At 39.4% G+C, this 61,674-nt stretch overlaps 6 protein-coding genes and 1 pseudogene across 7 annotated transcripts in view; 3 read left to right on the forward strand and 4 right to left on the reverse strand.

Annotated features, from left to right (window-relative positions):
* Positions 1-2,712, forward strand: part of LOC117966015 (CMRF35-like molecule 1) — a 7,787-nt gene extending 5,075 nt beyond the window's left edge. The window contains exons 6-7 of the mRNA XM_059004254.1: positions 1,288-1,325; positions 1,872-2,712. Of these exons, the coding sequence (XP_058860237.1) occupies positions 1,288-1,325; positions 1,872-2,021 (188 nt within the window). The 3' untranslated portion in view covers positions 2,022-2,712. The remainder of the gene's footprint in view (positions 1-1,287; positions 1,326-1,871) is intronic.
* Positions 2,713-7,319: 4,607 nt separating this feature from the next.
* Positions 7,320-11,582, reverse strand: LOC131702098 (pepsin A-like). Its single transcript, XM_059003951.1, has 9 exons — positions 11,446-11,582; positions 10,974-11,124; positions 10,193-10,310; positions 9,886-10,004; positions 9,431-9,630; positions 9,204-9,326; positions 8,736-8,880; positions 8,152-8,250; positions 7,320-7,746 (listed from the first exon to the last, which is right to left on the reverse strand). The coding sequence occupies exons 1-9, from the start codon at positions 11,499-11,501 to the stop codon at positions 7,603-7,605; spliced, it is 1,155 nt and encodes a 384-aa protein (XP_058859934.1). The 5' UTR covers positions 11,502-11,582; the 3' UTR covers positions 7,320-7,602.
* Positions 11,583-14,723: 3,141 nt separating this feature from the next.
* LOC117426738 (pepsin A-like) lies at positions 14,724-21,489 on the reverse strand. Its single transcript, XM_059003952.1, has 9 exons — positions 21,437-21,489; positions 20,892-21,042; positions 20,432-20,549; positions 19,815-19,933; positions 19,273-19,472; positions 18,432-18,548; positions 17,979-18,105; positions 17,536-17,634; positions 14,724-14,885 (listed from the first exon to the last, which is right to left on the reverse strand). Exons 1-9 carry the CDS (start codon positions 21,487-21,489, stop codon positions 14,724-14,726), a joined length of 1,146 nt encoding a protein of 381 aa, XP_058859935.1.
* Positions 21,490-24,250: 2,761 nt separating this feature from the next.
* On the forward strand, positions 24,251-31,566 carry LOC117435817 (pepsin A-like; annotated as a pseudogene).
* Positions 31,567-32,572: 1,006 nt separating this feature from the next.
* On the reverse strand, positions 32,573-36,829 carry LOC117426729 (pepsin A-like). The gene is made up of 9 exons (XM_034044643.2): positions 36,786-36,829; positions 36,156-36,330; positions 35,892-36,009; positions 35,664-35,782; positions 34,714-34,913; positions 34,428-34,544; positions 34,001-34,145; positions 33,437-33,535; positions 32,573-32,870 (listed from the first exon to the last, which is right to left on the reverse strand). Exons 1-9 carry the CDS (start codon positions 36,827-36,829, stop codon positions 32,727-32,729), a joined length of 1,161 nt encoding a protein of 386 aa, XP_033900534.1. The 3' UTR covers positions 32,573-32,726.
* Positions 36,830-39,328: 2,499 nt separating this feature from the next.
* Positions 39,329-43,538, reverse strand: LOC117966027 (pepsin A-like). Its single transcript, XM_034911349.2, has 9 exons — positions 43,437-43,538; positions 42,851-43,001; positions 42,292-42,409; positions 41,878-41,996; positions 41,243-41,442; positions 40,740-40,856; positions 40,105-40,246; positions 39,853-39,951; positions 39,329-39,610 (listed from the first exon to the last, which is right to left on the reverse strand). The coding sequence occupies exons 1-9, from the start codon at positions 43,490-43,492 to the stop codon at positions 39,461-39,463; spliced, it is 1,152 nt and encodes a 383-aa protein (XP_034767240.2). The 5' UTR covers positions 43,493-43,538; the 3' UTR covers positions 39,329-39,460.
* Positions 43,539-46,201: 2,663 nt separating this feature from the next.
* Positions 46,202-50,618, forward strand: LOC117966007 (pleckstrin homology-like domain family A member 3). Of its 2 annotated transcripts, none has more exons than XM_034911265.2 (2): positions 46,202-47,043; positions 48,072-50,618. In XM_034911265.2, the coding sequence occupies exon 1, from the start codon at positions 46,536-46,538 to the stop codon at positions 47,007-47,009; it is 474 nt and encodes a 157-aa protein (XP_034767156.1). In that variant the 5' UTR covers positions 46,202-46,535; the 3' UTR covers positions 47,010-47,043; positions 48,072-50,618. The 2 variants fall into 2 exon arrangements, with proteins under 2 accessions (XP_034767156.1, XP_034767155.1); XM_034911264.2 differs by having other exon boundaries at positions 46,202-47,033.
* Positions 50,619-61,674: the final 11,056 nt, after the last annotated feature.

The following is a 61,674-nucleotide window of genomic DNA, read 5'->3' on the forward strand; positions in this document are numbered from 1 at the left end:
GATAGAGAAGTGTTACTAACACTGTGGCAACATGTATTACAGCAATGCATTTCTGAGAAAAAAACATGTGTCCTCATGAGTAAACAGGAAGATATCTTGTATTTGTCTGACCACATCTCCAAGTTTAGACCTCTCTACGCTGGCTTTACTGTACGCTTTAGAGCTGGATTTAAAGAGTAAGTAGCAGGGTTCGGAAAAATATAGAGTTACACGTCCCCACGTGTCGCTACAACTGTTTAAATAACATACCTGTCGTTTTCCTTTTTATTGTTAACATCCTGACAACTTCATACACTTATACCTTTAAAGTCTGTTTTAAAGCTCTTTTCAGAATGGCCGCTCTAGTGCACTGATAGCGTAAGGGTTATTGCCCACATTGTCAAACAGGTAACACAGCAATACCGATGCATGATGTGGTACGTAAATAAAATGTGATTTAGATGACAGATCTCAAACCCCATTGCACTAGAGCGGTCATTTTGAAAAGAGCTTTGAAACAGACTTTAAAGTTCTAAGTATAAAAAGTTGTTTCAGTTGTTTAGCAACATGTGGGGACGTATAACGATATGTTTTTCGGAACCCTGCAACTTCCTCTTTAAGATCCTGCTGTTCACCTGGCGCTTAGTGGTCCTCATGGAGAATTGTTAACTCTGTATGCCCCTTCTCGGGTCACAATGATGCAGGTTTGTTGGGATCTCCGAGGTTCAAATGAGTAGTAGGGGTGAAAGCACATTCTCCTACCCCTGCACCTAGTCTTTGGAATTGATTACAACCATTGGTCAGACAATCCCACTGTTTAAAATCCAACCTAAAAACCCTTTTATTAGCTGATTAACAAATGAATAGTTTTTAATAATGCTAAACTACTAGCCTTATTGTGTGCAGTGTTTTAATTTGGTCACCACTTTGCAAGGACACATTGCATGACCATGTAACAGGCGGTGTTGTGTGACACACTGCAGTTAAAAGCTCTAAAACCACTAATGCAGATGAGCCTGGCTCTTTTGCATTGTGTTAAGATGCTCGCTTGCTGTGCGCAGGGTAGCCAGTTCGCACCCAGCCTCCGCCCTGTTACAAAAACAAAAAACATAGTTTTAATTGTTACTACTTACAAGCTCCCAAATTAAATGTCTGACTTGTTTATTTCTGGTTTTGTTAATTATTTTGGATGGGTTTTTCCTGCAGGCTAATGACCTTCTGAAATACAAAGCTTTACAAATCCAGCACAGTATATAAACTGCTTTAAAGTAAAATACTTCATAACACTTTATGTATTTTTTATTTCAGGGGATAAACAAAAAGGGGCCATAAGGAGCAGCACACCAGTAAGACCCCCTCAATATTAACCTATTTTAAAATGTCAGTAGATGTTTATTGTACCAGATAAGTATTTAATTGATTAAATATTGAATAACAAATGTACTGGTATATACAAAGTGTTACCTTATAAATTATAGTACAAAATTCATATCCCATTATTAAATATGAGTAAATCTAAAATATATAGAGCAGTGTGGAGTAGTGGTTAGGGCTCTGGACTCTTGACCGGAGGGTTGTGGGTTCAATCCCCAGTGGGGGACACTGCTGTTGTACCCTTGAGCAAGGTACTTTACCTAGATTGCTCCAGTAAAAACCCAACTGTAAAAATGGGTAATTGTATGTAAAATAATGTGATATCTGTATAATGTGAAATAATGTATAATGTGATATCTTGTAACAATTGTAAGTCGCCCTAGATAAGGGCGTCTGCTAAGAAAATAATAAAGATAAATAAAATATTTATTTAGCAGTACAATTTCAAAAAACACATACTATAGCAATTCAAACTAATAATAATAATAATAATAAATAAAGCATGTTTCTTCCTTTAGCCTTCCGTAACATATACTACAGTAAGATTTCAGAACAATGCACAGACGCCAGCAGGTGACGGAATCTATGCAAATGTGAACCCTTCCCAGAGGCAAACCGAAGCACCGCAGAGGTCTGAGTCTGTGGAGTATTCCGTCCTTGCATTCTGATTCTGAGGACTGTTCCATTGATATTGACTTGACCAGCAGTCACACAGAGGCGCAGTTTGGAAAACACCAAGAGTCCAGTGGGGTTACTGTCATGGGGGAATGTCCCCAGAGTGCCTGGATGTAAATCCAGTCCTGGGACCCCTGCATGAAGTGCTTGAGTCACAGAAACTATACCTCCTTGTGTGAATAGCTGGGTATCAGGAAATGAACACGTTATCGTTAAGTGCACTGTAAATGGCATATAGCTGTTGCATTCAATATTATTTTCAATTAGTTAATAAATACAACACAGTAAATAGTGTGCCTTTTTAGATTTGTTTTCAGAGATACTCACCTCAGTCACCATGACAAAGTGGGTTATCAACTAAATGCTTTATTTCGGCAGTGGGTTCATTTTTCAGGATTTGGTTTGTATTGATGATTAATTCAATTGCTTTTTTATAGTTTATTTGTGTATGATATCTTAATCATTATTCAAGAATTGTATGACTTTTCTGACAATTCTATCGCCTGTGTAGCATTGATTTGGTTTAATCTGTTCATATCTCTGATCTATTGTATCTGTGTAGCTGTGCTACCAGGCCTAGTTGAAGATTACTGCTTTCACTATGCTAGTAACGCTTTTGTATCTCTGTCTTGATATACAACTTTTGTACATGCTGTTGAAATAAAATATATAAATACATAATAATTAGGTGTCATGGTTGTTGGTAAATTCTCAAACTGTATCAGTGATATAGATCCTGACTGTGAATTGGGTCACATTCAGTAATATTAAATATACTGCAGCCGGATGTCCTGTTGCTCTGCACATGCATATGGCCTATGATCAGTTTTTACTCTTTGGAGATTTCTAAACAATAACAGAGTTTAACCACATGTAAAATCATAATCTATTTATCTTTGGTTTCTGTGGAAACGGATCACAAGCAGCCATTGAACTTCCTCTTTCCTCTATGTGAAAAATAACATCTTCCAATCATGGTCTGATTGAGAGCACTGAACACTGATGACCTTACCCCCCCTCCCCCCGCCCTGCTCCCCTAGCTACACCACTGCTGCTGACCTTCAGCACATGTCCTCAGAATCCACTGACCAGGAAGTAGATTGAGAGACCGCCATGCTGGTTAAATGCTTTGACCACAGAAGGCTGTCCCAACACGCCAAAGCTTTATCGGGTTTCCTGACAGTAACTGAAATCTAAAAAGGAGAAGTACCCACATAGCACTGCTCTGTTACTGAATGCAGATTTTCAACTTGAACAGAACAATGATTGGGCGATGGGCTTTCCTGCTTTTTCTTCTGATTTTAGGTAAGAGATTGAGTTTAGTTTACAAGAAGGAACTACAGAGATCGAGTCATTAATCAAGCACCTCTTGTAAGAGTTAAATGGGTACATGTTACATGTGAGAGTGTGTGTGTGTGCTTGCGTGTGTATGTGTGTGTGCTTGCATGTGTTTTGTATCTTTTGATACAAAACACATGCAAAATGAACAGTAAAATTTTGGTATTTCCTTACAGATTCTTATTGTGTAACTGGGCAGAAACCATTTACATTAAAGGAAGGAGAATCAGTGACAATATTCTATCCTTTGGACCGTTTGTTTTATAATCAAGTGATGTTCTGTTGTAAAGTTATCAATCCTGCTGGAGACTGTGCCAACATTGCTATTTCACATGGTTTTGTGCATGAGGCATACCGTGGAAGAGTATCAATCACACAACATTTGGGAAGAATGTATGTAACAATCCATAACTTCAATAGTCAAGATGCTGGAATTTACAGATGTGGTCTGAACGAGAACGTGTATTTTTCTGTTGCCCTTTCTTTATTACCAGGTAAAGTATATTTATGTATTTATTTAGAAGGGGTTGATAGCACTGACTATGGTTATAAACTGGAGGCTTGACAACTCAGTTTAGATCATGTTAGGTTCCTGAGCAGCAAACAATGGCAGCAGTGAGGAACTTGATAATCTTGAGTAATGCATTGTTCTATGTTTCACTTCTTGATAATATTGCAACATCTGGACATTGGTTATTTTCTAAGAATGGAAACAATTAGCAGCAGCAAACGCTCGTTACCCTGTGTTTCACTGACAAGATAACACAATCAATATATACAATACAATAACAAGACAATACATGCATGTGTGTTTGCTGGTTCTGTTAATTGATTAGGCTCCAAACATATCTCTCTTTACTTTTCTTCCCATTTTATAATGCAGAGAATGTTCTTGATGTTAAAGATACTGTTCTTTTTATAAACCTTGCACCCTGTAGCCACGCAACTCAATACACTGATAACACTAATAACTTGGTGGTGATAGCTGGGTTAAATACTGTGGGCTCTAATTATGAAAAATGTAAAAGAATCTGTTTTTAAAGATTCTCTGTGGTTTGTAAAGTGAAAATGAACTTTTAACCCTCTCTCACTGTCCTTAAAATGCTATGAATGGGGCTGAATGTACAGCAGGAATTGTGTTTTCTGGTGAGCTTGTTTCACAGTCAGGGGTGTCTTGGTGAGGGAGCATTGTATTTAATTGTTGCTGTTTTTGAAATTCTCAGCACTGTTGAAATGAAATGGATCATACCCCTCAGTGCTGTGCTGGGATTGCTGGCCATCGTGCTGATTTCTACTGCATTCGTTATTGTAACGTTTAAGAAACAGAAGCAGAAGAGTAAGTCTTTTTTCAAGCGGGGAAATACAAGCTGTGCAAGCTAACCTTTTAAATCCACATGTCATCAGCAATGTGGTAGCCTGAGCCAAATGAGTATGGTCTCACATTAACTGTTTATAGCATGCATTGATTATTATCACTTTTTTTTCTAACCTAGCTTAACTGTGTATTGAATTAGCTCCACTATAGACTGATTTCAGGACACTTTTGTGTTGTTAATTTTTCTCCAACTCTGTTTTAACTAAAATGCTTATCATTGCTTGTATATTGAAATATTAAAATAATTGCAAATTCAACTAACACAAGAAACCAATGACCTTTCTTTTTCTTTTTAATATAGCAGTGCCGAGGAGTTCTGAAGATATCCCTCCTGTATGTAATGTATGTTCATTTATTCTTAGAATTATAATGTGAACTGAAATGTCATTTCTTTACATGATCACCATTATTCCAATCCTTATTCATATACAAAAAATATGTTCCTATTTGAAAAAATAGATACAAAAATAGGGCTTGCAATTATAAAGAATTATTTTTTTTAACACAAAGGTGTTAAATGAAAGAACACAGCAATCACAGTTTGTTGTACAGCAGCTGTGACAGCTGAAGTTATTTTGTTGTTGCAGATAATAATAATAATAATAATAATAATAATAATAATAATAATAATAATAATAATAATAATAATAATAATAATCTTTCCCAAAGCCTTGTATCACTTTTTTTCTATATTTGCATCTCCATTATAGTCCCCACTAATTATATTTGCTTCTTGTCTTGCAGCAGCCCAGTGTACCCATTACCTACTCCTCCATAGCATTCCACTCAGGACCACCCGAAGACCCCTCAATGCTCTACGCTAACCTGCGGGGTGTGGATCATCCGGAGTTCCATTCTGGATCAGTTCCAGTATCCGCAGGAACAGTGGAATATTCCACAGTCGCAATCAAATTCAAATAACCAACCAGAGAGTTTATTTATATGGGCATGTCTGTGACTACTAGTTTATTGTTTGCTAGTTTGTAGTCTATGCGTGCCACACTCTGTACACAGTCTGTAGTCTATGCGTGCCACACTCTGTACACAGTTTGTAGTCTATGAGTGCCGCACTCTGTACACAGTTTGTAGTCTATGCGTGCCACACTCTGTACACAGTTTGTAGTCTATGAGTGCCGCACTCTGTACACAGTTTGTAGTCTATGCGTGCCACACTCTGTACACAGTTTGTAGTCTATGAGTGCCACACTCTGTACACAGTTTGTAGTCTATGAGTGCCACACTCTGTACACAGTTTGTAGTCTATGCGTGCCGCACTCTGTACACTGTTTGTAGTCTATGCGTGCCACACTCTGTACACAGTTTGTAGTCTATGCGTGCCACACTCTGTACACAGTCTGTAGTCTATGCGTGCCACACTCTGTACACAGTTTGTAGTCTATGCGTGCCACACTCTGTACACAGTTTGTAGTCTATGCGTGCCACACTCTGTACACAGTCTGTAGTCTATGCGTGCCACACTCTGTACACAGTTTGTAGTCTATGCGTGCCACACTCTGTACACAGTTTGTAGTCTATGCGTGCCACACTCTGTACACAGTTTGTAGTCTATGCGTGCCACACTCTGTACACAGTCTGTAGTCTATGCGTGCCGCACTCTGTACACAGTCTGTAGTCTATGCGTGCCGCACTCTGTACACAGGAGTTGGGCAAAAACACAATTTCGATATAGGAACGATGGATTTCTAATGGAAGCTGAATAAATGACATGCATTATGTGATATATAAAATCTGCTTCTTCCTCTTGAAAATTAGGTTCAGCCTGATAGGCATGACACACTGATGGACGGCAGGTGCTTCCATATTCAAGACATAATTACACATGTTTCATATATTCCTAAATTGCTGATGCATTTCTGGCAGCTTTGTTCATAGGAGATATTGACAGTCCAGTCTTAGTTCACCTGAAACCTGTTTTTGGATCTAGGCTGATCAGGAAACTAGTGGTGCTCAGTGATATTATCTAACCTAGAATGTAAATCATATGAACATGTTAGTAGTAATAAATAACCTCACTCTCCTGACCACAGACCAACTACGTCCATGTATGGTTATATTGTATATGGTTCATTCCCTTCAGCACGGATGTGGGCTCAGTTCTAAGACAGAACAGAGATGTAATTTTAAAAAAATAGGGTTAGAAAAAAAAGAAACATTTTTATATTTTATTTTGATATCTAAATGTTTTATATTGTATTGAACAGAATTTGTCCCAAATCAATGGAAATAATTGTTAAAGCTTGAAGTCATGTGCAATTTTTACATTTTTAATAAAATATTTGTGTTAAGCAACCTGTGTATGCAGAATAAAAACTATATGTCCTTACTTCATGTAAATATTCCTCAGTTCCTCAATCTAATAAAATAGTGCTATTGATTTTACAAACAGTTCTTCGGCAAAGAACATACCTACAAACAAATATATTTTTTTAGATATGCTTTTTACATAAGCATTACGTTTATTTAATATTTATAACAATATTGAAAGAAGCACTTCAATTTGATTGGAAAAGGTTTTTTCATGCTTTATTGTTTGTTTAAACAGAAAGTAGACACAATTCCTAAAAAAGCAGTAGCAATAAAGATCTAGCACTATGAATCAGAAAATAAGCCATCTTTAATGCATGTTAATCTGTGTGTTTCAATAACACAACCATCCTTCAAACTGCAGAACATCCTGCTAAGTAGATTTAGTAAATGTAAGACATGGGTAAGTGTAACGAGATAGTAATTAATGCACCTAGTTAGTATTTCAAAGCGTGTTCCTACACTGAAACATTTGTCATTTATGTCTCCTTTTCGATTGCGAATCCTGTCTTATGCCTAAGCCAGGAGGTGACGGGTTAAGCGAACTCCACTGCCTTGGCTAGCCCCACTCGGTTGTTGCCTCTATCAAAGATAGAATAGTATTCCCTCATGAAAACTTCTCCCAGGATCCAGAAATCACCAGTATGACCGAAGCCACTTTTGCATAACCCACCACTGACCTGTTATTTGTGCCAATAAAACAAAAGACATTGTAAGCAGAGAGTTTCAATGCATCAACACTGCTGCTGACTCCTTCTACACATTCCATTGCCATCCATTACAAGTTTGTTCCAATTACTTGAGCTTTGGCTGTTCCCATTTGGGAGTCTTTATTTTTAAATGAATTAAATTCCCCAGTAAAGCCTTACATTTCTTGAATGCATTTAGTTTAAGTCCAGATAAGACATCCCACCGCTACCACCACATGTAAAGGTTCAGCTCCCCAAGCCTTTGCACAGAAGATGTCAGGGTTTGAAACAAATCTCCAAAGCACCTTCAGCCAAGCTGTTAGCTCCATATAATCTCCTGGTCTTTCTACATCTCTTCCCTTGTTACAGCCCCCTTTACAGCATAATTAAACATACCGGCATTGTGTAAGCATACGAAGGCATAGGGAAGTCCAATCCATTGATTGTGAAGACCACGTCAGGCATCTTATCTAGGTTATCGCAGCTGGCAGCATACTGTAATAATGAGAAAATGAGAAAGTCAATCCACAACATAGACAGGTCACCTAGGTTTCAGCACTGCGGATAGTGCAGCAGTACGCCTGGGCTCTTGGATGTTACATCGTGTTTATAAACAAAGTGGAAGTTCAGGTCACTTCACAGTCTACTTTACTTGTTTCTGCCTTCAACTTTATATTCAGATAGTGTTGGTTTGCATTCTCTGAACTGAACTGTAATGGCTTCAGATTGCTGCTGGCTCAGTGTATTGAAGAGAGCATTTTCGCACTGCAGATAATTGATCAGCATTGACAGAGTTTCTCTGTATTTATAGAGGAAGGGTTCTCTGTGTTGGATACATTTATACATTTATAGCTTGTACATGCTCTGCTCTATTTTAAGTAAGAAGCAAGCCTCTTAAGCCCTGTTTATGATAAGAATGTTAATTCTAAGCACTATCAGATTAAATATTGGGTAGGAATCTTAGTGTGGGGCACAGTTACCATTCCATTGGATTGCAGTGAAAGCCCGACCATTTTCATAATGCTGCTGATCGCATCACTACTGCCAATCATAAGTGAGGTTCCAGTATCCAAGATAGCCTCGCAGACAGAGCTACAGGCAACAACTTGCCCATTGATCTTCACACTGCAATGGGGAGAAATATGAAGCTGTTTATACCAGGCCAGGGTGATTTCTGCCGACAAGTGTTGCCTGGAGTTGTCCTTCTCCGAAGAGGTTATATTTAAATACTCAGACCGTACCTGGAGATGGAGAGCGGGTTAATGGTGGTAAGTGTAAGCGGACAGACAGCTTTAAACATGTGGGTCATTCTGTAGGACAATGTAAATGGTGTGTTGTGCAGAAGAGGACTTAATGATTTTAATTGGTGACCAAGAGATTTTTTTTCCTATAGACAAAGTTCCTCGAAGTCCAGAGTGTGCTTTGAATCATGACCGTAAACAACTTGCCTGTCCACATTGACCTGCCAGTAGCTTTGGCTGGTGACGGGAACCCATTGGATCGCTCCAGTGTAATAGGAAGGGTCAATCCCACCGAAGGTCAGTACAGCCTGGGGGCCGGTAGAGGGGATTCTAAAACAAGAAGGGGAAAGAAGCAACACATTAGGGTAAATGGGATACGTCTCACTCCCTGTGATTGAGAGTAATCCGGCTAATCGAGCCCAATTTGTTTGTACCTGTTTAGATAGAAGGAGAAGAGGTCCTGGGACACCAGGTGTTGGCTCATCATGTTGTCAAAGAGGGGGGTAGCTTTACCTGATGCAATGGAAGGGTAAGCCAACCCAACGATCCCATCGAAGGGGGCGTAATAAAATGCATTTCCGGGTTCCGATACACTCAGCCCGAACTCCTGCTTAGGCACTACAATGTCAGCCACCTAAAATAGTTTTGGATGACATTGTTTTTAGTTATGTAATCAGAACAACAGTATTAGAAGTCTGCTTCAATTAAAATAATGATAAAAACCACTTGGTTTTGGATAGCAAATACAGTCCCATTTATTTCAGTAAGTAGGTTACATTAGTCGTCACAATCTACTACTGTTTAGATCATTAAAGCTGACCCTCAGGGCCACTTAGGAATGGGACATGGCTGATAATCTATAATGAGGTAGGCTACAAAACATACTAACCTTTACAGTGTCATAACCTAGAGTGCCATGCATGCTGCCTGAACTATACACAATGTAAAACACCCTGTTGGTTGCTTGGAAGGTAGAGGATGCATTTGGAGCAAAGGTGGCGTGGTTTGCTTAAAAGAAAAAAAAAAAGATTTATTAAATCTGTATCATCAAACCCTTTTAATAGCTTTTTACATTTCATTTATAATAAGTGGTGCATGCAAAAGAAAATCAAAGACAGGTGCAAAATCGTTTTCATGGTGGGGGGAGGGCGTATGTAGGCAAAATAAACCAATTTTATTTGTAGATGACCACTCACTGCAGGCAGGGCTCTGGCAGTTTATGGATGGGAGCCAGAGGTTTGAGGAGCCTGTATCAAAGAGCACCTTGAAGCTTTGAGGTGGAGTCCCAATGGTGATTATTCCATAGTACATTGACTGCAACGGCGAAAAAGAAAAACGAACCAACATTACTCAGCTGTAGCAAACACACTTAAGGCTTCTACACTGTGTATGCTTTTCTTCATACATTTAGTCGTTGCCATTTTTTTAAAAAATTTTCTCCCCAATTTGGAATGGCCAATTATTTTTAGGCTCAGCTCACCGCTACCACCCCTGCGCTGACTCGGGAGGGCAAAGACTAACACACGCTGTCCTCCGAAGCGTGTGCCATCAGCCGACCGCTTTTTTTCACACTGCGGACTCGCCATTCAGCCATCCAAGAGCTACAGCGTTGGAGGACAACGCAGCTCTCGGGCAGCTTACAGACAAGCCCGCAGGCGCCCGGCCAGACTACAGGGGTCGCTGGTGCGCGGTGAGCCGAGGACACCCTGGCCGACCTAACTCTCCCTCCCCCCGGGCGGCGCTCGGCCAATTGAGCGCCACCCCCTGGAAGCTCCCGCCCTCGGTCGGCAAAGGAATAGCCTGGATTCGAACTCGCGACGTCCAGACTATAGAGCGCATCCTGCACTCCACACGGAGGGTCTTTACTGGATGCGCCACTCGGGAGCCCCCGCTTCTATTGTTTTTGATTATTACTGTTATCCTGCATATTTGAATTAATCCCTAAATGGCTAGTCTTGCAAGGGGGTCATCACTTACGTCAAAGTGGTTGATGAGCAGCTCATTGCTGCTAGAGGGAACGGCGCTATATTTACTGATGGGAATGATGGGGTTTTCCTGCAGGAATTCCTCCAGCAATCCTTCTTCTTCTAGACGCTCCCTGATAGATTTCCCTTTCTGTAGGTACATCCTAAAACAAAAAAGAGGCACATTTTAATTCTCCAAACTCTAACAGTGATTAAAGCCAGTGGTGCAAATCCATGTTATTGTAAGCGGATTTAGCGGTGAGGATTAAAGCACCCGTGGAGTAACAGGATTAAGAAGGTCTTGGTTTAAAAAAATCTTTCTGACCTTCTGGTATAAAAAACCCATAATTTTTCTCCAATGATGTTGATTACAATATTCCATCACAACCCTCCAGTAATATATGTATATATCAAATATTAAATGTAGATCCAAAACCCATTTGATACTAACTAATTCCTAACTCCAGCTTTGCAATGTCACTTACTTGGTAAAACAGTGGGAGATTGAAAGCAAAGCTGCAAAGACAATCAGAAGCTTCATCCTGGCAGTTCTGTGGTCACTCAAATCACACTGTGTCCAAGGGGCTTTCGCCACTCTTTATATACCAGCCTTGGCTGACCTTGGACATTATCTCTGCAGGCCTGATAGTGAAAATATAAACACCCTTATGGACAAAGTTAAAACTCAGCATTTTCCTATCATACTCAAAGCATTCTTTAAAATTCCACAAAGTCATTGCGGTGTTTGCACGCGTTAAAAGCTTTTTAATTTGGCTTTTCATTTGTTTCTTTTTTTTTGGATCTAATAAAATTTGGCTTTGGTAAACTTCAACAACCTTTTTTTTTTTTTAAGTAGAACATTTCATGTTAGGTAAATATCCAGTTACTGGAATTTATAACAGCATGAATATGCTTGTTAGCGTAACACTTCGAATGTCCTTTTAAAATGTACTCTGCTACGGTATGCTGTAGTGAAAAACACAGGCAATGGTTCTTAAGCATAGTGAAAGCAAAACATTCATAAAGTAGTTTGGAGGTTGCAGTGGTGAGCCAGGATGAATAATAATTGTACATACCATAATTGGGGAGAAAAATTGTAAAATGTTGAAAACATAAAAAAATAAGACCCTTTACTAGGATGTGGGACAATCGAGACAAAACCCAACCCCTGCTCTTGATTACTTTAATTAAAATACACCTACTCAGTGACAAAGACTTTCAAGAAAAAATCATTATCTACTGCTTCTTCATTATGGGTCTGAATTCAGGTACATATAAAAGGATTTTATACATGCTCATGTTTGTTTGTCAGGATGTTTATTCCTGAAAATGCATTTACTGTTTGAGATTGCACAATTTAACTTTATAAGGTTTCAATATCCACTTTGTTGTGTGAACTCCAATGAGGTGCCGACCATATAAGGCAAATGTATATTCAAACAAAAAAAAGTCTGTTTGGGCTTCCGCTTACTTCTCAAATCGATCCACCAACCTTGATTTATAGATTGAAGTCCAAAAGACCAATTGATCGCTGTGGCAGAGCAGGGCTCTGCCCTTAGAAATACTGGCAGGGAAGGAGTTAAATTCTCCTCCCTGCCCAGGTTGATTGTGTCAGCTGGGAGCAATCAGTCAATTAATTATTCAATTATGGACTTAGCCACCTGGCATAAAAGGAGGCCTTAGCCTCCCAGTTGTAGAGAGAGTTCTGGAAGGAGAAGAAGCGGTTTTCTGTGTGTGTTGTGGTTTTTCATTTTTGCAATCCAGTGAAGGCAACGCCCAGCCTGGAAGCTTTATTCTTTTGTAAGTTTCATTTTGTTTGTATTTTGAACCTTTTTTGTTTGGCCCTTGTGCTGGTTTATTTTGTATTTTTGTTTATTAAAAACTTTATTTTGAACTTCTAAACTGTCTCTGAGTCTCAACCTCGGTCATCCTTGTCACATTTCTGAGCACCAAATGTGACAAGGATGACCGAGGTTGAGCCTCAGAGACAGTTTAGAAGTTCAAAATAAAGTTTAATAAACAAATACAAAATAAAACCGGCACAAGGGCCAAACAAAAGTTCAAAATACAAACAAAATGAAACTTACAAAAGAATAAAGCTTCCAGGCTGGGCGTTGCCTTCACTGGATTGCAAAAATGAAAACCACTTCTTCTCCTTCCAGAACTCTCTCTACAACTGGGTGGCTGAGGCCTCATTTTATGCCAGGTGGCTAAGTCCATAATTGAATAATTAATTGACTGATTGCTCCCAGCTGACACAATCAACCTGGGCAGGGAGGAGAATTTAACTCCTTCCCTGCCAGTATTTCTAAGGGCAGAGCCCTGCTCTGCCAGTCGCACACTCAAAATCAGGACAAGATTTACTGTAGTCTTTTAAAAAAGATTTCCTTCATTTTATTAGTATTACACGTTTTGACACAACAGGTCTTTGTCAGGTTCACAATATATATATATATATATATATATATATGCATTATAAAATAGATACATAGATAGGAAACTTAACATTGTACAGTTGTGCACACAGTGACTGCAGGTGCTTTTCTTAAATTAATCTTCCTTTGTATGTATGAAGGTAAATAAAAAAAATAAAGAAATACCTGTAAAGACAAATACCGACTTAAAGGCGTCTGTGCTTTCCCTTCTGTCCAGTTTTTTAGACTTACACAAGCAAACACAGCCTGGAGTTGTGCCACAAATAAACCTCCTTGAAACACGGAAAAGTAAATATTTATTTTCACTTTATTTTTCAACATTATCTTGTGTGTGTTGGCTGTGCCGTGCTATGTTACAATATAACATATATCTTTAAAAGGTGCAGTATCGGTATGTTACTGTACAGTTTTAACAGACTTTATTCAAAGCTCTCTTGATTGAAATCTCTCATGAGTAGATAGGATAGAGATTAAAAAAAAAAAAACACACAGAAAACTGCCGACTACCACTAACGCTGTTGGCCTCCTGAACTCTAACTGCCCTTAATTGTGTAGGAACTGTGTTATTTGATTGCCTTTAACTTTCACGTTGTTGTTGTCTGAAATGCTCCAGGATCATCCAGATTGTAAACTGTGCTTTAATACTAACTCTATATTCTACCCCAAGCCTTAAACTCACTATCAGATTGCAATACTGGTATTGGGTGGACTCTTTACATCCCTCCTCAGGAGTTAAGTAAACCCAGTACTTGGAGTATTCTGTTTGTGTTGTGAGAAAAAAATGCCTGGACTGGGAACCTTAATTAAAACAGCTGAATTCGCAGAATTACATTTCTTATTTTATCCTCTACATTGAACACTCAGTGCTGAAGTGCTTCGATGTACGTGCTCTCTGTATGAATTTAGGATAGGCAATATTCATTACAAATTCCAACTCAGGTTCCGGCTCAGCCATAGAATGTTGTCTACTTATTAACCTTTACTTTTCGATAGTTTGCTTAAACAGGAATGTAACAGTGGAATGACAATGAAAGAAATCTAACAAAAAATGTGATCAGTTTTTTTTTTTTTTTTTTAATTTGCAAAGCAATGTCTTGCAATACTGCTATTAATACTGACAGCAATAGAAATGGAGCATGAGTAATGACCAGTCCCAGTTCTCCAGTACACCTGACCTTGTGCTGGTCTTTCAACCAGTTTGTATTATGATGCACAAAGAGAAATCACTGCAGCAACAGGCTTTTTCAGTGTGCATTGGGAAACAATGCAGATTTAAAAGGTGTGCATGAAGACTGGGGTTGACAGCCACTGGTTCTGAAGAGCATAGTTTAAACAGCTTTGGCCAGTCCAACTCTGTTGTTGTCCCTGTCAAAAATGGAGTAGTACTGTCGGATAAAGACGTCCCCCAGGATCCAAAGCTCTCCGTTCTGGGTGGGGATATCCATACCCTGGATACCAACGTTGCACAATATCTCTCCATTGAACTGTTCCTGCAGACCAAAGAAACAAAAGACTCACAGCTGACAGATATATATATATATACACATATATATATATATATATATATATATATATATATATATATATATATATATATATATACACACACACACACACACACACATATATATATATATATATATATATATATATATATATATATATATATATATATATATATATCCATACATTGACAATGTAGGCTGAAAGAGATAGGGAGTAGTCATTCCGTTAATTGTGAAGACTAGATCAGGAAGGCTTGGCAGAGCACTGCAATCAACACTGACCTGTAAGTGAAAAAAAACTCATTGGAAAGGAACAGTTGCTACCTATCCAGATTGGACTCAAAGGCTTTTGTTTCAGTGATACCATTATTGAATGTAGTTGAAGGACTGATCCACAGAGATTTAATTTTAGTTCAGAGATCTGAAGCCTGGACACTGGGGAAAACAACGTTGCTTTTCTTTGTTTCTTCTGCAGTGCAGAGAGGCTCGGTTTCACATTGCAGAAGGACAGACCAGAGTCCCATTTTGTGGCAGAGTGCAGAGTGCCCCCTATTGAGCCTCCCACAGCACTCTACCATCATCCCACTGTCTAGTGAGTCACTGCAAACCCATGAGACAGTGCCCACAACTTACATCTCCATTCTGATCCATGGCAGCCCCAAGGATGTCAAGGATGTCATTCATGGCTGAGGATGGAGAGACTAAAAGAGAGGTCCCAGTGTCCACAATAGTGTCGTTGATCATCATACTGGAATAAAGAGAAAACAAGCTCAAGATACAACATGCTAGAGGGACAATAGCACTCATGTAATATTTTCAATTTAAATAATACAGACACAGGTGCATTCACAAAATTTTAAAACAATCTGTGTCATTTTTCTGCATCATACATCATTTTATTTCACTTATTGTGTTTTTTTCACTGCGGTTGAACTTTTAATTTCTACTTCCTTTGAAAAGTCTCTGGAGCCTTTACTCTGCCGGTAACTTACCTTAATTGACCAAACATATGCAACTTGCAAATACAATATGGCTAATATATTTGCTAAGGCCATTAATGGACATTTTAACTTCAGTACTGATTGCATCTCAACATTCATGTCCCCGTCATGTTTAAAAGGCTGAAGAAGTTTCATAGTCCTTCTTTTTTATTTAGTTGTGTGGTCTTTTTTATTATTACAATGTTTTACTTGAATCACTTTGTGTAACCATTGATTCAAAAATAGTCCAGATAGTGAGCCTACCAAGTTGTTTTATATAAAAGTGTAGAAGATTTCACTGGGGATAGCATTATAATGTCAGTGTATTACTCTTAAATAAATGTGGGCAGAACCATTAGATGACCATAACATTATTAGCAATGGCAGCCCAATGGATTTATAACAATGGTCCTGATACATCAGTATTCATCAATACACTGATACTCGATACTGTGCATTGGTTCATGTTATTGATACTGCACGTCAAAACGTGTGGTATTATTTGACCAGTTACGGCTCATATAATTGAAGCTGCCCTTTTACTGCCATTTCCCCCCTGAGTACAGAACGATGACATTGAAGATCTTTAACGGTGACAGGTGTACCTGGACTCTGCATTCAGATGCCTGAGGGCCACATTTTTTCAAAAGGTCTGGGATCAACCACCCATTAGGAGCTGATTTGGTCAAGCTATACCCTAGCCAGGATAACCCACAACGTGTTAGAGCATTTGTCAGCACCAGGATAACCACGGATTGGTGAGTGATGGAATCCAGGGTGATTTCCTTGTGCTGTAAAATGCTCTAAGTAAGAGTAAGGCATTAGGGTTTGTTTTTATAAGGATGTTCTTCACACAAGTCACACAAACACACTGAGCTTTATTTATTTGTACTGATTTTATTTAATAATACATCTTAACACTAGCTGTACAGTAGAGCACTTGAAGGTGAGGACTTTAGTACACTATTTGGAAAGGACGTGCAGGCAGCCTTCTTCAGACGTTGCCAGGGAACACTGTTGCCACCTCACCAAGTCATTCCCTGAAAAAGCTGGCTCCAGGGGGGGGATGTGGTCATTCAAAGAGTGGGAAGAGGACTGGTTTAAATAGACTTGGCCAGCCCAACCATGTTGTTGGTCCTGTCGAAGATGGAGTAGTACTGCCTGATGAACACATCGCCCAGGATCCAGAGATCTCCAGCGTTAGTCGGGATGTTCATAGCCTGGAAGCCACTGGAACATTGCTGGCCACCGTAGCTCTGCAATTAAAGAACAAGACCTGTGAGTGATCAAGACTTTGCCGCACAACACCAGCTACTTGGTGGCAATGGATGTCATCAGCATACAGTTACTGTGATGTCTTCTATTTTAATGACAGCTTATTTGTTTTTATCAAGTTGAACCAAGTCACCGAAACCAGGGCTGGAGGCAGGGTGGATACAAGTTTGGGCACCTCAAAGCTGTTCAGTCTAACTGATTGTTGACTGTAACCGAATAATGATGTCAATCCAAAAATGTTCATTATGAAAACGGTATGAAGAATCATATGTATTCTAGTGTTCCCTCTTCATTGTGCAGTGAATTACAGTATTCAATCCCGTAGAGTACTGTACAAGTTACTGTCACAGTGGATTGCACAGTAACAAACTATTGCATACCTCCAGAATGTAGGCAGAAGGCGGCAGGGTGTATTGAACTCCGTTGATGCCAATGATAACGTCAGGCATGCTGGGCACATTCTGGCAGCTGATGCCAGTCTGTCAAGGGAAGAAAGCCATTACATTGAGAATATACCACCAACAAATATAACACAGCATTATTAAGAATTAGATCAGGCTGTTTTGTATCCATTAACAAGTTTATACGTGCATAGCAGACCCTTCAACCTAAGTGTTACCGTTTTAACTAATCATTTATTATTGTGATGGAAAGCATGTTGTAAACATGTAATAAATGATTTATTGACAGCTACATTTCTTTTTATTTATTTTATTAATTATTTTAACAGGCCAGTCAACTAAGATTAAAAGATTCAACAGTAATTGACAACTGCACATCAGAATCAATTCCACCGACATGGAATCAAGACACATGGACTTACGGAGGCACCAACAGCACTCTGGATGGTGGCTATGGGGCCAGAGGGTCCGGCAATGAGGGAGGTGCCAGTGTCAACGATGGCCTGGCAGCTCTGGGCACAAGCCACAGTCTGGCCATTCACCTGAATGCTGTAATGCAAAAACCACAACAAAAAATAGTGTCAGGCTTGTTCCTAGTCAACAAAATGGCCATAGCGCCTCGACTGGATCAAAGAATGAATGAAGCGCTTGCAACACTGAATTGCTGAATAATAAGTTGTGTTGTTAGATGGAATGAACAAGACAAAGCCGTTCTGCAATATCAAGAAAATAAAAGCTCTAGTTCATGCAATCTTTGGGGGTTTTCATATGGACTGAAGCTAGATTATAATAATTGTAATAGTCATATAAATAAATAGCTATCCCCATAGTGTTAGCCCTTATAAACTGAAGGACAGAGAAACGTGTTCACTTACTAGTCCACTTTGATCTGCCAGTAGGTCTCAGAGGTGAGAGGAACCCAGTTGATGTTGCCAGTGAAGTAGGACTCGTCAATCCCACCGAAGGTCACCACACTGCCGGACTGGCTGTTGCTAAAAGGACAGAATATACACTGTTTTTGCTAAGTCATTTGAATACACTTTCTATAGGTACAGTTTGTACAGCTGGGTTATTCAGGATTTGTGTGATCCAGAGTAAATGTTTTCATTAGGCCATGATCAGTATGTTACTGACCAACTCTAGCTTTATGTTTGTTGCTTTATTTATTACATAGCCGAAATCCTACTAGCAATAACTTTGTCAAATGCATTTATCCTCCCAATCAAAGACGCGTTAACTACAGTGTACACACATGATGTTAATAGACTTCTATTTAGTGCTTGTATTTAGGTCCAAAACCTGAACAAGAACATTTTAGCTTCAGATGTTGTAAGGAAACTAATTTGATGTCTGCAGATGAGTGAGCACAATACCAATGGCTATGTTGGTAAGTTTCCATTTATTGATTCCAATATTTAAAAGCTGCACACATATACCGGTAGCTCAAACATTATTAGACACGACAATGTAGGACCTAGCTATAAACAGATAATAATCAGTTATGTAATGTTCTGAGAAAAAGCTCAGGTACGGAGACAGTCTGTCATCAGTAGAGGATTCAGGCAGCTTTTTCTCACTCGCACTCAAGAGCCTGTCTTATATATCTTACCTAACAGTGTGTGTGACGCTGAACGTTGTGAACTCTGCTTACACTATCAATTTGTTGACTCCTACAATGTCTAAAGGTGTGTTTGAGAGTCAGGCTGGAAGACTCACGGGCTCAGGTAGAAGGAGAACAGGTCCTGAGACAACAGCCCCTGGTTCATCATGTTGTCGAACACGGGGGTGGCTTTCCCGGAGGCCATGGAGGGGAACGCCAGGCCCAGGATGCCGTCGAATTGGGCGTAATACAGGAAACTGCCAGGCTCAGTTGTGCTCAGAGCAAAAATCTGGTTTGGGTCACTGATGCCAGCCACCTTTGAGGATAAACATGAAATGATTACTCAGTTGAGGATTTAGGATTTAATGTAAATTATTTTCACTAATATTTATTAAGCCTTAATAATATATATATATATATATTTTTACCATAGTGTTACCACACTTCTCTGTACCATTGGACTTTGTTAGGCCTTTCCAATGAATTATCTTTGTGCAGATTTCAAAAACAACTTTTATGAGGCTATGAAACAAAAATGCAAATGTTTCAAAGTAATTACAGTTTGACAGTAAATGACAGTATGTTGCACGCAGTTACCATGACTTACATACAACGAGAACACACCGTGTCAACGGATGTGACGCTTGCATTCACTCACGTTCACTGTGTCATAAGCCAGGAAGCCAGTCATGCTGCCAGTGCCATACTGGATGGAGATGTACTGGTTGGTAGCATGGTAGGTGGAGGAAGCAGATGGGTCATATTTCTTGTGGTTTGCTAAGAAAACAAGTGTAGTATAAGTTATCATGTTCTTAAAAAAAAAACTATTGTAATTTAGTTGACATACAAAACAAGTGGTGATCTTTGTATATTATTATTATTATTATTATTATTATTATTATTATTATTATTATTAGTGTAGTAGTAGTAGTAGTCGTATCATTCACTTTGTGAGTTGCTGTTGACTTCGATAAGAAAAAATGTGATTCTTAGTGAGGTATTCCAAAGAACGGCACATCAAAGGTGCCGTGATCTGCTGAGCATTTTGAAAAACAGTTCTTTAAACTCATTTTGACCACCCCTGCAGTAATTGGTTAATTAAGCATTAGAGATCAAACAGCAGCAGTTGGATCAATACGGGCAGGTGTTCTACTGCTAGCTGGAAACCTACAAGCATTAATTATGCTGTACTAATTAAGCAGATGAGGAAAGTCTTATTGCATAATCATTGCTTTCTCTGGATGCTTTGGGTGTAGTCAAGTACTCCTTACTTACTGCAGGCATAGCTGTTGCAATAGACAGAGGGCACCCAGAGGTTGGAAGATCCAGTGTCAAAGATGACCTTGAAGGACTGGGGTGGGGTTCCAATGGAGATGACTCCAAAGTAGGACATCTAGGCATGAGAAAAACACATACAAATAATGTGACTACCCTTATAAACGTTTACCATAGTAAAAGCATAGCAAAGTGTTTTAAAGCATACGGAAAGCATGGTAAAGTCTAGGTAAGCACTGTAAAGAATAGCGAGGTATGGTAAAGCATATTAACAAACATGGCAAACCAGTGTGAACTATAGTAAATGCTGAGTAGAGCCAATGAAAAAGCATGGTGAAAGTGCAGAAAATACTGTGCAAAAATACTGTGGCCTGAAATACAGAATTACTTAGTTAAATCTTTTAACAGCGGTAATTAGAGGTAATTTATACTTTTTACTAATTTAAATAACTGTACTTACATCCATGTAGTTGACCATGGGCTCGTTTGCGGTCTGGGCAAAGTCCTGGTATTTGGAATAAGGGTTATAGTGGTTTCTCTTCAGGAAATCCTCCAGCAAACCTTTCTCCTGCAGGATGTCCCTGACAGACTTCCCCTTCTCCAGTGGTACCCTGAAACAAGAGTCAGGGTTCTTTTCATTATTTTCATTTCTCTCTCTCTCTCTCTCTCTCTCTCTCTCTCTCTCTCTCTCTCTCTCTCTCTCTCTCTCTCTCTCTCTCTCTCTCTCTCTGTATCCCTATAGAGTATGCTAAGTTTCTAACACACTAGTCAATTGGTTATATACAGTAGTTCTAAACTGTGGTATACGAGGGGCCAAGATCCACTGGAACATTGTACTTTTTTCCAGTCTATTAAATAAACTACCGGTACCAAGTGTTAGACCAGGACTTGAAATTTAACAGTTTAAAACTTTTTGTTGATTTCTGCAGGAAGCTTTCCTGAGCTGTGCTCCCAAATTAAAGAGACAAGCATTTAATTATATATGAGAAGATAAATGAAACTTACTTGAAAAAGCACTCGGAAAGCCCGACCAGGGCAATCAATACAAGCCACTTCATTTTCTTTACTTCTGTCGAGTAGATTCAGGACTTAAGAAACTTTTCGGAACCTACTGAAAAGTCTCAAAGTGTCTCCTTATGTACCTGTCAATCCCGATAAGATGTGTGATGTATAATCAAGTTTTTCCTTTGACCCTAAATGTCACAGTGATATGAATATTTTCTGGAAAGCTTATCAAAATTTGTACCTTGATTGCCACAATCAGATGGAAACAGTTTGGCTCCAGTTGAAGGTATTGTTCATTTAGTCTCAAGATGAAGGTGTATATTTTTAAAATTATATATATATATATATATATATTGTATTATATTGCAATATATTTGGTTTCTGTAACTGAAGTTCTGAACGCTGCTATGGGACTAAATTAACTTGATTGTGAACCAAATCCCTCACTGAAAATGTCACTGGGGCACCAAAGCTATAGTAGAAATGGCATCTCTAAGGATCTGGAACAAATATTACAAGTTAGCTATGCTGTATGAGCGATGTGGGTGTTAAACCCTAGATTTATAAACTAGGTTCATTCAATGTATTCATGTATACACCGAAGACACAGCCTAGTATTTCTAAATGTACCATTATTGAGTGTTTTATAGGTATGGATGTACTGCCTCTCACTGCAGCTCAATGAAAGTTATAGCCTGTCAGCTGTTCTAATAAAAGCATATCAGGATGTGTATAGTATGGATAGTACTATCAAGGGAACTGGATATAGTTTTCTATTTGGCTATGATATTATTATGGGAAGGACACTCAGCAATGACTTTGGAAAACACAGCAATATGTTCAGTTGAAACATGAGTGGTATTATTTTATTTTTGTTCTTGCTCCACAAAACACTCCCATTTCATTAAAACTCTGAGCCACTTCCTTGTAACATTTTTATTGTGTATTGTTTTTTTAATTCCATGTTGGCTGTTGGAATATATCTAAACACCACTGTTTTAGGGCATTATGGGACACCGTTAACTAAACGTTTCTAAATGTTTGACAAACAAAGAAGTCCAGCCAGTTCTGTAATGAAAAATAAAACATCAGAAAGTAATATTTTATTTCACTGTTCTGAAAGCAAATAAGACCAGGCTAGCAAAGAACAGACCAGTCGTGTCTTTTGATCTTTTAACCATTGTATAATTTTTTTTTCCATAACAAAGACACGTGTGAGCATTGTTGCATTGAATGCACAAGACATGTTTGTATGTCATTAATCGCTACCAGCTACCACTTACCAGCCAGATAAGACTGCTGCTGAAGTCCTGTTTGCAAAGAATTGCTTTTTAAGATTATTAACGTGTTTGAATTTGCTGATAAGTGAGATAAGAGAAATATCTCTAGTAGGTCTACTTAACTTGGTTCTATATTACAAGTTTATAATAATTTATAACACATTGATTTATTTGTGACACAATGCGACCGACAGAAAAGGGTCCTGTCTGAATTTCGCCCTCGAAGTGGGGAAGGAGATCGTAACGAGGGTGAATGGCTTGTTTTAGTCCAGTGCTGTTTTACAGAACTCTGTTATTTGGATACAGAACACTACAAAGGGGATTCATCTGTACTGTGACCAGGGAAACCACGCAAAGACCCTTGGAAAGACATTGTGTACATTTCTTTACTGTATTTCTACAGTGAATCAGGATTAACAAAACCATTGTGTAAATAAAAATTCACTACAGATAAACATGCTCTAACGTGCTTAAAACCCGAACATTGTTGTTGACGTCACGTTATTTCTACAGTACCCAGCCACACACAACAACAAACAAACAAGCAAAAATAAAAAAATAATACCATTCTGTATCATTTTTTTTAATGCAAATATATTTTTGCTGTAACATTCTTTCAAAACTGTAAATGGGAAACCTGCACAGTGAATGGAAGTTCACGTTAAATGTATTCATCAGCAGCAACCTCTTTAAGCATGTTTGTATTGTGGTGGGACAAGCTTCTTCAAATGACAGCTGTGTCCTCTCTCTCTCTCTCTCTCTCCAAAGCCCTCCCTCTTCCTATCACTGGTTGGTTTCACAATACAAAGAGGTTTCTTGATTGGGTCAACAAAGCGGAAGAGAGCTTCTTCATTGGATCATCTTCTTTACCTGCCGATTCATCCATGACTTTCAACAGTCATGGATTACAGGAATTCATATCTGTGGGCATTATCCTGACTGGATGCAATCAACCCCCATCTCAGCTGGGCAAAGGTGCCATTACCTGGTGAGACCTCAAAAAACATTCCAACAGCGACACTCAATTAGCTCCATTAAAAAAGGCTAATGGATTGAGCCTGACAGAGAGCTCTGGCAAGCTTGTTTCTATGCTGAACTTTGCCGTCTGTCAAAAACGTTCCTTTGATTTCATTGATTGGCTAAACAATAAAATATGTTTTTTATACTCTCATCTAGGTTTTTAACTTAAAAAAAGAACACTGCAGGGTGACCTTGAAGCAATTTTTTCCAATGTTTTCCAGTCCCAGAAATCTTGGGGATGTGTTTAATCAACCAAAGATTGAAGGTATTCATGACCAATCCATGAATGGCATCACATAGGTATAGCTGTATTTATCTGATGCACTTGGGGATAAGGCAGACATTGAATTAAAGGACATAACCGTGCTTTTCATTACTTATCTCAGTGTCGTTTTGATATCTTGTTTTATTTTCTTATCACAAGGGGGGAGGGGGGGGGGGGGGGTAAGTGATCAAATGGTATATAAGGAGCTCTTCGAATACCGCCAGACACTTTCTGAATCCATCAATTCTGAATCCATCAGAAGCAAGATGAAGTGGGCTGTTGTTCTTTGCGCTTTGGTCGCTCTTTCCGAGTGCATCCACAAGTAAGTAGTTCATAAAGTCTTCTTTTATTCTCGTGCAAGATAGCTGCAACTCATGGTTGGGAGCTAAGAACATTTTTGAATGTCACAATTAGAATAGCTCACTGCAGGCGGATAAATCAGATTTACAAGACTGGTAGGTGGCAGAGAATTCAAAAACAGCAAACAGCTCTACATCCATGGATAATTCAATTACCTTATATAGATAATTAAGCCTTTTTAAAATGTGTTAGAAGGCATTGCAGAGCTGTAAAGCATGGATGCCAACCACAGAGCATGAAAACGAGTGAGATTTGAAATAAATAATAAAACTTCTGGCTATATGAATATAGTCTGGTACCGTGCTATCTGAGGGAGAGACACAGAGATTAACAAGATGCTTTACTTCTGTTTCAGGATTCCTCTTTATAAGGGGAAATCTGCCAGGGAGACTCTGGAAGAACAAGGCTTGCTGGAAGAATACTTGAAGACCCACACGTACAACCCAACTATCAAATTCAACCCAGTCTTGGCCCAGACCTCAGATGAGCCCCTCACCAACGATATGGATGTATGTTTTATTTTTCTGTATTTTATAAGAGCTAGTCCATTAACTATGCCTCCTCTTTACATCATCATCCTCAGTACAGTATGATACATTTCTAAACCCTGATACCTGTCCTTACGTGCCCTTCTCACTACACAGCTGTCCTATTATGGGGTCATCTCCATTGGAACCCCACCCCAGTCCTTCAAGGTCATTTTTGACACTGGATCTTCCAACCTCTGGGTGCCCTCTGTCTATTGCAACAGCTACGCCTGCAGTAAGTGAATCCAGAGAGCCTTAATTTGATTGAGCACATGGGAGGTTGTTCACTGGAACTCATGTTAATGTATTTATGTTTTCTGCTAGGCAACCACAACAAGTTCAACCCAAGCCAGTCTTCCACCTACCGTTCTACCTCCCAGACCGTCTCCATCCAGTATGGCACTGGAGCCATGACTGGTATCCTGGGATACGACACTGTGACTGTGAGTATACTCTGAACTAATTTCAGTTAATTGACTGGTTTTCTTAGCTCTCCTTTTGTAAAATGCATGTTTATTAACTTACACCGGTCACCCCCATCCCCAGGTTGGCGGTATTGTTGACAATAACCAGATCTTCGGCCTGAGCGAGACTGAGCCTGGCAGCTTCCTCTACTATGTCGTCTTCGATGGAATCCTTGGGCTCGCCTACCCCTCCATCTCCTCCTCTGGAGCCACCCCAGTTTTTGACAACATGATGAACCAGGGTCTGGTGTCTCAGGATCTCTTCTCCTTCTACCTGAGCCGGTGAGTGCTTGCTGTTTAACATCCCTTTCACTGAACATGCAGACACTAAACATTACATTTCCATCTGTGCAGTGGTGTAGTGGTAAAAAAAAAATTAAAAAGTACCGGAGCAATCCCAATGAGAATCAACTGAATAGTTAAAGAGATATTAATTAATTAAACTAGACAGTGTTAGATTGCGTGGACACACTGTTTGACAGAAGTAGGCTATGTGTAAATACTTTTGTAAATTGTTCAGTTAACAAGCAGTCTTTATTAATTGTTATCATCCTGTTGTTTCAGACAAAAATTCGAACAAGGAAATATTTTAAATACATTTATTAATTATTTTAAATATTTGCAATTGAGAAACATGGGACTGAAAAAGTGTCCAGTCCGCTCCGGCGCCACTAGACCACTGCATCTGTGCAGATGGACAGCACTATCTAAACTCAATAAGAACGCCCACCGACACATGACCTATCTGATTTACAAGGGCCAACACTTTGTATAAAGGGAGCCTAAGTTGCCTCACATACATACCATACAAAAAAATTACATGCATGGGTATAGGTTTTAACATTTCATTTCTGTCTTCTTTGATCTCAACAATTGTCTTTCCTTCCCTCTTTAGCGATGGCCAGGCCGGCAGTGTGGTGACTTTTGGTGGCATTGACCCATCCTACTACACTGGACAAATCTACTGGCTTCCAGTCACTTCTCAGACCTACTGGGAGATCACTATGGACCAGTAAGTCAACACTATTTCATCTCTTTTAACCATGTAGAGGTTATTTGGTAGCTCTGCTGTTTGAGGTCAGTTCAGAGTTGGTACATCCTCAATAGAACTCTCAGGTTACTAAATACTGTCTTGGCTTAACTACATATTTGAGATTCAGACATGTATACAATGTCTCAAATTTATATAAAGAGTGATTTTTGTGAAAATAAACCACACCTACAATGCTGATAAACTACAGTAGCATGAAATTGAAATCAGAGTCTCTAAAGTAACCATTGTTTTCATTCTAGATTTGTATTATTCTCCTTTTACCACAATGGTTGAAATTGCACTGTGATGAACAGTGTATATATATTGTATTTAGATTTATTAGTCACAATAGAAACTTTAATATAATAAATAATAAAGAAATAAATGCAAAAAGAAAAAAAAACTAATATGAAGAACAGCTTTAACAATAACTGATATTCAAATGGAGTTGTGGACATTATATAAAGCATTGCCTAGGATAATGAAAACCATTTTTATTTTGTAATGCAGAGTTACAGTTAATGGCCAAACCGTTGCCTGTTCTGGTGGCTGCCGTGGTATTATTGACACTGGTACCTCTCTGGTTGTTGGCCCTACCAATGACATCAACAACATTCAGGCCTGGGTGGGTGCCACCACCAACCAAAATGGACAGGTAAGCGGTGAAATAAATAAAAAAAAATCTATGATATTAATTAATGAATAGTGAATTAAGATTAGGGTTTGGGGTGGGTGGTTAATTCACGCTGGATCTAAAACATCAATGTGAACAAACTAGGTCTATTATAACAGAATTATCCATTAGGAAGGCACTTTCTTTAACACCCTTGTTCTTTTTGTCTTTACAGTCCACTGTGAACTGCAACAGCATTGGCAGTATGCCTGAGGTCGTCTTCACCATCAATGGAATTAATTTCCCTCTGCCTTCTTCTGCCTACGTTTCCCAGGTACAGAATCACAGAAAGCTGCATTTCTTGCTAATAAAATAATAAACCCATATTAGCAGTTGCTCTGTAGGTGGTGCAACACTGACCCTGATGTGTTTAAGCTCTGCACCTTAAGCGGTAAGGTCTTCCCATTCACCTTGACCTTCCCATTGATGTGGGATGTCATTTTAAAGCTATGAAAGACCTTTTAAGGCCCGATCTGGGTGGAGCCTTCTTAGAATTAGAATTCAGGAAACGTGACCTTGGATTCGGATCTAAATCAGACCTCAGAAGCTCTGCAGAGTTGGGAGTTATCTGGTTACTACTTTAGCCTTCAAACAACATCACATGTGATTGCAACACACATGCTCTGAAACATCTTGAAGGGTTTCTGCTTCACAGTGTGTGTTTCATGGCTGTATTTCTGCCCCTCTTACAGAGAAGCTCTGGCTGCTCTACTGGCTTCAGTGGAAGCAGCGACCAGCTCTGGATCCTGGGTGATGTCTTCATCAGGGAGTACTACGCCATCTTCGACAGGAGCAACAACATGATCGGGCTGGCCCAGGCTGTTTAAACTAAACATCTACAAGCCATTTTCAAGTGATGTTCTGCTATCATCGCTGTCCCTAAAGTATAGATTTGTAAAAAACACCAACTAGTATTGTATTAATATGTATACCGTTCCAAAATAAATAACACATTAGACATACAATGTAATAATAACCGTATAATAAACTGTTCACGGCATTGCAAAATGTGTTTGACTTTTTTTGTTCATTTAGTAAACTTGGTTAAAATCTGTATGAACCCCAGAAGAATCCAACCTATATTTAACATTATGCTAAGCTTTCTACTGTATGAAACAAAATCATCGACCCAACATGTTTTTATGGGAGAATGCACTTTATGTATGTTAAACCTTGTGTGCCAAGGTTTAACATACATATAATGCCTTACTTATCTTAGATAATGGATAATTCATTCTTAAATGTTTTACCTATAGAGACCATATATTTAAGTATATAAAGACCACCTCTTGTGAATATACCAATTTTAGACAGACCCTCAATCATAAAAAAACAAGTTTATCAGCAGAACAATGTTTTGCGTTTCTTATACAGTTTGCAGATATTTTAATGCTGGTATGCTTTTGAAATTTGTTATATGTCATGCATTACGAAATATCATAACAAAGTAAATCTACAAATTTAGACAATCTTCAAATTTTGCAACAAAAAATATCCTAAAAACAAAAAAAATCTATTGTAAAATCCTATGCTTTGTGCGTATTGTGGCTTCCAATAATTTTATGATCTTGAATAATGGTTGCAAAACTGCATAAACTTTAAATACATTTTTAACATTTAAACAGAAATGTCCCATTCCTAGTTGACCTCCACAACCAGCTATCTAGGGGACATCTATAACTTCAGTGAAAGAGTTGAGTTTATCAGCCTTAGTCCACAATAGGTTAGGAAAGTTATAGAAGGTCAAGACTCAACCTTGAAGGACGTCACACAGGTGGGACTGCCAGAGCTTCAGTCCTCTTTGTCTAAAGCAGGGGTTATCTGGAGCACTTTGAGATAAGGACCCTTAGGCTTCTTCAACACTGACATTTAAGAAAAGGCTTATTCAAACTCCATTTTTATTCCATTACATATCTTTGCCTCTTTCAAAATTTTGTTTTCAATTTTCTTATCACACTGATAGAGAATGGGGAGAGTGAAGTGGCCAACTGATATATAAGGATCCTCAGGATACTCAGGATCCATCTGTAACAGTTTCTAAGAATCTTCGAAGCAGAAGGAAGCAAGATGAAGTGGGCTGTCGTTCTCTTTGAGGTTTTGGTGTTTTTCAAGCCAACCACAAGACATTCGACCCAAGCAAGTCCTTCACCTTCATGTCTACCTCTAGGACTGTCGCCATCCAGTACGGTACTGGAGCCATGACTGGCATCCTGGGATACGACACTGTGACTGTGAGTATGCTCTTTGAACACCAGGATGCCTTTCTGAAAACAGCAGTGAATTCAGATTTACTTTTCTTTTTAATCCAGTCCAGTTCCATTTTAAGTCAGCACTATTCAATTCTGAGATTAATATTTTAATTAAGGCGCAACTGAAAAATACCAAAAAGACTAATTACCAACATCCATATTTCAGAATCAATACTCGCAAACGGTATTGTTATAAGCTTATTACGTATTTCCACCCCCAAGATTGGCAGCATTGTTGACAAGAGCCAGGTCTTTGGATTGAGTGAGACTGAGCCTGGCAGCTTCCTCTACTATGTTGCATTCGATGGAATCCTTGGGCTTGCCTACCCCTCCATCTCCTCCTCTGGAGCCACCCCAGTGTTTGACAACATCATGAACCAGGGTCTGGTGTCTCAGGATCTCTTCTCCTTCTACCTGAGCCGGTGAGTATTCACAGCTCAGAATTATCTTCCTTACTGTACCCATAGAGCAATAAGAAGAAAAAAAAATCATAAAGGTTTGAGCCTAGGTTTAAATACAGAAAAGTTTCCACATGTAGAATACATCTGTTTAAATCCATTTAAGTCAAATCTTAACAAACTTTTTTCCCCCTTCTGTCTTCTGTAGCGATAGCCAGGTGGGCAGTGTGGTGACTTTTGGTGGCATTGACCCATCCTACTACACTGGCAACATCAACTGGATCCCTGTCACTTCTCAGACCTACTGGGAGATCACTATGGACAAGTAAGTCAACACTTTCATCTCCATTCACAAAGCTCACGAGAGCAATATTTTCAACTTCCCTTAGCATCTCCATCAGCATCTTATCTCAGTTCCAGTGTCTTCTACTAATGCTTAACTATAGCCCTGGACAATGTAATGCATCCTAAATATTGCTCCATATTATCAAAGCTGAAGTGTAATCAGTGGTATCATCTCTGTTTTCATTGCAGCATTACTGTCAGTGGCAAAGTGGTTGCCTGTTCTAGTGGCTGCAGGGCTATTGTAGACACTGGCACCTCCCTAGTAATTGGGCCTATGCCAACATTCAGAGCTTGGTGGGTGCCTCCAGGGGACAAAATGGAGAGGTAAGAATTTTCCATTTAAATAAATGTTATTCTATAAGAAACTAAGTTATCCTATACGAAACTCAGGTCAAGTGGAGAAACATCACTGCCTTTGTTAGTGTACTGTGTCAATATAAACTATTGGATGTTTGAACTAGGCGTAGCACACTGTAATACCTATGTATTGTAGCTGTATATCCATTTGTCTTTGCAGTACACTGTGAACTGCAACAATGCCAAGAGCATGCCTGAGGTCACTTTCAATATCAATGGAGTTCCGTTCACTCTGCCTTCTACTGCCTATGTTTTCCAGGTATGCAATGAATACCTTAGCTTGAAAAGTTGTTTAATTATCCCACTTTCCTGGTAATAGTGCTGATGTGTCGCAACCCATTTCAGTTACAGCTGGGTGAGATTGAGGTACAAATTTGATTAGGGTGACAATATGGCTCCACAAGTGGGACTGTTTGGGACAGTCCCATTTTTTTAATGATACTCCCATTGCAATACATTGTGTTACTTGTAGTCCTGCACCAAAGAGTAACTTAGATGCATTAAAATATAAGTATGTCTAAAAGCTAAAATTAATTGTGCATGGTCAACAGTTTAGTAGGGAGCCTGCAAAGAACTTCCATATTGAATTATAGCAAGCACATTCTAAAAGTGTATTCTAATATTTATAACCTTACAAGACGTCTCCTTGACAGTGTGTATTTCATGGCTTCCTTACAGAGGACGCCTGGCTGCTCTTCTGGCTTTGGGCAGGACTACAATGACCTCTGGATCCTGGGAGATGTCTTCATCAGGGTATACTACTCCATCTTCGACAGGGGCAACAACAGGGTGGGACTTGCCCAGGCTGCTTAAACGAACAGCTAGCCAAAGAATAATACACCCTCCCCATTAGTGGTGAAGTGTAATCACAGGATTTCTGAGGGTGATGTTCCACCATTGATGTTTGGAAAGTACAGCCTAGCAATCAGGTTAGCAACACAATAGTCCTTTATACACACAGGTATTTTGATTTTTTTAAGAATTAATGTAACAATAAATAAGGTAACACACGTTTTAATAGTTCTTTATAGATTGTGAAGTAAAATCGGGTAATTTGTGTTTCAGAATGCAGGAAAATGGCGATTTGTAAACAATTTTCATAAGAAAATGTATTTTTTTTCACCTGCCGTCACATAATACATTGATTCTAGCATTACAACATGTGTTTGGCTTTTCCTTCTTTTGTTCACCCTGTGAACGCAAACGTCCCAAGAGAACAAACCCCAGGTTACTGTTTGCAGAAACCTGCTTCTATTTAGCAATTCTGTGTCACTCCATTACATAAGCGCACTTTCACAAATACAACAAACTTTTCACAGTTTCTGTTGAACTAAAATAATAATTTAAAGAAAGAACAAAATGTATTAAGAGTACACAATTAAAAAGCAACTATTTATACGATTGTGAATTGCATGTTACAATAAATGTTTTGTGCCTAAATAAAAAAAATAGGTGCAGACTAGTATACTTGTGCATACATCTGAAAGTTTAGTTTAGTTTAATTGTTGGATAGTCTTTAGGTGGACTCTAGGAAAGTTTTGAAGTGTATATAAGAATGTTAGAGAACCGTGTATGTTGGCTAAACATCTTGCCATACTCTCTATTAGTTTTGTAACTGTCACAATGCACAAATAATAGAGCTGGGATTTTGTGCATAAAGTTTTTTTTTCATGTTCTTCGCAAACATATGATCACTCTAGCAACGCATATCAGTCTTCTAAGAGCATTCATATGATCACTCTCGCAACGCATATCAGTCTTCTAAGAGCATCTATTGTTAGTTTTCAAGGTCAGTCATGTTAGTCTGAAGGAATTATTATTTAATTTATTTTAACTACACTGATCCAACACCAAATCAGTCATGATTAAACCAACATGTATTCCGTAGGAATAGGTTAAGTTTGGCAAAAATAAACATATTTGGTTATTTATTTATTTCTGTTGGCTATTTATGCGAATTACTGTGTGTGAATTGAAAATAAATGTAATTAAAAAAAGACAACAGACAAAAACACTTTTTTTTATAATGTTTTATGGGCTTTACTTGAATATATGACAGGGGAAACAATACATTTCTTTTTTTTATAAATATCATATACATATTTATAAAGTCAATTACAGCTTAAACAGAAGTTTTCCTATAATCTGCACCTCCTAACCTCCCTCTCTCGATGGACCTATTCTGCACAACAGGTTTGGATGGCCGATCTGTCGAGCATTGACTATAACTGGCATTAATTATGTACATAGTAAAACAAACCATATACATTATTAACAATTGATATTGGGACAATAATACTTAAAGAACTAGCTGACCATCTACAAATTCACAGCCTTGGCCAGTCCGATTCTGTTGTTGCCTCTGTCGAAGATGGAGAACCACTCCCTGATGAAGACATCTCCCAGGATCCAGAGCTGGTCATTACCGTTCTGACCAAAGCCAGTAGTGCAGCTCGAGCCCTCCTGTGACCAAACAAAAATAAATCAAAACCCACCAAACACAAGCTGCCCAGCAAAAACTGTTCAAAGAGCCTCAAAATATGCCAGCTCCATACTATATCCATTATCTCACAGCCAAATGCTGTCCAGGCTCACAGTATAATAATGCAGTTTCCTAAAACATAATGTGTACCCTGCTGTGATCACCAGTGACATCCTTGTGAATAACTACAACCGTTGGCTAGGTTCTCAGATCCATTTACTCTAAATCATCAGTTAAAAGGAAAAGCCCACACAATGAAATGACCAAACCAGAAGTAAACAACTCAGGCAGTCTTAAGCTGTTTCTTATTTGTTTTAGAATTTTTAATAGTTTTGAGAAGACACTACTATAGTAATAATAATTGTTAGCACTATCCTCCTCCTCCAGTAAAATAAATAAATGATTAGGCAGTCTAACAGATGGTTGGCGAACACCCTGTGTGGTTGGTTCAGTATGTTTACTCTAAGGTTTGATCCTATGACCTTCTGGCTCTGAGCCGGGCTGTGCTCTGTTGACTGTGGAAACATTTCTTTGAATAGTTCTGTACCTGGGAAACGTAAGCTGATGGAGGCAGAGAGAACTGATATCCGTTGATCTTGAAGGTGACATCCGGCATGCTTCCAAGGCTATTGCAGTTCACTATACTCTGCTAAGATCAAGAACAATGAGTCCAATTATTTTTCCCCTCATCGCAGCAATTCCCCACACAGCTCAGGAGAGCTGAAGGTTCAGTGGGCGTCCTCCGATCCCACCACCAAGCCATTCCTATTACACCCAGGAACTTGAGAACTGGGTCAGCAAGCTACCGGCCTCTGGAGGACAAAGGCCAGCCCTGCAGGTGTCTGCCTGAGCTCACAAGGTGTCTGGTCGGTAGGGTGCGCTGGAGCGCAATAAGGAGAAACTGGCCTTGCTGGTTTTGCCTCCCTAACCCGCAAGATCACCAGAGCCAATGCCCAGCAAAGACCACCGACTTTGCACAGCCAGGACACAAATCTGTGCTCCCCTGACTGTATGACTCACCCTGCAGACCATGCAGCCTTGCTTTTATCAGGTGGAGCTTTGTTTTTGTTTTAAATAACATTTATAAACATTTCATAAAGACAAGTCTTACCAGTCCATATTGTCCCTCAGTGGCACCAATATAAGCAAGAATATTGTTGATGTCACTGGTAGGGCCAACAACACGAGAGGTACCAGTGTCCACAATAGCCCGGCAACCAGAGGCACAGGCAACCACATTACCATTGATGGTGACGCTGAAACACAAAACCAATTTGTTAACAACAAATTACAAAAATGATTCACTGTAGATGCAGAAACCTTATTAGTGGATGCAAATAAAAATGCAGCAACAGTAAAGTATTCAAAGCTGTTTTTCATAGTTGATTATTTTTGGCAATTTCAACCATTTTGGTAAAACAATGGTTATATTAGGGACTGAATTCAATTTCTTACTGCTGTAGTTACTCAACATTGTAGGTGTGATTCTACTCTACACGGTTAATGGGGATGACAAAGCTTCAAGAGTGTTGACTTACCTCTCCATAGTGGTCTCCCAGTAGGTCTGAGAAGTGACTGGAAGCCAGTAGATTTGTCCAGTGTAGTAGGATGGGTCAATGCCACCGAAAGTCACTAGGCTGCCTTCCTGGCCATCGCTAAAGAAAATAAAAAAATTTAGGTAAACCTTCTGTGCAGCAAGGTAGTAAATGGAAACTCTCTAAACAAAATGAGTTACAGAGAGGACAGAAATAATAGCTCTTTTAGGCTTTATAAAGTTGAATATCGTTTTTTACTGTATGTATCTTGTTGCTATCGAACACTCACCGGCTTAAGTAGAAGGAGAACAAGTCCTGGGAAACTAGACCTTCAGCCATCATGTTGTCAAACACAGGGGTGGCACCAGAGGCTGATATAGATGGGTAAGACAGGCCCAGGATCCCATCAGATACTGAGTAGTAGAGGAAATCGCCAGGCTCAGTCTTGCTCAGGCCAAAGATCTGGTTGGTGTCAACGATGCCAGCAACCTTGGTAAAATATAAATTAAAAAATCACTATAATTTTATAGCTTAGGAAAATAGTGTATGACAGGAGAGAGGTAGAAGTCTTAAAGAGTATAACTCCTGTGATAATTCCAGGGACTAGCTGACATCCCAGGTAAGTAAGTAAGTTTATTTATTTATATAGCGCCTTTCATACAACAGTATCTCAAAGCGCTTTACAAGTCAATAAAACAAAAAATAATTACAATAAAATTAATTAATACAATTAAAAAACATGAACGTGAAAAAGTTCAAATAAAATAAATTAAAATGTATAAAATGCTAGTCTAAAAAAGTGAGTTTTTAATCTCGATGTAAAATTATTAAGTGATTCTGCATCTCTAATGTCAGATGGCAGTTTATTCCATAATCTGGGAGCATTGTAACTAGAGGCTCTCTCTCCTTTCCTTTTTGTCTTTATCTGTGAGTGGGACAGAAGACCAGAATCAGCCGACCTTAAAGCACGTCCAGGTACATACAGGGACAAAAGCTCTTTTAGATAATCAGGTGCCAAGCCATACAGTGCCAGACCAGGTGACTTTTATTCTATCGTTGAAGACTGACCCGCATGTGAAGTCAACCATTTAACTCATGACTCGTTGGATGAACCTGATTGTTATTCTATAAGAATTACTGATTTTATAAGGGATCCTTTCTGGGTTACTCAGCCTCCAGTCCCGAAGGTATTCCAGGTGTCAGAGCAGTAAATATTCTGAGTTCAGAAAGTATACTCACAGTCACAGTGTCGTATCCCAGGAGGCCAGTCATGCTGCCAGTGCCGTACTGGATGGCCACAGTTTGGGAGGTAGAACGGTAGGTGGAGGATAGGTTTGGGTTGAATTTATTGTGGTTAGCTGGAAAGAAAACACCAATATCTTCATCAAGTTAGATCCCTCTACACAATATGGGTCCTCTGATGTCTCTATCCTCTTTTTGTGGAATGGAGAAGGACGCTTTACTTACAGCAGGCATTGCTGTTGCAGTAGATGGAAGGAACCCAGAGGTTGGCAGATCCGGTGTCAAAGACGACCTTGAAGGACTGGGGAGGGGTTCCAATGGAGATGACCCCATAGTAGGAGATCTGTGTGGTAAAGTGCAATTGACAATATTGACATGGGTGTAGAGATATACTTCATGGGTACTAATTTGAAGAACAGAAATGGGGTGCATGTTACACATGCCCAGGACCCTGGATCATTGTGTACATATAAACAAAAAAACTCTTACGTCCATGTCATTCGTAAGGGACTCATCTGATTGCACTGCGAAATTTGGGTTGAATTTGGCACTTGGGTTGTAGGGGTACCTCAGTAAAAAGTCTTCCAGCAGCCCATTCTCTTCCAGTGCCTTCCTAACGGACTTCCCCTTCCTCAGAGGAACCCTGAAACAAAAGCAAATAGCCCTGTAACATCTGCAAACGTTGAGCTTAAAAAACTAAAAACACTGAAAGAAAGAGTTATTTTATGACATGGTTTATGGCAATTTGTGAAGTTCAACCAACAACATCTAAGCAGCCATGATTCCAGCAATCAAACTTTTCCATAAAAGGAAAAAAAGTTGTACGTAGTTTACCCTGTGCTTCACGACTTTTCCCCAAACCCTTTCACCCATCTAAAAATCTTCAACCCTTCATCCTCTGTTTTTAACCCAAGCTACCTCACATCAAATGCAAGGTCCAGAACCAAAGGCTCCAGGAACATCTGCACTATCTTAGGAGAATCTACAGGTCCTGTTCACCTAATCTTAACTGTACTCACACTTTTACCCATCAGGACGATTTAAATACTGCTTTGTATACGACAATCTGCAAATGAAATTCAAAAGAAAAAGACTTTAAGTTCTTGCCTGTGCAGGCACTCGGAAAGAGCGACCAAAGCACACAGAAAAACAGCCCACTTCATCTTCGTTGCTACGGTTTCGTATTGCAGGTTCAGAGAAACAGTGGCAGAACCGACCCAAGCAGTTCCTTATATACCCGTAGCACTGTCTCTCCACACGCTATTGTCTGAGATTGAGATACTGCAGATAATAATTGATTTCCTGAAATGAAATGTGATAAAAGAGCTTATGCAGGTATCTCAGATAACTTCTGACCGGTGAAAGAGAAACAAGCACTGGTGATAGGTACAGTATAGACATGGAAAATGGGTTCAGGGAGGAGGGCTCGACTGATTTTGACCAATTGCTGCAAAGCATAAAAACAACTCATTCTTTGTTTGAAGGTACAATTTAGTTTAACTTATCAAGCAGCCCAAGATAATTGGGATTGGAATTGGAATCCGATGTAGATACTGTAGAGGGCAAGTTAGTTAAATGGGATAATGTTATGCAGTGTAACAAGCTGATTGTATTTGTATACTCATTCAAGGTCACAGGCTACATTGTGCAGGATTTAGTCCTGCAATGGTTGCATGTGTAGGCCTAACAATTCCAATCAGGAGCAGTCCATAACAAAATGTCTCTGAAGTGAGAAGCACAATACAATTATGAATGCAGATATTTGGGGGTTTTGAGCTGTGTTTCCTACATGTAAGTTGAGGTCAACGGTCATTTAAGTATGTTACGTGATTGTATTCAATTGTGGGCTGTAGAGGCTATAACTAAATTTCAATTCTAATTATTAAGGAATTTAAGAAATAGTATATATTTTTTTACAGTACATAAATCCTTCGTGATATGAAAGCTCACCTCACCTTTTAGGTAGCTTTAATAGGCATTAACCTTGTAATAATTATGTACATTTTCTGTTTGTGTAGTTAGTCTCGTAGCAAAAGCAGTGAGGATTCTTTCAGGCAATTATTATTATTATTATTATTATTATTTCTTCTGTCGAAAACCCAAAGCAAATTTAAAAACTTCATATTGATGTTTCTGAGAATACCTTTATAGGTATTAAGTGATTTTGTTATCTACACAGATTTATATGTTTCGAGGGGACCTCTTGGCATGCTGACACGGTATAGCCAAAATACGCTCCCTTGTACTGGAACGGTGGGCTTGTTCTTACATGCTGAGAATTTGGGCTTCATGTAATGTTTCTGTGTAGGCCAACATGTTGAAGTACTTTACGAGAGCGACCAAATGTTAAAAACTAAAAGTTAATATCTTTAAAGTGGTTAAAACATTCATACGTTCTTTATTAGTATTCTAGTTTGTTTACATTTGCTAGCCTAGAGTTTGATCGAAGTTCAATGTAATGGAGCACTGTGCCTTTAAGAAATGAATAATTTGAACAGAAGTAGGTGATGTCACAGGTGACGTGCGAGTATGTCCATGGACTTAAAAATAAAAGTGTACTGTAGTTGTAGCTTACTACAAAGATAAGAAATAACAGAAAATATATCTAAAAAGCTTTACCATCACTGAAAGAGACACTGCTCCACGCAAAGCTTTCCATGAGTAGAAAAGAGTTTATTGTTTGTACGTATTAAAGAAATAATACGTATTGCTTTAATAACGTTTAACTCAAACTGTGGCAAAAAAAAGTAGTAGGCTAAAGACGGAAACGGTCTTGTGCGTGTTTCGTTTAAGGGTGCAACAAACACAACATATATTATGATAATAGGAATAATACATATAATATTTGATACTGTAAATTATTCATTTTAAATGATTCAGTGTTGTGTGCCAGTGTTCGATATATGAGGTTAGTGGAGCGTCTTGAGGCATGTACTGTTTTTTTTGTGCAAATATCAGGATGTTTAGTGTTATTTTTTTTATTATTTGCTTAATACTCGATAGCTTTTGAGAACTTCGAAGTTGACTATAAAATCCGGTCCTGCGAAAGTCTTGCGATGTGATTTATAGCTGGAATTGAGTAGATTTGATTGGGTGATAGCAAACCACTCCCCCTTCTCAACCCACTTGTAGTCAACAAGCGATAGCTGCTTTTTGAAGAGCGAGAAGGGCTTGTTTTGGTTCCGCGAGATTTCGCTTGGAATTTTTCTTGTGTTTTATTACCGCGAATGCTTTCGCGTCCTCGTTCGCTAAGTGATAACTTTGATTTGGTCCAGCCCTGAGTGTAACTTGACCTCTGGGTTGTGTACAAACATGAGGAACTAAGCAAAAGCTAAAATAGTTATACAGTCATCCTACTTTAACGGAAGAACTTCCCTCCCACTGATACACACACATTGCCTTTTGTTGGAAATGTTAACCAGCAATAAGTAGAAATGTAATTATAATTGTGATACGTCTATCCATAGACTAAAAACGTGGGGGTGTTATTGCAATTATATGTCAATAAGATGTGGAATGTTTTGTGGGTTTTGTACCAAAGAAGAATGAGAAATCCTGTTACTATTCAGACACTTTTATTATAGAGTGCTATCATGTAACTAAAAAACAGAGAGGACAATGACTTTTTTTTTTATAAGTTTTATTTTGTTTATTTTGGTAATTAAGAAGAAAATATCCTTGATGACATTTTAGATTGTAGAAAAAAAAGAAAATGAGAAGAAGGAATGAAAGACAGGTGGGATGCTTTATAGAAGAGAGGAATGATAGAGTCAAGGTGAGCAGCTTGGAGCTGTTTACACAGCCTGGGCAAGCCCAACCATGTTGTTGGTCCTGTCGAAGATGGAGTAGTACTCCCTGATGAAGACATCGCCCAGGATCCAGAGATCTCCTTGAGCTGTTGGGAGTGACATGGACTGGAAGCCACTGGTGCATTGGCCATTGATCTGTAAAAACAGAGAAGAGTTTCAATTATCGTAAAACTGCTAGGGAGTGGGGGCTTCCATGCAGATGCAAGCAGCAGATCCTTTAAGGACATCATGATTTCATAAAACGTTAATAAGCTCCTTTCTTGAATTATATTAGCGTGAATGGAGAAAAATGCAAACATATCCATAGGTATTACCCGAAAATACATATTTATGGAAATATCATATATCCATCCATACAACTGGCCACATATTGATACCTGTCTGACGTAGGCTGCTGCAGGCAGGGTGTATGGGATGCCATTGATGGTGACGACAACCTGGGGCATGCTGGGGATGTTCTGGCAGTTGATGAGGTACTGTGAAGGGAAGGGATGAAATGTAAGAGAACGCTGGTGAAAACTCTTATGTAAAAAGGTTGCATTCTGAACTTTATTGCTGTATTACTGAACACTTTACAAGCCTGTGCGTGGCATTGTTAGCTGAAATGAAGGAACGTTTGCAAGACTCACCTCATTGTTACTGTTCACGGCACCAATCCATTGCTGAATAGAGGAAATTTCAGTGGGAGGTCCAGCGATTAGCGAGGTTCCAGAATCAACAATAGCCTGGCAGCCTTGGGAACAAGCCACCACCTGACCATTGATCATGATACTGGAAGACAAGACAGGCGAGTTCTCTTATCAGGCAGTTTAGCATGAAACATGGGATCATCCCCTATGAGTAAGGGTTGCAACCTAATGAATTTTGTTGTAAATCCAGATAACACTAGCCCTGTAAGCATTAAGCACAGTTCCAACTTGTGCATTTCCCTGGCATTGCCTTTCTCATGCAGCAAGAGCCAACTTTATGTGCAGTTCTCTAAAGAGGTAGACGACTCCTTACGTCCAAGTCCTCCACAAAACAAATTTCCAATATGTAAGGGCTTGTGCATTAAACCAGGGAACTGTGCCAGCTTGCTCTATGAAGAAAGCTGTTTCCATTGCATCTGTGCATCTCATCTAGCCTTTATCTCTCAGCACACTAAATACACTCCAGTGACCGTCCTAAGTGGTCAGTGTGTCTATCTACTGCTGTTTGGGATCCTTGATCTACACACAGTACCTGACAGGTAGGACTACATCACAAGTAGTAAGAACTCCCTTACTTGTCCACAGCGATCTGCCAGTACCCCTGGTAGGTAACGGGGACCCAGTTGATCTGGCCGGTATAGTAAGACTCGTCAATCCCTCCGAATAATACAACACTGCCAGTAGCCCCATTGCTAGAACAGGTATAGAAAGACATCAGCAGTGTGCACCCTTCAGGCAAACACAAAAATCCCTTAAAAACAGAACACATACACTTCTGGAACAGTGTTGAGCTATGCAGCATTTTGGTGTGAACATCGATGCCATGTTATGGAGCGATATGTGCAACAAAGGGCTACAGAATAGATATGGCAAATGAAAGCTATATCAACTAAAGCAATATTAGCATAAAAGATTCATTATTTTGCATCCGATTCACTATTTGCAAGCAGATGTGCATGCAATACAAATTGAATAGTGTAAATACCGTATGATACAATTAATTTCCTTGTTGTTTCCTAAGGCTTGCACTGGCAGTGCATACGCACTTGCTGGCAACATGTGATTGTGAATGGCTTACCGGCTCAGGTAGATGGAGAAGAGATCCTGAGACACCAGCCCCTGGTTCATCATGTTGTCAAACACTGGGGTGGCTCCAGAGGAGGAGATGGAGGGGTAGGAGAGCCCGAGGATGCCGTCGAAGGGGCTGTAGTACAAGAAGGAGCCGGGCTCCGTCTCACTCAGACCAAACATCTGGTTGGGGTCGATAATACCGCCGATCTGTGAACAAAGACAAAGGTTCAATATGATTGATTTCACAAGCTTATTTAGTCATTCTGGATATCCACCGCATTCTTTTTGGAAAAATCGGACCAGACTAAAGAGCAAATGTGTATTACCAAACTATCTATAATGTATGGTGTGGCAGGGTGGAGGTCCTGCCGGGGTAACATGTGGGCGTGTGTCGGGATTATTGGATTGGCAGGGAGGGGGTTACATTCCTGTTTGTTTGTTGCTGTGTTTTGTTTGTTGTTTTTGTGTTATTGAAAGTGTGTAACAGCGCTTAAACTGCAGCTTTGTGTGTCTGAGTCTCTCTCCTTGACAGTAACAAGCCTTGCCAGCGATGCCACCCTGTCACAATGGTTATATATGTTGCCATCATGATGTTACTATAACATGTATTGGTTTTCCCAGTGGGTAACAGGCTATACTCACAGTCACGGTGTCGTATGCCAGGAAGCCAGTCATGCTGCCAGTGCCGTACGAGATAGAGAGGGCAGTGTTGAGGGCCCGGTATGTGGAGGACAGGGATGGATTGTACTTGTTGTGGTTAGCTTAAAACAAAAAGACGACACATCAATTAGATGGGAATGCTTTATATTAATCATAGCTAGCAACAATGACCTAAAACATACAACTAAATCATTTTGTATTATGACATGGTATTACCCTAGCCTTAATCCTTGTGTAATTATTATTTACATTCAACAGAGACAATTACAGTAGCTAAAGTATATGTTACAATGGCCTTTCCGTTAACTACAAAAGCAAGATATAGTCCGGTCGGCTAACTTGAAATCATTCATCCTTGTAGTTCTTATGAGGAGGTCAATTGGATTGGTTACTTACAGCAGGCATAGCTGCTACAGTATACAGAGGGCACCCAGAGGTTGGCAGAGCCAGTGTCAAGAAGGACTTTGAATGATTGGGGTGGGGTTCCAATGGAGATGGCTCCATAGTACTCAATCTGGAAGAATGCAAATGGGTACATTCATATGATATCTGTCATAAGACTCTCTACAAAGTTATTCTAAATCATCCTAAACCATTGGGAGCAATATTGACCACTGCTTATCATTATTATTATTTTTTAGAAGAAATTGACTTTACCTTACACTTGTTTTAAAATAGGGCGCTCATATTGCATAGTGATTGTGACACGATGTGGACGCACTTCAACTAAAGGCACATTAACTACACAGCTGCACTGCACTGCACGTTTGCTACATTATTTAATGAATGTTCTTCCAACAAACTTCTTACATGATTATGAAAATAAATGTATGGAGTTCCGTGCACACTGTCCCTGCATTGTGTGCTAAGTGCATGCAGTAAATATTACTAAATGGCACATACAGTGTCAGGAAATCAGCTACAAAGACAAACAAAATGTTTGTAAAACACTTACATCCAAGTCGTTATACATGGGCTCAGCGAATGACTGAGCGTACAAGTTATACTTAGAGGCCAGATTTTGAGGATTTTTCTTCAAGAATTCCTCCAACAGTCCCTTTTCTTTGAGAGCAGTCCTCATGGACTTCCCTTTCATCAGGGGCACCCTAAAGGAAAACAGATTAATTCATGTAATATTTAACATATTTCAAATGGGCTAAACCCAACGCAGTGGGGTTTGAGAAGCAGGCACCATAGGTTTGGTAACCTAGGTTGAGTAAGTATCTCTTTCAGAATGAATTCCAGAAATTGAAATTATGTTTCAAGTTGTATGCGCAAAACAAAACATACGAAAAAAGTTTACAGTTAAGAGCCATTATTTCGAAATACTAAAACACGTCAATGACTGTTTGATTTGAAGGGTTTTTTCTCTCAATGTTTCTTTTAGTATTTCTGTATTTAGCTCGACAGATACTTTTATGAGTCGAAACATTTGTCAAAGAATTTTTACTTTTAGTAGATGATAAAACCCTGCAACAACTATTGAAAACCAAGCTTTTCTGGGGTTTTTTTGATAACCATCACAAGCTCTTTCTCCTTACCTGGTCAAGCATTCGGACAGGGCGACCAAGCCCAGCAAAACGATTGCCCACTTCATCTTGTTGAGCGGTCAGCAGACTCTGTGAAGCTCGCTGTTCATTTTGAAAACCCAAGGAGTTCCTTTTATACCCCACCAACAGTGTGAACCTCTGACCTCTTTAAAACTCAAATAGGAGCGTTCCACAGTGGAATAAGGTACAGTGTGATACTGAATGATTGTTGTTTCAATAGTTAACCCTCATCAAAAAGGATGACCTTGCCAAGAAAGCTTATCAATGTTTGTGCCCAGAACAAATTACCCTGTACAATACAACACATCAGGATAAGCAGGTCCTATCAAGGAAAGAGAACACTGTCAATATTTTATAACAGATGTATAATTGCAGATTACACAACATAAGTGCTGTTCCAAAATAAATGAATTGTGATTAAGTGCAGAATGAGCATTAGCAGATATCTGTGAACAACGGAATCTATGGTTGAAAATGTTACATAAAATCCAACTCAGAAGTTTCACTTAAGTGTGTCTGAGCTGCTTGCTACTAGTTTTGTCAGATTTTCTATTTGTCACGTTGACAGACATTTTCTCCACATATGCCCTTTCTACATCAGGGTCCAGTTGCTTAAAACACCTTGTGCTAGATTTTCAAAGCTATTTACCCCTAATCGGCATTTTTCGCAATGGAAAAAAAAAATTCTAAAACTAATACGAAATAACTTGATGCTTCAGTCAAGGCCTTGAAATAAAAGTCTTAGTTGTTTATTTCTAGTTTGGTAACTTTATTGGCCACATTTCTTTGTGAAATATGCTAATTAAGATTTGGAGCTAATAGCTGTGAGAATTTAGCCCCTGAAGTATGAAGTTTGTATAACACATTTAGGGATCTAACACTTAAGGGGAAATGCTTCATATATGGAGTTTTGATATGAAGTATCTAATAATGAAGTCTGAATGATTTTATCTGGAGCCCCTTTGGTTTCATATTAGACCCATTACATTATAAAGAAATCCCTGTGTATAAAAATGGGTTTAACAGAACCCCCCCCCCAAAAAATAAGAGTTCCAGAGCAAGGCCAAAGGTTCTTTATAGAACGTCAGGTAGGGACCCTCTTTTTTAAGATAGTTGGGAATAAAGGGAGAAACAGCATTCATTAGCAAAAGGCCGTTGACATTCCCATGCAGGGATGTTTGAGAGGATTTGAAACATCATAATTTTTATTTTTTTCTTGGAAATCACTGACATGAAAATCCATTAGCTAGATGGTATTTAAATAAAGCAGGGCGGACAAGGTCATGCCGAGAACAAACACCAGAGGTTATTGGAACTGTTTAATATTCCATTAAGATCTAGATATACAGCGTATTGTTTAGGTTATAAGTGTTTCCGTGCTCTTAATGAGAGAGATTGCATTGTGAATGTAAATATTAGACAGCAGTGTTCTCCTCAAACGTAAAGACTTTGACCTCTGCTTGCAATCTTAATCTTTCATGGCAGACTCGTGCCCATGCCCCAGGTAAAACACATGAATGTAAACTTTAAAACACGTGCTTTTATTTTAAAAGCGTGCCACCTGCTGGACACCTTGTGCAATGCAACAATATGCAGGTGAGTCAGAAACGAGTCACGATTACAGACAATAATGAGGAACTGGACTCGGCTGTATTGCACGAAAGTTATTTGTGTATTCGTATATTTCCAGTAGACACAATGGAAGTCAATATGTCGATTCAGTGCGTCCTTTTTTATTCACAAGGAGAATGCCGCCCCCTCGTGGTTTTATGCAGTAATTCTGAGCGCTTCTGTTTGCAATGTGTTGCTTTGTGTTTTGTGCTGCTAGAGACGCTGCGATTTTACAGGATGAAAGGTAGCTGCTATGCCAAAATGAAGAATAAATAAATAAACGAATACATACATTAATAAAGAAATACATGTCTATATATGTATTCATTTATCCATTTATTTATTTATTTATTTATTTAGACATAAAATATCCTCCATAACCGAAATTATGATTTAATACAGTATATATTTTTTTTAAAATAGGCTACATTAAAATAGGCGCTCTTTAACATTACGTTTTTTTTCTCTTTGTCCTAATGTACTTTCAATCCCACCTGTCCATTGACAGAAATCCTGAAATGACTTAAAAACGGTCATTTTCGTCATTAACAGTAGGTTTCTCATTTAAATACTGAATAGTTATTCAGCCACCTTTTTGTAAATCGCACCCATGCCACCTGTCAGAAAACAGTAGAAAAGCGTGTCATTTCATGATGGAAACAACGTTAAGAGTCGGGTTAAAACAGACGGGGACAGCGAGTTTCGGACTGTCGGAAGGCATTTTTGATATTGAGGGCCGCTATCTCTAAATCCTGACATTTATAAACGTTGCACCTGTGTGCTGTAATTATGTTTATAATAAACCCCACACTGTGCTATGTGTTATTACCATCGTTGTCCATCTATGAACAAGTATGTTCTCCGTCACGTATGCGGTGAGCTTCTAAGAATAGGTGTCAGTCTTGTGACCTGACAGATTTCTGACTGAGAACGTCATGTAACTTTTAGAACCCCTGGACGCATTCTTTCTTCTCTGGTTCCACAGTCTCGCAGGCGCACTTTTATGAATGAGTAACAGCTGTTGTAATGACTAATTGGGACTGGAAAGGGTGGAATGTTTAACAGTGCATAATTTCATGACATCACGAGCAGGGGGTGGGCCGCCAGACAGCAGGGGGGAGAGAGAGAGAGGGGAGCGCCGGGCATGTATAAACATATCCAGGCGATCGGAAGATACAGAGACGTTTTGGTCGTATTAATAATAATAATAATAATAATAATAATAATAATAATAATCAGTGCTTCAGGAGTTTTAGATTTATTTTGAAAATTGGAATAAAAATATTTTAAAAATAAAAATCCATTATTTGGAATCCTTCAGTCAGATTAGTAGTATGTAATAGAATGCATTGGAATGTATCATAACACAGGACATGCATGCACGCTGTGAATAGAAGCATGAGCCGTGCATGCTTCTAAACCCAAGGAGACAGGCACATACATGACACGTTGAGTAACGCTGTGTTTTGAAAGTGCTTGATGAGATACATTAGAATGATGAACACCCAGAAGGTGCTGAAAGAAGGATTTCTGGAGAAACGAAGCAACGGACTCCTGCAGCTGTGGAAAAGAAAGCACTGCGTTCTGACAGAGGATGGGATCCGGCTGCATGACTGGAAGCGAAGTGAGGGCAGCGGCAGCGGCGGAGACTCCGGGTTCAGGTCGGGCGGCTTCCGTTCGCGGTCCTCTTCTAGTAAGACCAAGGAGCTTCGTTTCGAGCGCATGGCCACGGTGGACTGTGTCGAATACAAGCGAGAGCTGGTTTATTTCACTGTGGTGATGGCCGGGGGAAAGGAGATAGACTTCAGATGCCAGCAGGAGGGTACTGCCTGGAACGCGGAGATAGCTCTGGGTTTGGTCCGGTTTAAAAACCTCCTGGCGGTGCAATCGGGCAGAACCAGCCACCTGGCACACCTGGGCAGCACCGGGGAAGAAGAGGCGCTGGAATCCTGACGAAAGACTGGACAGCAGTGATAGGTGAGCTAAGGTACGCTTTTTTTTTCTTTCTTGGTTTTCTTTAAAGGCTCCCACCTTTCGAAGGGGGTGAGACTTGAATAGAAATTGTTTAAAATGTTTGCAAATTTAAGTGTTTTCCAATTACTAAATCCTTGAACTCCTCAATATTTGGTGCCTTAAGCCGTCATTCATTTCATAGCTCCGCAGTGGTTATTTTTAATCTATTGTAAAACATCATATAAAACAGTACTGTTCTGTACTGTTAGCCCCCCCCCCCCCCCGCTCGAGTACCCTCAGGCATTAATTACCATAACCCTTTCTGAGTTTCTGCAGTAGCAATCAAACTCTGATTCTTGATAGCGGTTCTTCTTCTTCTTATTACTTCCATATGTGTTGTGCAATGTAAAATGCAATCTGAATATTAAAAACTCAGCCGACAGTGATATTTGATGACAGATTTGGGATCTATATTGTACTGGTTAGCGTTCCCACCCCTTCCATTTTCATGATGTGTAGTGCTGTCTGTAAAGCAAGTCTATCTCTGAGTACTGAACACATGAATGTTCTTATACCACATCTCCAGAGATCTACAGATAGAATATCAGTACTTCTATCGCGTGTTGTTATGTGTGGACCAGGTTATATATACACACGCGCTCCAATTTCATTGCTTCCCTTTTAGCGATGGTGCCCCTGAACAAAGGTTAAATGTTCTTCTGAAAGAATATCTTTTAATAGTTGCATTGCCCCATTGGACTTGGAATTATCTTCAATGTACTGACTTCCCATTAAAAATCGTTTTATTTTTTATTTTTTATTAAATCTTCAGTGTTTGTAGTATGATGAATGCATGCCACAATCACAGCAACATTACTGTGCAAGAACTTCACAAATAACCTGACCAAATACCGCTGGCTCCTACCCAGGCAATTTTATCAATTAAGAGTTCATTAACACTGCCTTGCAGTGGGTGAATCCTATAAAAAAACACTGCTATTAATAACTATTGGATAGACACACATTCATTATTTTCTATCTCTTGTTTCCATCTTTTCACAGATTGAAAACGGTCCACAGTCCTCTTTTTTTGTAAGAAGTGAAGATGTCAATTTCCTACGACTGCAGGATTAAAACTATTCAAGAATCGTTAAAACAAATAAAATATATTAAAACAAAATCTATCAACGTCTTACTGATGCCCGGATCAATACCCCTGGACACCCTGGAACCACCTCTTCCCAATACCTCCAGTAAGCCAGCCTCAGGATGCAGTACCACTCTGCTCTCTTTAACCTCAGTCTAAATGATGCATATCACCATTAATCTGTACCTGAAAGCATATTGACTTTTTACAGGTGTTGCTGAGTTCTGCATGAAGTGTTGCAGTGCCAAAATTTGAAAATCCCTGCAGTTATTTTGTAATGTTTGATCTAGTTTTAAATTTAGATTCTCTTGTTAAATTCGTTCAGATTCTTGCATGCTTTTTCCTCTACATTTAACAGGTGGCAGAGTGAGTTAATGAACCAGCATCTTACCATTACCTTAGCTCTCTATGAACACAACTTTGCTGTCTGTGAACAGTTCACACCCCAGTACCACCAGGCAATTGTGTTGCTTTGCTTTGCTCTGAGCTGCTCCCTAACCCCTAATAGAAAGGGTTCCTCCTGGCGTGAGCAAGCCTAAAGCTACAGCGGTAGCCAAAATCAGCTGTACACCTATCTCGGGACTGTCGCAGTGCGGTAACACAAAAATGTTGCAGTTTTGCAATCCTGTTTTCTTCTCACCGGCATTGAATCAGCTGCACTTCATTAGTTCTGCCACCAGGTGACAAAATAAAGCAGAAAATGCATTAAACAAAACAGCAGGGTGCGCTGTGGACTTCAGCTGATTGGAGATCCAGTTACTTTAGGCTCCAAGATGCTTTAACCAAAGATTGTACATTTGCACAGAGCACCTGCGGGCTGAGTACAGGAAAGCATAGCGACACCTGCTGGAGGTGCAATGCACTTCTGTGACTCAAGCAGACTTGCTGGATGTCACGGTGAATGCAACAGGCTTACCCTTGCATGGCTGATTTGCAGTGCAAATTGAATGTATATTGACATGCATTCTGTAATCTCCTTGTTGCAAGTCATTCAGGAGGAGCAAGACAAGAAGATCTTCCAGACTTTGTACCCAAGGCTGCAAAAGATTAATGATGTCTCAAAAAGACTCTTGGGACAGTCTGGAGAACAGGTTTTGGTGCAGATTCCCACCCCCCAACTTCCCAGAAGCGGTAAACGTTGAGTATCCCCTAAACATGTAAACACCTTGCAGACTTGCTGAATCAGTGCCACCCTGGCTGCCCATGGTCACCCCGCATCCTATTGAGAGTGTTATGGCAGGTGTTTCTAATTTTATGTCCAATCCTGCACACGCCACCTATCCTCACATTACCTCAGTGAAGTATTTACAGAGAAGTAAGTTAGGCTTTCAAATGATGGGAGGATCCAAAGATTACTGAAGATCAGCTTCGCTCACAGTATTACTGACCTAGAAAATAAAAACAATGTCTTCTTGTCTGAGACAGGCATGTCGTTTCTATATTTAAACACTTGACATGTTTGATGGCTGGGATTCAGATTCCAAATCTAGTCCCATGACCTTTTGACTAATCTATTGACCATTGTTAATGACTGTCCTTCCAGAAGAGCTAGATAGATTCCATTGGGATGCCACAATACCACCAAATGTATTACTCTGAAGAACCCTTAGACAACCACAGCATCACCAGCAAAGGCAATACAAAAAAAACTGCTCAGTGCTATTGTACAATAGCACACAGTTCATACCATTATGATACTAGTGGTATATAAAAAAAAGAATGTTACCAATGTGGTATCTACCAGTGACTGAGCTGCAGCATTTGTACTGCCATTCTCCCATAGCACAGAATCATAGCGTTGATGTTAATGCCGTTGCAAAACTAAAGATTTTTAGAGACTGCAGCTTTTCTACAGCAGTCAATGCAATCACAAGACACTAGAGCCAGATTTCTCAAGATATTGACATCAAAGTGCAATTTGCAAAATGAAAGTGTTAATGTTATAAAAGTAGTTTAAAGCGATGTACAGCAGGCATACCTCTGATTCCTGAAACAGACCTTCCGAGTGTTATTCGTATCGTAGTTTAGCACTTTGTTGATAAAATCAACCACAACAGAGGGGCATCTGAATAATATTGTAGGTTTTCTTAATAGGTAAAAGTGTCATTATTATTTGAATGTGGTTATGTCATTTTGAGCATCTACTGTGTTGTAGCACAGGACCATTTAGCTGACAAATAGAAGTCATTTTGCACAGGAAATGCAGCTAATATTGATTAAATGAGACTTTTAAGAAACACTGTTTAATAAGTTAAAGGTTTGAGAATAGGGGATCCAGTATTCTTGCCATTGTAGTTCATCGTGCTTTTGGTTCTGTATTCTAATATGTATCCCGAGTTCATTGTGTTATATCTCTGTAACCTTCAAACACTTTGTTTTGAATTCTTACAATGTCTTAATTTGAAACATCTTTGTTTCTGTAATGTAATAAAGCCTGTTTTAAGTTCTTTTCAATTTCACAATGAAGGTATGCCATTCTCCTCTCCTCTCAATATCTTTAAACTCTAACACTAGTTAGATTACCTTACAGTACCATTAGATAGTTAAGGATTTGTGATGAACAGCTGGTAATAATTAAGGCTGTATTTATTTCATGGTTATCACAGAATTCCCATATAATGTGTACAAATTCCCATTTCCCAAAGAATAATGTAAATATACATCGTTTTTATCACTTAGAAATAAATACAGCAAACCTTTGCCTTATTAACGCACTACCTGTTAGTCTGCATTTAGGAACCCTGCAGCTGGTTGAGTTTGCTTCCGGTAAACGATTGAACACACAATGCATAGAGCTGCACGATTTCTTTAAAATATCTTCAACAAAAAAGACACCAGCTGCATTGAAGATCACAAAAAAAGCAAAACAAGTATTAAAGAAGCCGAGTTATTTGTCTGGGACAGATGCATCATGGTGGTAAGTTCCCACACTTCCCCATGCTTTGCTGCACTTTTTATTTCCCTGAAATCTTGCTTTTACAGCCACTCTGATTATAATAGATGCCATTGTATTCTCCCGCTGGGGATTTCCAATAGCTCAGAATAAGGAGGCGAAGGAGCAATAAGATTGATACCATGCTGCCCAAAACTGGGGCTGGTATTGCTCTAACCGACTTACAATTGAAGTCACTTCAGTTTAATACAATTGGGAAACTTTCACAAGTTCCGACAAATACTATTTAAAAGTTATGTCAGTTGCAGAGAAAATCCAATCCCATTCCAGGCTTCTAACCCACATTTGCATTGCATTCAGTGTCTGGTGATTTATAATGACTATCAGCACACCAGGTATAACCATTTGAAGGAGGCTAAGTACAAGCCTTTCTGATGTTTTACTATGAGCTTAGTTGCACCTCAGAGTAACACTAGCAGTCACAAGTGCCTGAGCTTAAAGTAAAGTCACTGTATGTATGTAAGACTATATATTTCTACAAGATTCCAGAACAACCTACATAAACAATGCCCTTATTGAATAGGGTTGTTTATTTCAGATACTATACGGGTAAATAATTTATACAATAGATAACTCTGCATTGCACTAAAATGGTTACTGTCTGCATCATAAATCTGCCATCTTTCACAAACAAGTTATTGTTCACGCTAAGGACAGTCAAGAGCCTGATAGGAGACCGGTGACCTACTGTACATAAAAATGAGAAAAAACACATTTCTCAGAGGGCACTTGGTCCAAATGTAGGGGCGTTGGTTTCCCTGACAACGCATGACTAATTTGGCAGGCCGGGCTTGACCAATGTCACAGTAATATTACAGGCATCCCATCCTGACCCAAAGAAAAGGCTCTCTAATTTGATTTGGTGAGTTTGCAACCCACTGTTTGGCAAACAGTTCATTAAAAAAGATTAATGTCCTTTGATGACTCAACTCTGTACTTATGGTACCTTCCAGCTTTTTCAGTCGCTGCCAAAGTGTGGAACTTGCTTAACTTACCGAGGGGAACTTCATAAGCTTATGTCTTCCATGTTTTCAGCAACTTGATATTATCTTAGCTAATGTGTTATTTTCTGTTTCAGCCATCACATCCTGGTGACTTTTTAAAACTCAGCATCTCTGTGGCCTCAATAGAGCTCTTTTAATCATGTCTAACTTAGGAGTACATTAAATAGATACAAATTTAAATATCAGGAGTAATGTATCCTTTGAATCATTAACAGAATGCTGTTGCATCAGTTTTGAAGCCTTTCCCCCGTCTGGCACTGGATTGCACAGTCTGAGAGAAAACAGCCCAGCAGATGCTCTCTGTGTGTGGGTGTGAGGGACTGGGTGCATCCCTCGCAAGGTATCAAGCTCTCTGGGGCTTGGCAGCGCTTTGTAATGTCTTGTGTAAACAGTGTCAATCAAGGTCTAGATTCCCCAGTGCGGGTCTATTTCTGCACTGTATCAGTGGCACAGGGTTTTGAGAGCAGGAAGACAGACACCCTGTGGAGTGATTATCCAGTAATCATGAGAGTCAAGTATAGCTGGTCTGGGTGTCTGCCACTTTGAAAGGAAATTCTGATTGTCGTGGAGCTGAGAGGGGTTGGAGACTGTGTCTGTGTGTGTATGTGTGTGTGTGTGTGTGGCTTTGTCAGTCCATCATGCAAGATGTATTTGTTTGCAGGTGATTGGGTATCCAAATGCTTAAATGCAAGACTTACTGTACCTGCCTCTTAGTTGAATTTCATTCTGAAGTGTTAATAGGAACTGATTGCCACCCCTCCTCCTCAGACCAGACCAATGGAACTGTTTCTTAAAGCATATTCCAAAGGAATTCCATTGAAGCAATGCATTTTAAAGTGAAACTTTAAATGACATTTAAATATAAATACAAACCTAAAAACCTCCTAACGGCACATTCCAGAGAAGTCGTTAACAGACTTTCTCCAGTTGATTGCACATAATTCGTAGATAATTACACAGCAGTCTGGAAGCATTTCCTTCTGCTCTCCCAGTTTCACAGAACAATAGATGACAGCCAAGGAGCTGAGGACAAGCACTTCCTTTGTTTCAGCTTTTCATGTTTCTTTAAGTTTTAGGTTAACTCATTGTTAACCTGAAGTTCAGATTCGCCCTCAGATACTTTTTCAATATAGACAAAATTACAGCATACAGCCACACAGTGGCGCTGTTTTCCATGCAAAAAACTCATTGGAAGCGAGGACACCGGAAGTAAAAACAATGTTAAAGGGACCATTGTATTTGATTAAAATGATAACAGAAATAATATATAAACAATAACCCAATTGTGAAAACATTTGAAAGTTAACATTTGAAAGTCAGGATTTCACAAGTCGTTTGGATCCCTGTAATGATTTATATAATGTGAAAGAAGGTAACACTAAAGCAGGGTCCCATTTGATTTGTGTAATCTGAAACAGACCCGTATCACAGGCCTGGCCTCACACAATGTGTGTTGTGAATAGCTGACAGAACTGCTGAGGTGTCTGCGACAGGATGATAAAACGCTAGCCAGCCCTTGTGTCAACAGTGTGTGAATCAGACAATTTGAAGGAGTTGAGTTTCATGTGACCCATTTAGAGATATTTAGAGCCATTTAGAGATACCTCAAATTACATTTCAAGATATCATGAAACACAATTGAGGCCATTCTACCAATTCCATTGTAAGCACCCTTGTGCTACCATTGCCAGTCAGGATTCCTTGCATTGTCAGTACCGTACCACTACACTGCTATTGACTATCCATTGGTGAGGCATACATCTCTGGAACTGAAAATAAACCTAGGACCCCCTTTAGCAAGAAGTGCAGGGAAAAAGGCACATTTTCTAGAAGGAGAAAAACCAATTCAATGGAATAAAACTATCAGGAAGCAACTGCAGTTAGGAGTGGGTCTTTTTTTCTGCTAGTTTTATACTGTTCGAATGGGTTTATTGTCTTTTGTTAGCACTACTATGTGTGTTAGGATTCAGTCTTTTTAGTTAAGCATGAACCAACTATTCCTCATATTTCTTTTATTTATTTTGTCCAGTGTGCTTCTGCACACCAGATGTGTTCAAAAAAGACGTGACCCTTTTCAGAGGTTTTGGTCTGACTGTCTACAGTACAGGGATCATTTCCTCGGCTGGGATCTCAGAGGTAAACAGGCGAGGCATGAGGAGACTGAGGGGCTGAGGTCTGAAGGCTGCTTTGACTCATGGATGCGTGAGAAATTCTCAGCTATCGGGTGTAAACACACATATCGCCCACACTGCAGCTGTGCTGGATTCCTGCTGCGGACTTAACCCCTTCACAGCCAGGGAGCTTTTAACAAAATATATATTCATATTACTATATTATTATCCTGGAACATCAACACTTCTGATGTATTGAGAATATTATTGCAACTGTACCACTTGGGGACATTTTGCAATATGCTTGTGCTATCCACAGATTAAATATATTTATATAATATCAGTGATAACAATAATAATGACAAGAAGGATAAACAGCAGCCTGCCCCTCTGAGCTCATATAATTGTATTGCATCTTTAAGCTGTCAGGCTCTTTCAAACTGGGGCCAATTTGCCTTTTATGACATCATGTATTAACAGATATATATTCTACAGCTGCATTACTGGTTTGCTTACTTATGGAGACCTTGTAAAGTTTTCTGCCAGATTATTTTTTGCAGCATTCAAAATGTTTTTAATCATTGCCAGCAGTGGTTTGAGTAGTTTTCAATCCCGCTCAAACTTCTCAAACTTCTCAGTCTGTATGAATTGGGTTCTGGAGACTATCAGATCAGACATATGTGCCTGTATATGAGTCAGCGTCCCATATGTGTTTAATAAACAGCTCATGGAAGCCAATATTACTTCCATTTGCAGAACTGCTAATGTTACAGAAACTGGCAAGAAGGTGCTTATAGCTTTTTAAATTGCAATTGTATCTTTTTTATTTAGAGCCTTCTAGCTATTTTTGTTTTATTTTTAGTGGGGAAAAATGGTGTAAAGTAAAGTCACATTCAACTACTTCCTTCACAGTTAAAAAGTCCATGTTTTTGTATGCAGGGCATTTTTTTGGTAGAGAATGAACTATATAGAATAAAGCAGAAGAGCATTATTAACTAGCTGTTATAAAATGAAAAGGTCTTAACACTGCAGACTGTTTATACATTCAAATGCCTCTTGACGCTGCATGCCTTTTTCATTAAAAAAAAAAAAACATAGATGTTAATGCCGAAGTTCCATGAAATATCCACACTGACTTAAGCAACATTCCCCAAAACTTACACATGATGTTTCTATAAGAATTAATTGCTGTTTGCTGTATGTTGTCTTCCACCCACCTCCTGACCACTGTTCAAGAATCTTGCTTGATTTAGGGACCATGTCAAAAGTACTCATGCAAGAAAGAAACGTACTGTGCACAAAAGCACTGCTCCTAACTAAATGATGACTGCAATTACCATCCATCCATCAGTCTATCCATATAGCCATACAATACATGCATACAAACTTTAGATACAGACCTTGATTAAAAAACTAGATTCCAGATTAACCTGAAAAAATGTTTATTGATAATTCATAATCTTAAAAAACAAGACCAATAACCATCTGGATTCTATACATGTGTACGTTAGCTTTCGTCTTTCATTACTTCCTTGTTCGCAACAGTTTTGAGAAACTACAGTCACGGTAGACTGAAGGTTTACAAGTTAACTGATACCTAACCTTTCAACATCAATCTACCTTAATATCTATTTTGATTACATGTTCTGCTGTTAGGGATTGCTGACATGATCTGTCTACTTCAATGATTTGTTTTGTCTTATAATTCGTTTTTGAAGTTATGCACAGATTGCTAAAAAAAACAACTAAAAAAAATAAATAAAAAAGCTCCGTACTAGCAAAATACACGTCATACCCTCGTTTTCGTGTTTAGAGAGCTCTTCTGTTCTTTCACTGCAGGCAAAGTTAGAGGTTCAGCTTTATCCACCTTCCCTTAGTTGCCTTCTTTCTGAAAAAGAGATATAGGTCTCCCTCTATTGGTAATTTGTGGTACTGTATTTATTAAATTACTGCTCAGTGCAAGAATACCGCTGTATAAATCTCAATACACGAATACACTATTCTAAGGTACATTGGACTATACCATGTTCTGTAGATTAATATAATATTATTTAGTGTACTGTACATTCCCAGGAAATAATACCTTTTCAAATAAAAAAAGTGTAAAAAAATAATAATTATGTATTGTACAGTATTGCAGCAAAGACACTGCATAGTAGAATCTTCCCCATAGGATACCTACCTTGGGCATTGAACTAGAAGGACCCCCAGGACTGTTATAACATGCTGTTACTGATGCATAGAGCTAACAGAAGACAGATGGAAAGATAGCCGGCTGTGCAAAGGTGATTATTATTATTATTATTATTATTTGTTTATTTAGCAGACGCCTTTATCAAAGGCGACTTACAGAGACTAGGGTGTGTGAACTATGCATCAGCTGCAGAGTCACTTACAACTACGTCTCACCCGAAAGACGGAGCACAAGGAGGTTAAGTGACTTGCTCAGGATCACACAATGAGTCAGTGGTTGAGATGGGATTACAAGCCCTTTTCTTTAACCACTGGACCACACAGCCTCCCTGCATTACATTGATTTAATGGGTGAAGTTCATGTACAGAATATGATTATTTCAATTGGTTACATTTTGGAGTAAAAGGCTGTGAATCTAAGATCTGAGAAGCAGCCCAACCCTGCTTAGCTTCTCAGATCAGCATCGCTGATGGTGCCCTCATGGTCTATATTTATACAGTACCACTGACTTAGCACCCCTGGAAATAGCACGCAGAGAGTGGCCCTGGCAGTAATCCTCTGTAATCCTGCGTGGATCGTCTTTCATTCATCGCGGGGCTGTGCGAGCTGTGGAGTGTCTTGCGTGTCCTTGGAGCCTTGATCAAGCCCACAGCCTGCTTTGTGGAAATGATAAGGGGGCACCCTGTGACAAAGGGTTGAAGAGGTGTGGGTTGACTGCTCGTGGGTGCCCCAATTTGGTCTGTTTCTTTGTGTAAGTGATTGGGTGGCTGCCTTCTTTTGTGACTCACACGCTTGGCAGGGTCTTGGTTTACGTATCTCCTAGACTCCCCTATAGTGCAATGGTAATGTTCCTGAACTAAGGGGGGAATGGTGGCAAGTGGTATTAGCCATTGGAATTGTACCAAACCGGTAACATTTTGATATTTGACTTACCACTGATATCACAATGCAAACCACAGGGTACCATATCAGTACCAGTCTGCATCAGCACAGCTGTGTAATATTGGTTTCAGATCCATTGTCCTTGCTGTCAATATTTGTCTTCTTCTGCAGGTCACCTGTCAGTAAGGATTGACAGTACAGGAATATGATTTGCATTAGTTTCAGTTATAAAAAGTCCCAGTTTCTTCGGGAGAACACTGACGGACTGTGATAACTCACAGTTGAGATTTTCGGCTTAACGTAAATCAGACCTACATGAAACAATTCCTGACGCTCTGCAGCTCAACATTCTCCCTGATCCTGCAAGCAGTACAAATCCCCCACTCTCTATTTTCAACCTAACCTTGATTCCCATTGATCCTGGACTCCAGGGAATGCCTGGTAACAAACTGAACACAGCACAGTTACTTCACACAGACAGACAGACAGCAGCGGCTGCAAACTCCAATCCCCTTGCACTGACCGTACTGGAAACCACATTTAGAGGGCAAGCAGAGACTGATTTAATTTCCTGATTCGTCCCTTTCTGAGCACATCAACTTTGTCTCTTGCTAATTTGGGTGACATTTTGGTGACTGTGTATCTCTGTACAGCACAAGGAAAGTGTGTCTAATTCTGAGCTTTTCCAGTAGCCTCTCTTGCACTAGCTCACCATCACAGATTACTGATGGCTGCAGATGTGTGGCAGCTTTGTCTCAGAGTTTATTTTCCATGCAGTTGAACTTGGCCTTGCTTGGGTGTAGCTGCCCGGGGGTAATTTAGTGCCCCTCAGAGGGGTGCCAGGGTAGTAACTCTGGGGCAGGAATGCTGCTGACAGCCTCTACCTATTTGGGCCCTCTGCCCACAGCTTTTGTTACCAGGCCACTGCAATCTATCTGTGTACAGGGCCGTGCGAAGGGGGGGATCCGGGCCTGTAAAGAACCTGTTTTCTTTTCGTTTCTTTTTTTTCCTTCTCGCTCTTTTCTTCCATTGAGGGGACCTGCCATTGCTTCAGAGAAGGTCCCTTTTTAAAATGACTTCATATTTAATTTTTTTTTTGGGGGGGGGGGGGGTGGATTTGAGTCTTCGAACTGGGCCTGAAGCACCCTTGGCATGGCTCTGTCTGTTTATATGATCCCTTAGCAACACAATATTTATTTTTGGCCTTCTACGTACAGTAGATGTCTGTTATTTTGTTGTTTTCTGTAGCTGTTTCTGCTCATTTACCGGAGGTGCCCGTTGTCAACCACTCTGAAAAGAGTCCTAAAAGCTGGATGTGTATAACTGGATAGGGTATTACAATAAACCTGAAGAAAAATGACAATAAAACTGAACAAATGCTCCCACAAACAGGAGCCCCCTCGGGTTTGTATTTTAATCTGAGTGACGCAGCCACACGGTCACTGGCTATAACAGGCTGGTGCTGGCGTATGTGGGATTAAAACAAAGACCAAAGGATTAAAATTGTTACATTCTACATTTGGAAGTCTCTGTTACAATAAGCCGAACAGCAGGTCTTTGGGATCAATATGTAACTGCTGCCTGCAATGTTACAAACAAACTTGACAATTAAAATATGTCAATTCAATATTTTAATTGACAAAAAAATTAAATATGTCAATTCAATATTTTAATTGACAAAAACACATAAAATAAAATAAAAAGACACGAGGGCCAAACAAAAGGTATAAACAACAAACGAAGGCTTTCAAACAAAACATGGAACAAAATAAATCAAATTAAACAAGTATTTCTACAGACAACACTTACTCTGTGTCTTTTCAAACAAAACCACTCTCCCCAAACCACACTCCCCAAACAAAGCATGTCTCCTGGTTTTTATAGTCTGTGGCTGGAGCCCAATTAATCAATAATTAACAATTAACCAATTAAGGCTGCAGCCACATTCTCACATGTATTTTGCAGGGAGGTATTTTGCCAATCTAAAACAAACAAGAATTATAATGAAAATCATAATGAAAACAGTAACAATAATAATAATAATAAAACACCAATTGGGCGAGCTGTCACCCCATCACAGTCAGTTGAGGTTTTCTCCCAAACCACATCAGGCTGATGCGCATTAGCCATTACTGTTCCTCCCTCGTTGCTGGTGGTAAGGTCAGCTAGCTATTGTGTCTATGTATAGCAGGGAGGGACCCAGTCAATTCCCTGGCATTCCTTTCATCAGCTCCACAGCTCTCAGCACCTCTCATAAATAAGTTAATTACACTGCGAGCAACTAGCTCCCCTGGGGTCATGGCCTTCCTAACACCCTGCTGATTAATGGGGACTCATGCATGCATGCACTGCCGCGGGATCCACAGCCCCGGTAACACACTGATCTACAGCGGCTGTCAGCTGCGTTCTGAACAAGCTGAACTACATACCATATATGAGATGATATATTTCAGGTGGGTCAGAGGACCTCAGGAGATAAATACATGCCAGTCAAAGTTGTTAGATGCTGTGTTAGTGTAAATATATTAAAGCAAGCCTTCATTGGTTGACATCCTCTTCTATGACCAAAGTTTCTTCATAGTATATAAAGCTATGCAAGGTTTCTGGCATACACCTGCAGGTATGATATTTTGATTCACAGGATCATCCTTGCAACCAGGGGGTTGGCAGCTGAACTGCCTCCCTGCCTATCTCTCAGTGCCGGCCGAGAGATGTCAATCAAGATTTCGAGGTAGCACATAGTGTCTTGAAGGGGCGAGGCCAAGACCCAGCAAGTCAAAATGCTGTGACACATGATTACGCCAAGTGTTTTTATTCTCAAACAAATATTGTCCCGACTGAATGACCTGTTCTGTCACAAAATAGGGTCTTACGCCATAGTAGGGAGAGACAACTGTGCAGTGAGATGCACCCATTCCTGGTCTTTAGGTAGTGAGGGTGTCACTACAACACAATGTCTTCGTGGCTGAGTTATTTCGAAACATGAAGGAGCTCCTCTTTTTGTTTGTTAAATTGAACAAGGTGGATTCAGGCTGATCGTGTTTCATAGGGAAGAAAAAAAAGGGGGTACCAGATGTTTTTCTGGCTCCACACAGCACAAGTGTGGATAGACAGCCCTTGAGCAGCCAAAGGCATGGGAAGTTTATCATTTTAGGCGTTGGATAACAAAGGGCTCTGTGCGACAGGACGGCTGTTTCTATTTATACCACCCAGTGACGGGCTTGGGGGACAACGCAAGCCTGTGTTAAATAGTCCTGAGCCTTCCTCCCCCCCATCTCTCTGTGCACTCTGCTGACGGTGTCTGTCTGCTCCAGGACAAGGTAGGATGCATTTATATGAACTATACTGATCTAGCGCTCCGGTCCTGGAAAACATAAAATCAAACTGCTCCTGGGAAATGGAATCAGAAGTTTGGGGGACATGTATGAATAAGAGGGTTAAAAAAAGGGGGTACATTGTCTTGAATATATACTGTATTTCATTAGGGATTCAATATTTCAGTAAACATGTGTGAATGTACTGTATGTAGCATTTTATTAACCTGCATATGGAGCATCTATCTTACACTTGCTACCCAGGACGCATTCAGAATGAAGTCAATTTAACCAGCCAACATCTATTCATTAAAGTACTAAAAATACTATAACCTACACCCTACTCAAAGAGTATAATACTGTATAATACTGTAAAACGTGAATATGTAATAAGTGCAAGTGATAGGCCATACATGACATGTCCGACTGTATCAGCATATGCATTACCTGTGGTTACATTGCAGTTCAAGTACATATGAACTAACACTCAGTTTGCTCAAAATTCATTCATTTATATAGAATTTGGATGGAATAAACAGCCATGCTGTAATGATACATTCTGCTCATTATAATAGACTAATAATAGACTCATTATATATAAGACTAATTAATATTCATTAATATGTGTGGAAGGTATCGGTCATATTTACTACTTAGAAACACTGTTATTCATAGAATCATAATGACAAAAATGCATATTTTATTACCAATTTTAAATTGTTAATTTGTTAAAAAAAACAACTCAAATCTGTCATACCTCCTTAGGGAACCAGCCTATTCCAGGGATTTCTAGTAAAATACAATGCTGTATATTAAATAGGTACAGGGGTGGTACTGTAATTATTTCTGGAACTATTATCATATAAAACAAATCGATGTGCAGTCAATTCCCATTTCATTTGGATGAAAGAAGTTTTGCGATAGTTTGGTATTTTCCCAGCATGAGAAGATACCTTGGCTCGTTAGGGCTAGGTAAAACAAAGGCCTATTTTGAGTGCTGTCCTGCACAGAGCTGGTGGGCTTCTCGCTGGCTGGCTGCTCCAATGATCCGGAGAAAGGG

The sequence above is a fragment of the Acipenser ruthenus genome, chromosome 29 (genome assembly GCF_902713425.1).
Source record: "Acipenser ruthenus chromosome 29, fAciRut3.2 maternal haplotype, whole genome shotgun sequence".
NCBI lineage: Eukaryota > Metazoa > Chordata > Actinopteri > Acipenseriformes > Acipenseridae > Acipenser > Acipenser ruthenus.

Coding starts and splice junctions, on each gene's coding strand:
- LOC117426729 (XM_034044643.2), bottom strand. CDS start 36,829: ATGAAGTGGGCTGTTTTTCTGTGTGCTTTGGTCGCTCTTTCCGA. Junction 36,010..36,155: donor CCCTTACGAATGACATGGAC/GTAAGAGTTTTT, acceptor TTTACCACACAG/ATCTCCTACTATGGGGTCAT. Junction 32,871..33,436: donor CATCAGCTTACGTTTCCCAG/GTACAGAACTAT, acceptor GTTTGGTCACAG/GAGGGCTCGAGCTGCACTAC.
- LOC117966007 (XM_034911265.2), top strand. CDS start 46,536: ATGAGATACATTAGAATGATGAACACCCAGAAGGTGCTGAAAGAAGGA.
- LOC117426738 (XM_059003952.1), bottom strand. CDS start 21,489: ATGAAGTGGCTTGTATTGATTGCCCTGGTCGGGCTTTCCGAGTGCTTT. Junction 19,934..20,431: donor TTGCAACAGCTATGCCTGCA/GTAAGTAAGGAG, acceptor TTGTTTTCTTAG/CAAACCACAAGAAATATGAC. Junction 14,886..17,535: donor CTTCTGCCTACATTCTGGAG/GTATGCAATAGT, acceptor TTTGGTCTGCAG/GAACAGTTCAATGGAGAGAT.
- LOC131702098 (XM_059003951.1), bottom strand. CDS start 11,501: ATGAAGCTTCTGATTGTCTTTGCAGCTTTGCTTTCAATCTCCCACTGT. Junction 11,125..11,445: donor ATCTCCCACTGTTTTACCAA/GTAAGTGACATT, acceptor TTTTTGTTTTAG/GATGTACCTACAGAAAGGGA. Junction 9,631..9,885: donor TAGGTTATGACACTGTAAAG/GTTAGTATGTTT, acceptor AAACTATTTTAG/GTGGCTGACATTGTAGTGCC.
- LOC117966027 (XM_034911349.2), bottom strand. CDS start 43,492: ATGAAGTGGGCAATCGTTTTGCTGGGCTTGGTCGCCCTGTCCGAATGC. Junction 43,002..43,436: donor CTGTCCGAATGCTTGACCAG/GTAAGGAGAAAG, acceptor GTTTTCCTTTAG/GGTGCCCCTGATGAAAGGGA. Junction 39,611..39,852: donor CAGCAGCCTACGTCAGACAG/GTATCAATATGT, acceptor CTGTTTTTACAG/ATCAATGGCCAATGCACCAG.